The following is a 60948-nucleotide window of genomic DNA, read 5'->3' on the forward strand; positions in this document are numbered from 1 at the left end:
CCAGGTAATCATTTGCATAATAATAATTTATCAAATTATTAGTTGAGAAATGATATCAGTGCGAAACGTTGAGTTGGGAAATAACATTTCGCCTAAATAAAAATATGGGATAAGTAGTTTGGGAGCTAATAATTTTCTAAATAATTTTCGCCGAAACATTAGTAAACCCCGATTTTCACTATAATGAGTAAAGTTTCACGTATAGTTTAGGAAATTAGTTTGATGCCACTGTACGTACACAAATAGCAATAGCAGTATTAGTTTATATGGCTAGGTTGAGTTGAGGGACAGTATTCAAAATTAGGCTCCGGTGTTTGAAGCGGTTTGTGGCGTAGAAGGGGAAACAATCGACAGGTATCGGCTTACATATTAAATGTAGGTATGTGGAATCCCTTTGTCGGTCACGGGAATTTCGGTAATTACGGATAATAGGATTTTATAGGGGTGTACAATACAACTCCCTAAATAGTTCTTTTCTGAGCCGCGACCTCGACGTTATTGTGAGAGCGCGGGTAATGTTGTACCTACATGAACCTGTGAGGTCAGGGTATAATTAGGTCTTACGTTCAAGGTCGTAATTTCATCCAATTATCACGCTAAAACACACGAGGATTATTTACCTTGACGTTTCAACCATATTACAGTGGCCGTGGTCACGAGTAGACTGAAGTGTGGGGAGTCAAGTCTGCCGAGCAGCGCGAGTAGACTGAAGTGTGGGGTGTCAAGTCTGCCTAGCAGCGAGAGTAGACTGAAGTGTGGGGTGTCAAGTCTGCCTAGCAGCGCGAGTAGACTGAAGTGTGGGGTGTCAAGTCTGCCTAGCAGCGCGAGTAGACTGAAGTGTGGGGTGTCAAGTCTGCCTAGCAGCGCGAGTAGACTGAAGTGTGGGGTGTCAAGTCTGCCTAGCAGCGCGAGTAGACTGAAGTGTGGGGTGTCAAGTCTGCCTAGCAGCGCGAGTAGACTGAAGTGTGGGGTGTCAAGTCTGCCTAGCAGCGCGAGTAGACTGAAGTGTGGGGTGTCAAGTCTGCCTAGCAGCGCGAGTAGACTGAAGTGTGGGGTGTCAAGTCTGCCTAGCAGCGCGAGTAGACTGAAGTGTGGGGTGTCAAGTCTGCCTAGCAGCGCGAGTAGCCTGAAGTGTGGGGTGTCAAGTCTGCCTAGCAGCGCGAGTAGACTGAAGTGTGGGGTGTCAAGTCTGCCTAGCAGCGCGAGTAGACTGAAGTGTGGGGTGTCAAGTCTGCCTAGCAGCGCGAGTAGACTGAAGTGTGGGGTGTCAAGTCTGCCTAGCAGCGCGAGTAGACTGAAGTGTGGGGTGTCAAGTCTGCCTAGCAGCGCGAGTAGACTGAAGTGTGGGGTGTCAAGTCTGCCTAGCAGCGCGAGTAGACTGAAGTGTGGGGAGTCAAGTCTGCCTAGCAGCGCGAATAGTCTGAAGTGTGGGGTGTCAAGTCTGCCTAGCAGCGCGAGTAGACTGAAGTGTGGGGTGTCAAGTCTGCCTAGCAGCGCGAGTAGACTGAAGTGTGGGGTGTCAAGTCTGCCTAGCAGCGCGAGTAGACTGAAGTGTGGGGTGTCAAGTCTGCCTAGCAGCGCGAGTAGACTGAAGTGTGGGGTGTCAAGTCTGCCTAGCAGCGCGAGTAGACTGAAGTGTGGGGTGTCAAGTCTGCCTAGCAGCGAGAGTAGACTGAAGTGTGGGGTGTCAAGTCTGCCTAGCAGCGAGAGTAGACTGAAGTGTGGGGTGTCAAGTCTGCCTAGCAGCGCGAGTAGACTGAAGTGTGGGGTGTCAAGTCTGCCTAGCAGCGCGAGTAGACTGAAGTGTGGGGTGTCAAGTCTGCCTAGCAGCGCGAGTAGACTGAAGTGTGGGGTGTCAAGTCTGCCTAGCAGCGAGAGTAGACTGAAGTGTGGGGTGTCAAGTCTGCCTAGCAGCGCGAGTAGACTGAAGTGTGGGGTGTCAAGTCTGCCTAGCAGCGCGAGTAGCCTGAAGTGTGGGGTGTCAAGTCTGCCTAGCAGCACGAGTCCCTCAAACTACCCGCACCACATCATTGGGGTGTCAAGTGTAAAGGTATTTTGACTATAAATTTTATTAAGATTGGTTTTCGGAGTCATTTTGTATTTTTTATTTCAACTCCAAATTTGTTACTTTTACCGTCATCCCGTGAAATCCAACAAAAATACAAACTGAAACATGGATGCACAGCAAAACCCAGAAAAAGAGACCAGCGCTGGGAACCGAACCCAGGTCCTCAGCCCCATAACCCCTCCCTACACCACCATTGGACAATTTTTTTTTAAATCTTATTACGATCTCGAACATAATATACCTATATGACACAACGTTTGAATTCAGCTTCACAAAATAAACAAGGTATTTTAAAATTTATATTTTGTTATATAAAGTTTAAAGGTATACTATGCTGTGGGGTCCGAGCAATAGCAATTTGGAAACTAAATTTTTCTTGCGTAAATAATAAAGATATTTTTCTTACATTAAGTTATTACATGTTTTAATCTATAAATAGATACTCGTACCTACTCGTAATTGTGGGAGGAGAAGCATTGCCTACAAAAGCGAAGGAGGAAAGGGGAATATCTTCTTTTGACAAAAAGTTTCAGAATTAATTAAATGCCGAAAAAAAGGAAAGGTTTTTATGTAAATAAAAGTCCAACAACCGTCATTGTAGCGCTGTTTGATGGAGTTGTAGGTACTTACCCACTGTTGATTCTTTCCAGCTCTTTGTGAGGATATTAAATATCCCACAATAATATTTAATGTAAAATCAATTGGCATGATGCAAGCATTCTCTTAAAAAGTCGTCAGATCTTACTAAAGCGAAATTCATAACTCGCCAAATCCTAACCAAAGAAACTCTATATTTGTTCAATGGGTATGGCTTGACTGTTTTGTGTCCCAAGAAATAAACACAATATTATCTATCTTATAGTTATAGTACATATAATAAAGCTGAAGAGGCTCGATAGTAGTACATGGAAGGAAGATATTCGAAAAAAAGTTGGCTGGGAATACTTAGAATCGATAACAGAACACGTTGCGACAGTTTTTAGATTCTTTGTCTGTTTATCTGTTTGTCTATTTATTTGACTGCGCATCACGTGAAAACGGCTGAGCAGATTATGATGCAAACTTTACTAATCTGTTGAAAAAATCCCCGGCCAGGTTATAGGCTATAAAAATTCAAACCCTAAAGTGGGGGTAGCTACTACACTCGATTTAATTAAGTTTGCACCTGAATCGTATGACGCTGCAAACGCTGCTTAGAAAGGAGGTGCACACTTTTTCACGACTATCGAGTACCCTGCAAAACTAACAGATGGCGCTGAAATTAATAGGTACTTTTTGACATTGAGTAAAGAAGTTTACAAGATACGGATATCAACAAATAATTGAATAATTGATTTAATAATACAACAAAATTAAACGACAAATTAATTGCCATGGAAAGAAGTTGCTTAAATATTAAACTGAGAGATAAGATTAGAAGTAGCGGGAAAAAATTGGACACAAATAGCAAAAACCGACAAAAAAGGGACTCTTTGAAGGAGGCTTTTACCCGGCTTTTACCATTCATGCATGATATCTATATTTATTACTGTATTTGAATTTGCATGATTTTTTTTATAATTATTTATTCAAAGTATAATAAAAAAATACATTAAATTACAATAGGCAAATGAAATGTACTATGATTTAATGTGGAATAAATAAAGCTATATTATTATTATTATTAAATTAATTGCATACATGGATGCTGACATTTTTGCTGATAGTTTGGATGTCTTCATGGGGGGGGGGGGGCGGCTGTGTTCTTATCGAAATTATGAATAGTTTTTTAGGATTTTTTTAGGAATTTGTCGTTGAGTTTATTATTTATTATTATTATTTATATTTTAAAGATATCTTATTAATTTTGGATTTAGAATTATTGTTATTACTTTATTTTTTACTGTGAAGCTTCTTTTATATTCCTTGACGTCGCTTTGTAATTTATATTGACATTGTTTCCTCAATTAATGTATTTTTTCTCATGTACATTTTTTTTTTGTTTTTGTAATTAATGTGTGTGTTTTGGTTTCGTACTGTAAGCTTGCATGTGTTTTATTCAATAAATAAATAAATAACACACAACTACACACATTGCACAGTGCCATCTTTTGGGGAACTGAGTAAACATTAAGTAAGTAAGTCTGTTCGTTTGTTACCTCATCACGTCTAAACCGCTGAACCGATTTTAATGAAATCTGGTATACAGATAGTTTGAGTTCCGGGGAAGGACGTAGGGTAGCTTTCACCCCGGATAATTGCTTAGTCAAGTATTAAAAATGAGTTTACATAGTTACGTAGTGGTAAAATCAACACACATATTAACACGCGTATAATTGCATAATTATTTAATATATGCTACGAAATAATAGAAAATTATTAATTTACTCGGTCATGGATTATCATCATCATCATGTCAGCCGAAAGACGTCCACTGCTGGACATAGGCCTCCCCCAAGGCTCTCCACGCAGACTTGTCTAATCGGTCATGACATGAATTATACTTAATCGTAATTATACGAGTATCGCATACATATTTATACGTATCGCCTCCTTTAAGGACTTAATAATGGCCACGAAGGTGGGTATTTTGAAAAAAAAAAACCATTTTGTTTGCGGAGTAAATGTCAAACGATTTGGGGCTCGCATTTTACAAGCTTTACCATGCCTTCCCGAAAAAAATGGAATCTTTCGCGATAGTCTCGCAACGCATTGAGGCTACGAGGGGCATGGTCTCAGAAGTCTGAGGAAGACCGCGGTGATAGACTCAGTGGCGCTCTAGCCAGACAGGCCGCTTCGCTTTCGGCTGAAACGGGAAGCCAACGCGAGTCTCGGTTGCGATCCCAAAACATCATATATAAGCAACCTTTATCTAGACTACAGTCCTCTAGCGTCTCCATCTGTCAACTTTACTTCAAGTTCCGCCTCCAGGGGAGAGGGAGAGAAATTAAGGGTGAATTTTAGCCGCTTTCTGATACAGACCGAACTCCACGCGGGCGGAGCCGTGGGCACAGCTAGTTAGGTGATGATGACGATGATAATTAGGATAGTAAACTCTGTATGGTTTTTATTACCTCTTTTGATAGAAAGAGCTTACACGAAGCACTGTTCATAAAATATTAGGTATGTCTAAAGGCACTGTTACACATGCTCGTTACTGGACTGAAGCAAACGCGTTCACACTTGCTTAATACCTTTCCCCCTTCCACCCGTCTCGAGCTTGCCACTAATAAGCATGCTCGATAGTAGCATGTCCTGTTCACACATGCTACTAGCTAGCATTTGCTCAATAGTAGCATGCTTTCTTGCTACTAAAGAGCATGTGTAACAGTGTCTTAAGGGACTTTGGCCTTACGGATGCCCTTGATAAACTTGATTGCCTGTGCATTCCTGTGCGTGTCGTACAAGGTGACTAAGAGCCCTGGTGGCAGCGCTCTCTATTGCCAACTACGAATTCCAAACTCCAGCTCTGCGGCGTGGAAGGTAAGGACAAACCTCCGCACTATTTTCCCAAGAAACTCGTCCTGTAGATTTGCTACTGATTTTCAACCGACGATCATGACCACTTTAGCATGGTAGTAACTACGAAAAGTAACTATAAATATAACCTGAATAATAGCAAGACCATCAACCAAGACAAGAAACCGTGATCAGAATCTCGGTAATTTCTCAATTTATCGTACACATATTATGAACACTTGAAAGGCGTTTGGCTCGTATTATAATATGCGAACAGTTATCCAAGACCCTGCTTCTAATTATCAATAAAATACTTATAGATTTTATAGGTCGTAGTAAAATTTTCGAGTAAAGTACAGTTGGTACAAAATTTCGTGACTCGATAAAAAAATGTGAATATTACTCGAAGGAGTACCCCGATCGGGTAGCTAAGTGTCGCAATAGACTTTCGCTAGCTGGCGCTGTCTATTTGAGTGTGTGCGTGAGCTCCTAGTGTCCGTATACGGCCGCAATTGACGTTCAAAGTAAAGCACCTCGTTTGCGGCTTTGGCGGAATATTTCATTTCGAGTGTGGGGTCAAAAAATCGGTTACGCTTAGATACTCCCGCCATTAGTTTTTGGTGAAATAATTCTTCATAATTTACGAAAAAAACCTGAAAAAAGGAACTATTGATAACAGCGCCATCTAACGGGACATTGCTCATGAGCTAACCAGGAGCAAACCCCTTAATATTAAAATTAGTTCAATGAGGCGGAAAGATACTGGATAAAATGAAATTTACCATTTGACAAGGATAGAAATAGGTTCAGTTAGTAGCATCTGATTACTTTTTAACAGTGAATCGCGGGTCTTGGCAAGAAATTTTGGATTAAATAGTTTTTAAAAGGGTTTTTGCAGGGTTCCGTAATCCTAATATGGAACCCTTATGGTTCTGTTATGGCTGTCTGTATGTATTGTCTGTCTATCTGACCGTCCGAGGTTTAGCTAAGAGACTGAAAGTAGTAATTTTGCATGGGTATATTAATTACGCTGACAAAGTAATTTTTTTTTCGTGGTAGCTTAGATACTTACCACCACCGACTCTGTGGTAAAGTGAGGATGTTTGTTTGTAAGATGTGTGTATTTTTACAAGCTTTTTATCAATAGTTAATTTATTTTTAGGATAGTTTATTGTAACTTCAATTGTAGCTTTTTATTACAAGCTTTTATTTAACTTGCCCTGTTCGTTTATTTGTTTATTTTTTTGGTCAAGTGACTTGCAATTTAGCATACTTATGTTATGTAAATCTGGTGACAATGAAATAATCTGGAAGTGACGTTCTGGTGGTCCTGGTAGGATCGTCTCTGCAGGGCGGCACTTCTGAAAAAAGCTTCTATTAAAAAAGTTTTTTTTAACAAAAACTTACTTTATCTATTAGTATTATTTTCTCATCATGATAGTATAGTGTTAGATAAAAAACACATGCAGATTAAAGATGTAAAGTTGAACACACCCGTTCCATTTAAGAAAATTACTTGAACGAGGCCCAGTAGGTAATTTGCACATTAACTTTGGAACGCTCATTTGCAGGAGCTATACTCGTAAAATAAACAAGTGCTTCATTCAGGTGATTCAAGGGAATACAAGTGTCCGACCGAAACTAGTGATTGGAACTGTAGCCGGATTTCGGTTTGTGCTTCAATTTCCGCGAAAACCGAAACCGGACCATTATCCGGGGGATATTCTAATTATATAATTAAATTATATAAATACATCGTCAGTCAGCAAAAACAGAGATAAATTTTCTTTTTCCCTATTTGTTAAGTGGTTTCATTATATTTAATTAAACGGTGGCAACTTAAATTGTCCACGCGTTGACTGGACAAAAGCCGGGATACTTTAATTATGATTTAGAGAACTCAAGGAAAATAGGCGATATCTCAACAAAAGCTATTAATGCTTTCACAGTAATAGAGCAATAAAAAAATGATTTTAATTTTCGGCACGTTTGGGATTGTCCAAAAGCTCGTTTTTATCGTTTATTTTAAAAGGAAATGCCTGTATCGGATATTTCTATTTTTTCCGTTGCTTTGTCCCAGCATGTTTTATACAAGTTTTCTTATTCCACTGCGGCATAACTACAATAATGTTTCCTTATGCCGCTGGCATGAAGAGGAAATGGAAAACGTGCGGTCGTTGACATCGTATCACAGTTGAATTAAATTGAATCTAGTACTGGCTCAGTTGAGTGCCGACTCAGTGTAATTCCAGACTCGAGTGAGAGCACGCGTGTCGGGTTAGGCCAGAGAAAATAGTCTTTTAATATAATAGTTTGATAAATAATTGGAACATTTGCATACAAACGAAATTTGAATATTTGCTAGATAGAGTAATAATTAAAAAACCCGTGCGTCAAATTTGAACTAGTGTAATTAAAAGTTCAGTTTCATATTCAAACATCGACTTCAGTAATATCGAAGATTAAGTTCCTTAATAAATATGGTAAGTGTTCATAACTTTTAATTGGGTTTCATATTGCTGTGCGGCTTACTGGCTACGTCAAGGAGTGATGCAAGGAAATTGTGTCCCCTCCCCGGGGTAAACGCTGTTTCGAGGGTTCAGTAATAAGTGTCCCCAAAAAAGTGCAAGCCACAACTTCTGAAAATTGTCGTTTCCGACATTTTACGATTTGTAAAATATGTTTTCAACTTTTACTGAAGTTAGAAAAGTTCAGCAGTATAAAAATTGCACGGCATATGTGCCACGGCATGATGAGGCATTGAGTTCGAATCCCAGCTCAGTTTTATTTTTCTGATGTCTACTAAATATGAGATGAGCTCGTCTGAGTAGAAATTAAGTACTTTGAGACGCAGCTGGTAACGATTATTTTTAGTAAAAAAAAGAAATAAAATGAAATATTTATTTGCTGTAAATGTAGTACATTATAGTTATATTATGTTATACGATTTCTTGTTCCATACATTTAGACTAATAAGTCAAGGAAATATTATTTTTGATGCATGCATCACATGTTTTTAAAGTTATAAAAAATAGCATATTATATTATTAATATATTTTTCATCACACTTGCTCGTAAACAGTGTCGTAACATGCAGGCTACCTTGGTTTTTTGACGTTAGGTACGGTCTTTCGGTTAGGTACGGCCGTGTGGTCTTTAAAGTATCCGTCAAACTGTCATACCATCTGATCAGAGCTACTCGTAGCTACTATCTCCAAAGTGACATTTAAAGAAAAATCTGACAAAGAAATCGGTTATAGGTAATAAAGGTCTCTGCCCACTATAGCGCATCATACAATGACCGTAATAGGAACGTAAATAAATAATAAAAATGAAATAAAATAAAAATAAACGTGTCAGGGAAAAATATATACTTTCTATAGAATAATATAAGACTATACTATACCCACTAGCACGTATCTTAACCAACCGTCGCCGTTGCGTGCCATGTGTGCGCGTTACATTCCGAGCCTGACACGTAGCTATTACTGTCATGGTATAATACGGTGTAGTGGGTAGAGACCTTATAATTAAGCCAGAAATCAATTAGTTGCCGGTTGACCAAATTTGAGCACAGGTTTAAAATATAACTATTCTGCAACTTTCCCACTCTGCTTGTTCTGTTTCTTGGGTTGTAAATAAAGAACTGACTAGTCGCGTCATAAACGTCTTTACGATGTAAACAGAGTAAACGAACGTTCGCCTTTTAGCGAGAAATAGGTCTTGGCGTCAATCATAATGGTTATTATAATTCTCATATGGTGTTAGTAAATACATATGTATAGGTACACGTCAATCACGCTTAAATTTGTTTTTAGAGTTCCGTAGCCTATAGACGTCCCATAGACGTAAAGTGGGGGTGATTTTTTTTTCTCGACTCAGCCTATATTGTGGGGTATCGTTGGATAGGTCTTTTAAAACCATTGGGGAATTGCTAAGACTATTTTTCTATAAAATGATTTGCGAAATATTCAACTTTAAAGTGCAAATTTTCATTGAAATCCCCCCTCTAAAATCTATACTGTTGGGGGGCAAAATAAAAAAAAACTCGGAATGGTAGTAAATATATCAAATTTACAAGAAAAATTATAGCGGCTAAGATTGCTTGAGAATTATTAGTAAGTAGTTTAAGAGTAAATAGCAGCATAAGGTATAAAATATACCTAAACTTGGAAGATTCAGTACACAATACGAAATCCTTAGAAAAATATTATTTGATTTTTTCGTAATGGCTACGGAACCTTATCCTGGGCGTGTAGGTACGACACGCTCTTGGCCGGTTTTTTTTTTAATAGTATAATGGTATCTGCTCTATTTATCATAAATAAACGGAATACTTAGCATAGCTACAAGTTGAGCATCGATTCCTTGTTTTTTATAAGTTGTTATAAGTACTTACTTCGTTTGTAACAACATTGTACATAGTGTCTTAAGGGCGGTAAACAAGGAATTAAGAGTCTATTAGAAGCCCGAAGTCGAAGAATGAGGGCTTTAATGAGTGGATGTTCGTAATTCTAGTACCGCCCGTGCGACATACAATGTTTTTCATCACATTTGCGAGTAAAATTGTATATTTGTAAAATAAAAACTAATATTGTTTCAAAAATTGCCGATACCGCTTACTGCGCTCTTGGCAGCGCCAGTGCCCGACGTGCGCGCGCCGCGCTCCTGCACGCCATGCAGTATCACACTCATTTACCGACCTTGGGGTTCATGACAAGAAAATTAGTACGGGCAACGACTCATTTACCGACCACGGGTTTCATGACAAGCACATTAAGGTCGAGGGTTTTATTTGGGGGGTTGCAACCAAGGTAGCCTGCATGTTTCGACACTGTTTACGAGCAAGTGTGATAAAAATAAATTAAAGTTAATTAAACGAAACAATAAGAGACCTGTCTTTATATTGAAAAATATTTTTAGGTACTTTATACGTAACAGCAAGTAAATATTTTACAATAGTTTGATATTACTTATATTCGTCGAGTCGAATATTTATTTTTTCATACGAAGTGGGTAGGTATACATATTTTTGAAATAAGTAAATAAACACTTACTTGACTATTTATTTATTACAGATTAGGTACGTGCTTTTCCCGCTGAGCATAATAAATTATCGTAGGCCTATTACTTTACTAATTACTGGCAGGTAAGGAGAGCACTATCGCTCACGTAGGTGTATTATTTCAAAATATGCAAAAACTGCTTTTGTAATGAATTATAATAAAATTGCTGGTTAAAAGGTACTATTGACATCGGAAAGTGTACAGACACCTACATATTTCTATTTATTGCATTAATATCTGCCATAGCGGTGCGTGCATAAATATCTGAAAATCGTCCTCTGGCCCTACAAAGAGTCGAATCTGATATGTCTGCATGCTTTTTTGTGTCAGATAGTAATGCTGATGACTGTACCTAGGTCTCGTAAGTAATGCCTATAGTATGTGAGTATTCACATGTGTTTTGAGGGCTCTGACGGTTCACTAAGAAAACATTCTGCAATGTCACAAGTAAAAATGTGTCCGGTAGGTAACTAACAGCACTTGTAACCTGCCATATATATAGGGGTTAAATACACCACCTAATGAAAGATTATCTATAAATATGTATTGTCTAAAACCTTTTTATACTCTCAACCCTTTTTAACCCTAAACGAAAGAAGGGCAATGTCATAAGTTTGACGCCAATGTTTGTCTGTCTCTCTGCCTGTCTGTGACATCGTAGCTTTTAAACGGATGGACCGATTACAATGCGGTTTCCTTACGTGAAAGCTAGTTTACTTGCGGTGGTTCTTAGCTATATTTCATTAAAATCTGTTACGCCTATTTAAGTTTGTTATGTTTATGTATGATATTGAGGTAGAGCCCAGAAATTGCGCAGCACTCAGCATTCTTCCATCCTATCTATTTATTTCAGGCAATCCTTAAAATATGTTTTGCGCTTATACTAACAAAGATTGGGTGTATAAAATGTTACAGTCAATTTAAAAAAAAATTACAAGCTCTATAATTTTGTATTAGGTAAAGACAAATAAACCATAAAAATTACAGATTATAAAAAAAGATATTCACGACTCAAATATTTTAACACGTGGCCACGAGATTCTATTACACTTGATAAATATATTTTTTTTATTTGACTGGATGGCAAACGAGCAAATGGGTCTCCTGATGGTAAGAGATCACTTGATATATTTTTTAAATGCCAAAATAAGTGTTTCCAGCTTATTATTTCTCATACAGAGGTTGATATAACTCTTTGCGTATGCAATGATTAAGTACTTAAAATATTAAAGAATTTTACAACAATTTCTATGAACATTTTTAAACATTTTCTCTGGAGTTCCTGCAACTCTGTTAAATTTTATCCTATTATTTTATGCGCGTATAGAGGCGTTATTACAACGTTCAATTGGCAAAAATCATAAATCTACTAACCATGTGAATTTCGATTTTCATTCGTGATCTAATCAGTAGGTATCTACTTCTATTTTAAGATAAAAAAGTGTTATTAATATAACACCGCTAACCGACAGTAAAAAATGACATAAAGTTTTAATAGAGGGAATCAACCCAAGTTATAAATTTTATTGACGCTACAGCTCGTAGAACCTGGCCATGGCTCTTGCTTGCGACGAGAGGAAAAGCACTCTATATTTTAAACCAGAAAAAGGGATATTACTTTAATAAATTTTGACGACCGGATGGTCAAGGGGTTAGAGAACCTGACTACGAAGCTTGAGGTCCCGGGTTCGATTCCCGGCCGGGGCAGATATTTGTATGAATAATACGAATGTTTGTTCTCGGGTCTTGGGTGTTTAATATGTATTTAAGTATGTATTTATCTATATAAGTATGTTTATCCGTTGCCTAGTATCCATAGTACAAGCTTTGCTTAGTTTGGGACTAGGTCAATTGGTGTCAAGTGTCCCATGATATTATTTTGATACTATAAATCTCATAACCAGCAAGCGTCGCGTAAGAGTAAGACCCCCTAAGACTAGGTGGAGCGATGATCTTCGCAAGGTAGCTGGCAGTAACTGGATGAGAGTGGCCGAGGGTCGTGCTCAGTGGCGTGCAATTGGAGAGGCCTATATCCAGCAATGGACTAAGATCGGCATGATGATGATGATGATGAAATCTCATAAAGTGTAGGTATTTTAATCTCACACAAAAAAAAATGTTGGAAAGAGTTTTAGAATATAACTTCCAGCTGACATTCTCTTGGAGACAATGTTTGCAGTTTTACCCTTGTTTGTATGATCTGAGAGTTTTACCTAATTCAAATCGGTTAGTTAGGCAGTCACGTACAAGCAATGTGTTTGTTTTTGGAATATCAGTGGGTACCTACATGTTATAAGTATAATGACTTTTGTTTATATTTTGTTGACAGTTATACACCTACGTAGATGATTTCATGAATGCCCTTACATTTAGCGTCTGCCATTAACTCCACACATTCTTCATGATCGCCCTTCACTTTTGAAGCCTGTTTCCGTACCAAAGGCACGCTGGGGGGGACAAATGCAATTACACCGGCACTTTGTCTCTCAGCGCCTGAAAGTGCCTATTAAGTTCGGACGAATGAGCTGAAACAAAAACGCGACTTCATCTGACTTATTAAATTAGGACTGTCATTACAATGTTGTCTTAAGAGTTCTTACATTTGGATTTTGCTTTTGAGTTTTATCAGGGTTGACTTCATTTATGATTTTTGCTTTTTAAATGTAATTTTTAAGATAAAGTCAGTGAAATTATGAAGGAGCTAATTCATAAGTTATTCAAGACTTGACAGCATATTTAAGTACTGCACACTAGTTTATTTCCACGTATTTGTACTTTTAATAGTATAGTACTTTATCCCTAATAGTACTAATATATGCGAAAGTGACTTTGTTTGTTTGTTCCGCTTTCACTTCGTGATCAAAACGTTAACTTTATCAAGTTTGTACCAAGTTAGTTAAGGTTATGTAGTAGGTTTAGTTGAAGTAGTTGTTTCAAGTTTACAAGTGAATGTTGGTAATATTAACGCTAGGTTAGAATTACATAAGTTGTGTTGTAACGTAATGTTCCACAAAAAAATAGTAACAACATCTCTCTACTTTGTGACTCGGGTGATATAAAATAGGTTTATATAAGCAATAAGGTTTTTCATTGTTACTAACATGGTATGGATAATCTCCGAAATAAAAGAATATTATTATTATTATAAAATACAATAATTTCTTCCTTGCAGATAGAAAATGACGTGACCCTTCAACGTTACTCTCGTCTCTATTAGAGCTTCAGACTGGAAACGGGTAAATTAATTTCAACGCGTCAGCTCTTATGAGTCGGCTAAAAAATTACCTAAGCCTTCAAAATTTGGTCCTTTGTTCATAACAGGGGTATTATACATATAAGTAAAATTAAAATGTAAAAAAGATTAATATTCTTCCATATTTTCAGTTTATCCCTGTAACAACAAGAAAGTAGATTTAGGACGCTACCTATAAATAACAAAATTCTCTGTAGAAGTCCAAATTGTTTTCTCAAAACAAACACTGGGTGCGTGCCGCGAGTAGATATTTGTTCAAGAACACGGATTTTATCTTGGAAATCTTTCAGAATGATTAGAAAAACATTTTCCTGGAATCGCGTTACAATAAAACGCAGAAAATCTCAATAAACGAAATTAGAGCAAAACAAAGATTTCATTTCGTCATATTTTATCAATTTTCGATATATGAATATGAGTTTTTCTGGCTCATTAGTTACACCAAAAAACATGTTTCCTTCCTTTATTTATGAAGATACATCGTCAAAGTAACCACTTGGTCATCTGGTTTATTTCATAACTGTTTTATTTCTTGCAAGTTTCTAAAATCTGTTCATTATACAAGCACAAATAGATTGTTATGCTTCATTCTTGACGATGACGCGTGACGTGATATTTCGGTGCTGTGCCTAAGTGCGATTGCTCGGTTTTAGGGCTTCGTAGTAAGGAAGACATTTTTGCTACAAACTATTACGAACAATTACGAACGTACGTACGGGATGTAAGTCTACAGTGAACTGCAAACAGATCGATATGGGCAAAAACACAAAAATATTTATCCAATCCACAACCTTAACGTTAATCGAATAAAGCCGTGTGTATACCTACATATTTTTGTAACTATAACAGGAAACTAAAGTACATAGGTATGTTGTATTTTTAATGTATTAACCTTAGCGGTCCCCTGACACCGACTGCGCTTAGATAAAAAAATGTTACTAGGTAGGTACTTATGCTAAATTAACTTAGGCTAATTTTGCGGGAAATCTGCATAGTCCCTGCGGGATAGTGATAAACGAATTCTTCGCAGATGAAGTCGCGGGCAACAGTGAGTATGTTTGGCAAAAAGTTAGTTTATGAGATGGATTAAGACACAGGCTACTTTTTATCCCGATATTCCCGCGGGATAGGGATAAAATCTAGAAATAACAACCACTGGGCTTAGAGTCATGAAATTTGGTATGTTAGTTGCTGGACGTCTGGAATAACACATAGGCTACTTTTTAACCTGATATTCACACGGGATAGGGATAAAATCTCGAACTAATAACCGCTGGGGTTAGAGTCACGAAATTTGGTATGTAGATAGCTGGACATCTGGAATAACACATAAGCTACTTTTTATTCCGATATTCCCACGGGATAGGGATAAAATCTCGAAATAACAACCGCTGGGTTTAGAGTCATGAAATTTGGCATGGTTGTTATAATATAACGTCAATGAAAACCACGATGTAATTTTAGGGAATTCCCTTGAGAATTTAATAAAATCCCGGAATTTCAATTCAACTGCTGTATCTAATGATTTACGCGTGCGAAGCCGCGGGTAAACTCTAGTGCATAATATTTTTTTTACTTTTTAGTTGTCTTTTAGTTATTATTTTTTAATAGTGTACAAGTGACTTGGATATCCTGGCTGCAGCATCAGCTCATCGTGTTGCCACCATTGCATTGTATGTAGAAACAAATACTGATCAAAAGGAATCAAACACGACATATCTGCTATTATTTTTTCAAGAGTATACTGGTGTGCTGGATATCCTGGCTGCAGCATCAGGTCGTCGTGTTGCCAACTTTGCACTGTATGTAGAATCAGATACTGATCAAAACGAATCCAAACACGACATATGTGCTATTATTTTTTAAAGAGTACTAGTGTGCTGGATATCCTGGCTGCAGCATCAGCTCATCCTGTTGCCACCATTGCATTGCATGTAGAATCAAATACTGATCGAAAGGAATCAAACACGACATATCTGCTATTATTTTTTCAAGAGTATAGGTATTGGTATTGGTGTGCTGGATATCCTGACTGCAGCATCAGCTCGTCATTTTGCCACCATTGCATTGTATGTAGAATCAAATACTGATCAAATCGAATCCAAACACGACATATGTGCTATTGTTTTTTAAAGAGTGCTGGATATGCTGAGCTGAGTCCTTTTGGCATCATACTAGAAAACCTGCTTTCAAATAAAAAAAATCGCATTCAAATCGGTCCACCCGTTTACGAGCTACGGTGCCACAGACAGACAAACAGACACATAGACACACAGCGGTCAAACTTATAACACCCCTCTTTTTGCGTCGGGGGTGACAGATAGATTTTGAAAGAGTGCATCTTATACCAAGAGTCTTCTACGTAGTAGGTACTCTATAGATAAGATCTTATCAGTGTTATTAAAAGCTCCATAAATAACTTTTGCAAAAACCAAAACATCAAAACGATTTCTTGATCATCAGAGTATGGCCTCGATTTTTTACACCGTCGTAAAACAGGGGAAAACGATGGATGGTTCTTGGACGGCAAATACCAACACTTAGGAAGCTATAGAATGGACATAATACATCTGTGGATAGAGTGGGCAAACTGTACGACGAACAAACCATCGTTGATTTATCTGCATGTCCAAGATTTCAATTTGAACAGCAATACGTTATTTAAAAAGCAATCTTCATAAGATATTTATAGTGCCTATTTAGTCGATATAGTAGTCGATTTATGTTCATTTTTGAGCTTGTAACTTAAGAATGTTGTTTGCAGTTCAGCCGTAAAGATAGGAACATTATTATTGTATATTGAACTACATTCGACGATTAATCGTTTTGACTTTACGGAACAGCTAGCATAAACTAAATTTCTCTTGAAACTGCTTATATTTAGAGACGGGAAAATAACACAGAGCACGGCAGTTCGTATTATGTCATGCGTTGGATGCATGGCAATCCTATCTAGGTACTGATTAGATTAACATTTTGAAATTAAGCAGATATGTTGTTTACCTGTAGGTACCGTGCTTGATTATAGGTATAATAATTTCCCTCGGCTCTTTGCCCGCGGCAGCAATCGATTAGGCGGTGCGATCAAGCAATAAATAATATTAGACCTAGCTATCTTATTATATACCCCTCGTTTTGCTCACCAACAAGTCTAGTGGCACTCTTGTTTGCGATAGTGTTTACCTAAAATAGTAGATTGTTCAACAAGGGAGGAAAACAACCAATATCACACGAGGTAACTTATATTTCGAATGTGATATTCATGTATTTCCTTAATTAAACGCTGCTTTACATCTCGACTACAAGGAAAGTAAAAAAATATACATAATGTAAGTACCTACATGATAAAAAATGTATCGAATAAGAAAAACTAAAATGAATAGAGAAAAATTGTACAATTCATAAAAGACAATGTAAGTATCTTTTTTTTAAGCATAGGTTGAAGGTCAATGTGGTCATTTAAAAAAAACAACTTACTTTATTGTTTTGCTGAACATCTGTCACAAGTCTTTGTACCTAATAATAGAAATCCCAATATTGATGATCAAGACATAGACCTGGTAATGAATCAAGATTTCCAATTAGAACTCCCAATAAAACACATTGCTCCTTCAGAAGTTATCAAGGAAATCATAAACTTGATAACAAGAAAGCACCTGGATTTGACCTAATAACTAAAGAGGTACTCCAAGAATTGCCAAGAAAAGCAGTAATATTCTTAACATCATTATTTAATGGGATACTAAAAACAAAGCACTACCCACAACTCTGGAAAGTGTCTCAAATAGTTATGGTTCACAAGGAGGGCAAACCAACATCTGATGTCACCTCCTATAGACCTATTAGTCTGCTTCCAGTAGTATCAAACCTCTTTGAGAAACTTTTACTTCTGAGAATGCTCCCAATACTTGCTGAGAAATCCATAATACCTGATCACCAGTTTGGATTTCGAACAGAGCATGGTACAATCGAGCAAGTACACCGAGTGTACGAAAGTATCAGGAAATCGTTAGAAGATAAAGAGTACTGCTGTTCTGCATTTCTTGACATCAAACAGGCTTTTGATAAGGTGTGGCATAGTGGACTTTTATACAAAATTAAGCTATGGCTTCCTCACACATTGTTTGAGCTTTTGAAATCATATCTGTCTGATAGAATATTCCAAGTAAGGGAAGGACATAGTACATCCAAGTTCTACGACATCTTAGCAGGCGTACCACAGGGATCCGTGCCCGGGCCCATACTGTACACAATTTTTACAGCGGACCTGCCAGCGAGGCCAGGAATCACCACAGCGACGTATGCAGATGATACAGCAGTTCTAGCAAGTCACAATAACCCGTACATAGCCTCTAAAATGATACAGGACAATCTAAACGAGATACAGAGTTGGTTGAAGAAGTGGAGAGTGAATGTTAGTACAACTAAATCAGTACAGGTCACTTTCACATTGCGACAAGGGAACTGTCCGCCTATTAAGCTGGGTGAAGAGGAACTGCCCCACAAAGATACTGTAAAGTATCTAGGCATGCATCTCGATCGGAAACTAAACTGGAGACACCACATACAATCCAAAAGAGACCAAGTGAACCTAAAAATGAGGAACATGCAGTGGCTCCTGGGGAGAAACTCTGTACTCAGCACGGATAATAAATTACTAGTGTATAAGACCATCTTAAAGCCGATATGGACCTACGGTGTACAACTCTGGGGCTCTGCTGCCACCTCTAACATAAACATCCTACAGAGAATGCAAAACGCCATCCTAAAAAGCATCTCAAATGCACCATGGTTTATTAAAATTTCAGAGGTTCACGAACAACTGAAAATGAACACAGTGAAGGAGGAAATAAGCTCAGTTGCTAACCGTTACAAAGAAAGACTAGAAAGGCATCCAAATCATCTTGCTACCAGCTTAGCCAAGCCAGCTCATAAAAAGCGTCTTAAAAGATCTGCTATAATGGATTTAGTAACCAGCACAGACAGCTGAAGCGTTGATGTTGAAAGAGAAGAGGCTCCCGATGGGGATCTTCCTCGACAAGCCTATCTCACTTCAACCCATCTGCTTATAGTCTAGGGACTGATTGCAAGATAAAGAATTGGAAAAAAAAAGCAATAAATTGTTTAACAAAATTTGAAATGTTCAAAATAATGATTAGAGACAAACTGTACATAAAATAAGATTTTTTGTCAATTTATTTCTAAAATTAGTATGTTATCATTATCAAATTGAACCATATACCATTGTCATTTACCTACCAATTGTTTTTTTTTATTAACAATTTCTTAACTCTTTTGTTTTATACGTCTGCATATAAGAAACTAAAGAAAATAATTTAATAATATTAAAGATTGGTTTTTTGGAATCTTTTTGTATTTTTTATTTCAATTGCAATTTTTTTGTTACTTTTACGGTCATCCCGTAAAACCCATATCGAATTTACAAATTGAATAATTGAATATTGATGATGAATTGAATTTGATTGATGGAATAGATGCATAGAAAAACCAGAAAAATAAAACCAGCGCTGGGAATCGAACCCAGGTCCTCGGCATTCCGTGCCACGTGCTATACCACTACACCACCACTGGACAGTGATACAGACATGAATTTCTCCTATGCACCACATATCTCAGCTTGTTTGCTTTCTTATTTAGTCACTTAAGCAGCGAAACTAGCGACATCTATGCTGTAGCCCTCATCGAGAAACTTTCAGCACCCCATTGGAACTTTGGAACTAACCGCTCACCCGGACAAGAGATGTCGTTATTATTAAGCAATCAAATTAAGATTGGTTTTTTGGAATCTTTTTATATTTTTATTTCAATTCCAAATTTTTTGTTACTTTTACGGTCATCCCGTAAAACCCATATCGAAAATACAAACTGAAATATAGATGCATAGAAAAACCAGACAAATAAGACCAGCGCTGGGAATCGAACCCAGGAAGGAGGAGGGAGGAGGGTCTTATTTTTCTGGTTAGCTTTATCAAAAAAAGTGGTGTTCTGATCACTCGAGTTAAATAACGTGACGTTTAGGTAGGTACGCTTTTTTCGGATTTTTTGTAACGCCCTGAGAGATTCTAAAAATTTTGAGAACATTATTGTTGTAGAAATGCAAGAAACAATTTGAAACCTCTTCCAAAGTTCCTCGCATTCACTCATTGAAACTGGGCGCAAACTGCTCGCTGAGTTTCAGTCAGTAAATATTAGATGTAGTGAATGTCCTATTCCTATTCTGTCACACAGTAGAATAATATCTGAAACTCGAGATAAATCCCAGCTTATCAATTACTCATTTACTTATTATCTCAATTACTTATTAGTTATTAGGTACATTCATTTAATAAAAATCATAATCTTTTGACCTTTGCGGTGAAGGAAAACATAGCGAGGAAACCTGCACACAGCTACGAAGTAATTCAACGGCATATGTGATGTTCCCAATCCGCACTGGGCTCGCGTGGTAACAACGGTCTAAGCCGTATCATTCTAAGAGAAGGCCTGTGCCCTGCAGAGGGGCGTAAATAGGCCGACATGAGAGTAGGTATTGATATAATAAATATAATAAAGCACATTTTTAAAGTCTTGTTTAGGATTTGATCAGGGGAACGCGGAGCCATTTGGGGGCCCACCAAGACCGGAGGCCCGGGGCGGGCCGCCCCTTCCGCCCCCCAGTTAGTCCGCTACTGAGGCGGATCATTTAATTTACCGCCTACGACCATTTTTTTTCTAATAATATACATAATTGTTCCTTATTGATTAACTGACAGAATGTGCGAAAACTTGTGGCATTTTTAACTAAGTACACAATAAAACTATCTGACCTGATTCTAGTGCTCCACTTCCGAATATAAAATTAGAAAGTCTAGAAAGCAAATGAGCTGTTTCCTATCAAGGAAAACAGCGAATGATTAACAAAATGTTGCAGAGCAACCTAGATACCCGGTAGATAGTGATTGGTTCAGTTCAACGTAGGTTCAGAAAATGATTTTACCAAAATCAATAACGTTCCTATGTACGTAACACCTCAACATTTGCAATGAATTTAAAAAAACTGAGTTTATGGCAACATGTCGACTTCAAAGCTAGGCACGTGGACCGTGATATCAATCAATAGGTATAAGTTTTTACTTCTCATCAAAATCAAAATCAAAACATCATGCTCGTAAACTTCGTATTTATGCGACATAAAATGACTTTTTATACTCTAGTGCATGTATTTAAAGTAAAATCTTCGTCTAAGACCTTGGTAATCAGGTGCCAACAGCCACAAACAAAAATGTGTGTGTGTGTGTGTGTGTTTAATACTTTTTTATTTGAATAAAACTAAAAATCAATCAAATCAATCAAAATAAATCAATAAAAGTAAAAAATATAATTATATAGCAATGCATGAAAAATAAAAGGTACCTAATAAGTGAACAATTGATTCCACTGTTGCTATTTCATCTCATCGCAATCAAAGTGAAAAGCAGGGTGTAAAACTCTATCAATAAGCCCATTTTCCCCTCGACCCCATGTTGTACGAGTACAATCTACTATTAGACTAATGAAAGAAAGCGAGGCACGTCAAAAAACATCCCTTATTTAGTTATTCATTATATCAATACCTACTCTCATGTCGGCCTATTTACGCCCCTCTGCAGGGCACAGGCCTTCTCTTAGAGTGATATGGCTTAGACCTTTGCTATCTACCACGAGAGCCCAGTGCGGATTGGGAACATCACACATGCCGTTGAATTTCTTCGTAGCTGTGTGCGTTACCTCGCCATGTTTTCCTTCACCGCAAAGGTCAAAAGAATATGATTTTTATTAAATGAATGTACCTAATAACTAATAAGTAATTGAGATAATAAGTAAATGAGCTGGGATTTATCTCGAGTTTCAGACATTATTCTACTGTGTGATAGAATAGGAATAGGACATTCACTACATCTAATATTTACTGACTGAAACTCAGCGAGCAGTTTGCGCCCAGTTTCAATGAGTGAATGCGAGGAACTTTGGAAGAGGTTTCAAATTGTTTCTCGCATTTCTACAACAATAATGTTCTCAAAATTTTTAGAATCTCTCAGGGCGTTACAAAAAATCCGAAAAAAGCGTACCTACCTAAACGTCACGTTATTGAACTCGAGTGATCAGAACACCACTTTTTTTGTTAAAGCTACTTGACACTGTTACCGTTACCTCTCGGCCTAATTTTAGTATACCTTATCTAGTACTCTGCTTTAAACGTACCTACACGCGATTATTTACATAACTGAAACATGTGTTATTTTTTTCCAGGCATTGAGAGGCCACTGAAGATCACCAAAATGGGTCGTAATAGTTCAAACGACGACCCTAACGGAGAACTTGGTATTCTCTTAGTGGTCACCGTCATTCTTGGACTGCTGCTAATGCTGTCGCTACTGATGTGCTACGCGTGTGTGCTAAAAAGATTATGTTGTGGCACGAGTCGTGAGAGAAAGCAGCTTGCAGCAAGGAATGAGAGCTATCCCATGGGAGACATAACTTTACTGTCGCAGTCTACGAAAAGTGAACGAGTTTAAGTTAGAATTAAGATGTGTTCTAATATGTACCTAAGATAGTAAAACGCATGAAACTACCGTGAGACTCACTCATATTAAAAATATTGACCCGGATCACTCACGTCTTAAATCGAGTTTAGCTCGCCATGTTTCGGGCTAATCCGTAGCCCTTCGTCTTCGGAGCAACGCGACTAGTAGTGCGCGTTTTAGTCGCGTTGCTCCGAAGACGAAGGGCTGCGGATTAGCCCGAAACATGTCGAGCTAAACTCGATTTAAGACGTTGAGTGATCCGGGTCAATATATTTAATATAGTAAAACGCGCTGAAAGGTGTCCTTACTCGTTTAATGGGCTAGTGTTTTGAATTTTTTTAATTAGTCCGTCAATTAGATTGTATTATTAGAAAATAGAAACAAAAAATTATGAAGATATAGCCAAATTTAGTCTAACATTTGGTAGCATGGTGAACGGTTGTGTTGCTCTGAAGATGAGCTCTGGTTGAGTTCGACACGCGTCAGTGTACTGTGGTGGTGGTAATAGTTAGATCTGTGTGACTTGTGTGATCTTACCTACAGTGTGGAGGTGGAGGAACTGCATGAACACACATTTCTTGCATAAACATAGCTATCATAAGGTCGCGGGTGAGCAAAGTAATTGTTTCAGTTCATTGATACGGACCTCCGCAAAGTAACGCCTGATCCAATAAATTATTTGGAGATTAAATTTCCAGTTAGAGACCAGTTAAATTTCCGCGACTCTTTTTAGCACCGTGTGACGTCACGAGCCCCCACTCCCGAACTTCGACGGCTTCATCTTTATAATTTTTTGTTTGATTGACAAAATTGATAATCTAATTCACGGAATAAATAGAATATTTTTTTTACCCATGAACTGCCCAATTGTAGAGCGTTCGTGTTTCCTTTGCTACTTGCTAGGGGCTAAGAAGATACCTGTCAGTGTGTATGAACGTAACGCAAAGGCAGAAAGCAGTAGCAATTTTTTTTTATTCAACTGGATGGCAAACGAGCAAGTGGGTCTCCTGATGATAAGAGATCACCACCGCCCATAGACACCTGCAACACCAGGGGGATTGCAGATGCGTTGCCAACCTAGAGGCCTAAGATGGGATACCTCAAGTGCCAGTAATTTCACCGGCTGTCTTACTCTCCACGCCGAAACACAACAGTGCAAGCACTGCTGTTTCACGGCAGGATTAGCGAGCAAGATGGTGGTAGCAATCCGGGGGGACCTTGCACAAGGTCCTACCACCTGCTGCAAATTGAAACCAAATAAAATATTTACCTACTGAAATAAAATTTGAGTTGGCCAAAATAGTCAATAAGTATCTAACTCCGCTTTGTAACCTTAATACGTTAGAGGAAGGAGAAAAAATAATACTTATTTTTGATTTTGATGTCCAGTAGGGTTCTTACATTTGAGCAAAAATTTGATCAAAAATATGTGAATGCGTATTTGCATACGTATGTATGTAAATACTTTATTGTACATAAAACACAAAAAGAATACAAAAGAAAACAACAAAACAAAAAGAGTTCAAAGGCGAACTTATCCCTAAATGGGATCTTTTCAAGCTAACATAGTTGCTGCTTATATGTGTAGTAGCTTTTGCCCGAGGCTTCGCCCGCGTGGAATTCGGTTATCGCGCGCTGTTCCCTCGGGAACTGAGCATTTTTCCGGGATAAAAGTAGCCTATGTCACTCTTAGGCCCATAAACTATCTCTATGCCAAACATGACGTTGATCCGTCGCTCCGTTTCGGCGTGAAAGACGAACAAACATACAAACACACACACTTTCGCATTTAAATATATATTATTAGTAAGGATGTATATGCCTCTATTGTTAACGGCGTAGATACGTGTTCAGATTTTTTTGATCGAGTTTTTGTCAAACTTTAAACCAAAAATTGCTAAAAGTGGCTCCGATGCGGTAACGTTTCGTGTGCTCTGCCTACCCCATTTGGGAATAGATCGTGATGTTTGTGTGTGTGTGTGTGTGTGTGTTTTACTCAGCAGAAGTTTAAGAACTCGACTGTAAAATCTGTAAATCAAGCAACTCAACGACTAGTCTCGTATTGTAATACCTTCGTCAGTCATAATTTCATAAAAATAACAAAAATAATTTACTTGGTCGACTATTACTTACTCCTTATTAGCATAAAGTTGCCTACCTAGGTACCTATAGTATTTACCAAGGTACAACACGGTTTGATTAATGGTGTTTACTGTTGAATACCGCTTCCTCGGACAAGGTAAATAATTGGTAGATTAGAATATAATTAGTTTAGAGCGTCAGCTTTGATGCTCCATACATGTGTGTATTGCTGCTGTACTGTATGTACCTATGTACTTTTGTGAGGAGAAAATAAATGATTTTATTATTATTATACAATTATAGGCGTGTTCAAGCGATGTTTTGTTTTCGGAAGGTATTTAATCGATGGCAATAGGAAATGACCGTGATTTTTTTGTATTTTTAAACACCTTGTTTTGGCAAGAATTCTAAAATCGCTTTTGTGAATTTCAACATCCGCATAGCAATTAAGTTCAAATGTGCGAGAACGGAAATAATCCCAGCGTATATTTTCAAACAAGTTGATTGACACGCCCAAACATCTTTTAGAGATTCCATTATATCTCGTTTTGTTAAGCGAGATTAAACAGCGATGTTCTTTGTAAGACTTGACTGATTAAATGTTGAGTGTAAAAATCCGTTAAAGCATTATTAAATAGCTGTTTGTAATATAAAGCCAGAGCTTTCGCTTTCTAAATTTGAGTACTTACCTAGGTATTGTACATATTGATTTCTAGGTTTAAACTACACTCAGATATAAATAAACAAGTTATATAGTCCCTCAATACTTATGATGTAAAATTGAAAATTTTGAGTAGGTTTTTTTCTTATAACACATATATTTTTTTCTTGTAAAAGCCTACAGTGAAATAAGTAGAGGCATTAATAAGTCCTTTATGATTTAAATAAACGTTTTACATAAGTCTAAGTCTCTCCGTTTATTAGATTGGATTTAGTAGATTGTCTTTTTTTGTGAGCAGAGAGCAATTTGTTTGTAACATGTTGTTTTGTTATTACACGATAATGTAGGTACTCGAAATAATAAAACAGTTATACCAACATAATTAATCTGTATTTATATACCGTAATATAACATGTCTGTAAAAATAATGTAAGCGATATAAGGCACTTAATATTGTCATTAATATATTGTAAAATAGATACTTATTTTATGTGAAAATAATTATTAACAATTTCAAATAGGCAACATGTATTTTCAGGCAATATCTCTACATTAATTTAGTAAGAGCAGTAATTATTATGAACTGTAAGATAAACAATTGAGTAAGATTTAAACAATGGTGAAAAATATTTAATGATTAAACTCATACATAAGTCACAGGGATCTCTTCTTCGGGATCTTTTTACTTGCGTTGTTGTCTGTCTATTACTATAAACATAATTATACTTTGTATGCTCTGAAAGTTACACTAAGTCATATATTGATGCCTTCCGCCTATTGGTCGACTAACTTTGTGTTATCACCAAAATTAAACGATTAATTAAGAGGATATTTCCAACAAGCCCTTATCCTTAATTCAACTTATCTATAAAAGCGTGACTTCCTTGACATTGGAACACATTGTAAGTGTACCATGTAAAACTAGCAGTTTTACGTTAACAAGACTACAATGGAATAAACGTAAATAAAAAATATATCACAAGAATAAAAGGCTTAATTAATAACATTTATAAAAAATAATGATAATTAACAACCCAATCAGATATTATAATTAATTCGGAAAAATAATTAATGACAATTGTATTTAATAATGATAAATGAAAACAATTAAGGAATTGATGTAAAAATGATGATGATTATTTGCACTTTTTAAGGGCTCACTATATTTCCACATAAATTAAACCAATATTATTTTTAATATAAAAAAATGTCTGATTAAAACAAAATACCCACTTAAAAAAATGGTTGGGTTAAGTTAGTTAACATTACAATTAACATACATCGTCAACTGAACTTCTGGAGGTCAAAAATTAGTTTCAATCAGACACCAACATTAAGTAGGTAACCACGTCTAAAGGAATTTTAATGGATTGACTGATCACTGCGAAGAAATTACCATAAACTTACTAGCGTAGTTACATTTTTTGAGCTTGCATAACAGCGTCATCAAGTATCGTATTTGCTATTACATTGATTGGTGATCAAATAGTAGAATATATTAAAAATATTAAAACAGTTTTAAGGAGTGTAAGTCTGTTCGCGGAGTACTCCGTGTACCATGGTGCGTAGCGACTGCGGCTTACAGTATTCCTCCAGCCAGTTGAACACGCCTGCAGAGAACTCCGCAAAGTTGTTGGTGGGCACCGACTCGAACGACTCGTATAACTTGTCCATTATACCCTGAAACTAAGGTAAGGAAAAATTAATAGATTGGAGTGCTACATTGCGGGCATCTACCCGCATCTTCCAGAGAACCGTGAAGTCATAGCGAAAACTAGTATATTCATACAAACGGTGATAACGATTTCAGCCTCCTAAACATCATTGGATTTCGACGAATTTCTAATATCTAGGTGTATGTTATCAGTTGACAAAAATCTAGGTTTGTTGTAGGTACATTAAAAAAAAATCTAAGATTAATTAATTATAGACAATCAGATCATGGCTGAAATTAAGCTATCCCTATTTAAGTGTTTTCAAAAGAAATTACTTAATTAAATTGAAAAAAAAAACGAAACATGTGTATCTTTTGTGTTGACTGGTACGAGGCGGGACTTTATTACTGTTTGTATGAAACTAATCAAAAAAAATCCTCTTACCATGGGGTGAAATTTTGAACGTGATACAAAATCAGCGTTACAAGCTCAGTTACTGGACAATATAATAAACTGATTAATATTTCAATTTGCGGTTTCTAAACATTATTCCAAACATTAATCTGCCACAGCGGAACGTGCAAAAATATCTGACACGCCCTTGAAATAGAGTCGTATCAGATATTTATGCACGCTCTTGTTGTTTCAGATATTGGTTCTGGTGACTGCGCCTGAATTAATTTCAACAAGTATGAACGATAATGAACATCTTAAATTAAGCCTGAAACAAATTCTGTATCACGTTCAAAATTTCATCACGTATTGGTAAGGAAGATGAAACCATTGCTATTCCGCGAAACTAGGACAAGTCAGTGATAATGTGCATCTGTTATGCACGGTCACGAGTGTGTTATATAATTCTTCCTTGAATGGTAAAACGGTTTATGACAAGCAGGAAGGCGATTTGTGCAAATAAAAAGACTAGGTATTCGTAATGAAGTAGGAAAGTACTTATCCATGTAAGAGCAAGAAATGCCATAGATAGGTACTTTATTTTCATTACCAGCTTTGTGAACAAGTAGGTACATACAAATTTGTTAAATTTTAAGTATTATATTATAATGTTTTTGATGACGACACTTTAATAATGCGTTATTAAAAAAATTACGCCACTAATTGGGATGTCCCAATTTTTGACAACGTATAATAAATCGAAAACCGTTTGGAGAAATAGGCTTAGCGAAGCGTTTTCAGAAATAAGATTCCAAAAATATGATAAACTGAATAAAATAAACAAAATTTAAGTAATGACCTTCATTTGACCGCTGCAGTGTACCATCACAAAGGCAGTTATAAAGCAGGTCTACACTCTAAAGCAAATTGACAGTTTGAAATGTTGCTGTCCTGCTTATAATAGCAAAGAGTGACAAAGATAGAACTTTAATCACATGATGCGCACCCGGCTTTAAACAGTTGTCATTTCTCGTAAAGTCCGAAATGTATACGAGTATTTCCAATGTATTTTTACAAATTAAATTATTAAATTACGACGTTACTAGTGAATATAAAAAATGTTAAATATCAGATTTTAATAAAAAATATCTATTTACTATCACACCATTAAACAAACAAAACTATTTAATTTAGGACCCTAAACCGTGCTTGTATTATTGTCACATTGTAATGCCACAGATTATGTTATGTACGACCTGAATTTTTCTAGGCAATGGAACGTGGATGTCTCACTGTGACGTCATCCAGCATATTTTGTAAAAAAAATATAAAAAATTAAATACTTATCCTAATTAAAAATCAATGAAAATGGTATCTTAAAATATCCTATTCTTTCCAAAAATAAAATAAAAACTATAGGTTATTTTTTTTGGTGCATCCCAATTGATTAAATACGCCATTTAATAAATTATTAGTAAGTTGTTTAATTAAAAACACGTTAGTAAGGATATTAAGAATTCGTATTTTTTATTGAAGTCATCCATCATTAATGAATCAATATTCATAAAATCATTTGTCGTTTGTTGGTGACTAATCTATTAACGCACAGTGTATTTATTATTTCAGAGAGCGAACCTCAAAATTAGACATTAATGACGTTGTAATAAGAACCACGACACGCGTCATCGTGAATGACTCTACCTATAGGCTAGGTACATAACAAAATAATTTAAAAAAACCGGCCAAGAGCGTGTCGGACACGCCCGAAATAGGGTTCCGTAGCCATTACGAAAAAATAAAGTTTGTTTGTTTGTTTGTTTATACTCTTTATTGTACAAAAAGGAAAAACATAAATAAAAGTAGTGTTAAGTAAAAAGGCGGACTTATCCTTGCAGGTATCTCTGCCAGTCAACCTTTGAGTGGTAGAGGAGCAATCAAAAAACAAGGATCGACAAATAGAGCAAAACATTTGAATAAATATAACGCACCTTTAGAATGAAAACGACACAATTCGAAATATTCACATTACTAAAAAAAAACATAAAATAAAAAGAAACAAATTATCCGACTGCCAAAACTAAAAGGAATAAAATAAGCCTAGTGGTCTAGAACTGTTAAGTAGCTAATTTAAAGTTCAACAGTCGGGACCCATTACTAAGAGTGTTTGAGCGTCACGATTTAAATGGGTCCCGACTGTTGAACTTTAAATTAGCTACTTAACAGAGTTCTAGACCACTAGGCTTATTTTCTTCCTTTTAGTTTTGGCAGTCGGGTTTTTTTTTTTTTTAATTTAATGTCTTATTTTACTCTTTTTTGATATTTATGTGAAAACGGTAGATTAAAAGTATTATAACCCGTATACAATTAGAATGGGCCAATTATTAGCTTTCATTTGATACCCATATTGTTACAATACAAAAATTGTATGCAGACGCCATATTGAAATATTAGGGTGTTACCAGACCAATCGATCGATTATCGATCGACGGCATCGATCGACGTCGATCGAAGTTGATCGACTGGTCTGGTAGGAACAATCGATCGACGTCGACCAATCGGTTCTACCATCGCTCGAAGTCGATCGACTGGTCTGGTAGGAACAATCGATCGACGGATACCGGTTGACGTCGATCGATTTATAAATCGATCGATTATCGATCGACGGCATCGATCGACGTCGATCGACTGGTCTGGTAGGAACAATCGATCGACGTCGACCAATCGGTTCTACCATCGATCGAATCCAATGATACCTCATATGTTGAAATCCGTCTAGCCGTTTAGGCTGCAGCGAGGACCAAAGAAATGGACATACATACCCAACCCACATACATACATACATACATACATAGATACGCTTGAAAAACATAACCCTCCTTCGGGCAGTCGGGTTATAAACGGGTAAAGAACATTTTGAATAGTGTCGGTTTCGTTCTATATGTGCGATAAATGCATATGTAAACCTCAAATACCTAACTATATACAATAAATATATAGCACATAATATAAAACATTAATATATCTATAACTAAATATAAAATAAAATACATAAATACACACATTTACATACAATACATAAATAACACGAGTAATATTTTTCTAAGGATTTCGTATTTTGTACGGAATATTCCAAGTTAAGTTAGGTATATTTTATACCTTAGGCTGCTATTCATTCTTAAACTACTAATAATTCTCAAGAAAACTTATCCGTTATAGTTTTCCTTGTAAGTTTAATATACTTTCTACCATCCTAATTTTTTTCAAATTTTTCCACCCATCGGTTTAGATTTTAGAGGAGGGGGGGGGACGCTCGATTTTAATGAAAATTTGCACTTTAAAGTTGAATATTTTGCAAACAAATCACTGAATCGAAAAATCGTTTTAGCAACCCCCTAATTATTTTAAAAGACCTATACCCCAAACAAAAACAAAAAAAACCCTTTTCGTCTATGGGAAGTACTCTAAAAAAAATTTTTGTTATTTTTTTACTGTGCTATTTTGTCGGCATAGCTTACATATATATATTGGTGCAAAATTACAGCTTTCTAGCATTGATAGTCCCTGAGCAAAGCCGCGGGCGGACGGACAGACAGACATGGCGAAACTATAAGGTTTCTTTTTTTGCCATTTTGGCGACGCGTGTGTACTATCGAGGAAACTGAATCACGTACCAGGGTGGAACTTTTGTGCTACTAATGTCATGTTGACATCCCATCTATACATTTGCCAAAGAAATCATAGTGAAATTTATTACGAAAAGGTTCCACCCTGGTACGTGATTCAGTTTCCTCAACTGTACCACTTCTGTATACTTACACAGTTTTTGTACATATTAGTCTAAATAAACGCTTTTAAACATTTGCGCCAAAACCATAATTAAATGTTTATTTGTCCGAGCATATCATAACGTAATATCCTGTTTTAAATAAACGATGTAGGTGTTCTAAGCAGGGGGCTAAAACGAAATTCGAAAATCGAAGTTCGTATCGTACCGTCCCTCTCACTCTCGTATTAAATAATATTAGCGTCAGCGGGGTGGTAAGATACGAAGTTCGAATTTTGCACTTCGTAGCATAGGGCGAGGTTCTACTTACAACTTGAAATTTGTCTTGGTCGGTTAGCCTCTGCTCGTTGTGTCCGGGCACGGAGTGCTGGGCTTTCACGATCTGTTCGTAGTTAGCTTGCATGATGCGGAGTGCGACCACGTCTTTGCGGAGCGCGTTCCGCTCGTCTTCCTGTCTACGCCTCTGCTGGAGCAGATACTGTATGTAGTCTATGGACTTTTGCAGCACCTGTAACATGTAAACATTAAAAAGATAAATTAAATGGATCGAATCTAGCAGATGAAAAAAGAGAATGTTAAAACGGCATCAAATTAAAAATCAGAGTCAAACAATGGTATCCAGAAAATGGTGGTTGTACAGTCACCAGCACCAATATCTGACACAACAAGCGTGCATACATATCTGATACGACTCTATTTCTAGGGCCGGAAGGACGTGTCAGATATTTTTGCACGCTCCGCTGTGGCAGATATTAATGCTGGTGACTGTACGTAAAGTAGTTTTTACACTAATACGCTCCTGTATAAATTTATATTTTCTAACGTATAGAATAGCTACAGGGCACCATCATCGTATACATCGGAGCTGTCGAGGTGCTCAAAAAATATCCGAACACGCATAATAATACTAATCAAGAGACTCTCGCTAGATGGCTGGATCAAGGGCCAGATACAGAAGGCGGTACTTCTGGACACGGCACGCATCGTCCGAAGGTTCCTCACTCTGCGGCCCTGACCACTGGTAGCTTGGGCCCTGCCCCGCCACCGACGGCAAACTAGGTTAGGTTTTTACAATATTTTTTATTTTGTTTGTATTTTTTTGTAGTTTACTTTATTATAATTATTGTAAAAACCTTAACTAAGAATGTAAATAAATAAAGGGAATAATAATAATAATGACGATGATGATTTACCATCAACTTCAGCCGTATGACTCTGTACTATACTCTGTTGAAGAAATATATAGTACGCAAAAATACTATATTTCAGTTAGTTTTTTCTTACGCATGCGTTTGGTTTATGAATGAACTGTTTTCTCTTCAAAGTGCCTACTGTAATCTGTGCCGTGCCCGATTTAAGAATAAGATAGACCCATATATTTCCGTGGAATTTGTAATAAAAGGCGAATAGGTCACAATATGTGAGAGTGGGCATAGCATAGCAGGGTAAATATTCAGCGTTTTTTTCGTCATTATCATTTCAGCAGGTACCTATTATAAAAGAGATAACGCTCTGGGTTAAATTTCTATGAAAACTGAAGACCATACCGATGCTAAATCTAGCGTGATCAACACTTTCGCGAGTAGTTAGTCCGTTGTGCTAATAAGCGTGAGATGATAATGACGTATATAACCGACTGGGCAAAAGGCTCGTATATTCACCCAGCAACACATTCACATTACGACCACGACAGTCGACAACTCTGTGAAGAGTACAGCGACATAGAAGAGAAGAGACTATATTTCATTTCATTTTTATCAGTGTACTATATTTTTTATACCTTGGGCTGGAAAATACTACATTTGCCCAAGAAATATTTGCCAACTGTACCTTACCTATAGCTGTAATCCGCACTTAGGTCTCTATTAAAGTGATGTTTCAGTACAAGTACAATAAATATCTATACCCATACAGTACAGGGTAATATTTTTTTATAAACTAAAGACAAAGGATAATAATATTGCTTGTGAAAGGGATTGAACCTATCCCCTACCTACTTCCTGTAACAGAGCCGGTTTATGTAGGGATCATTATGTAGCTCAGGATCTCAGGGATTCCCAACCAGTGGGAGGCACGGCACCCCACCTGGGGGGCGCGTTTTATTGTTTGTTTAATTTTCTTATTTCGATTCCTCATTTCGGCTAGTATTTTTGCATAAAACGTCGAGTGAGATGCTTAGGCTAAAAGCTTGGGAATTTCTGATCTAGCTACTCCATGTATTGACACCAAGAATCTTAATTTAGAGCAAAATTATATTGTATGTACCTACATTGCTGAAGCGAGTATTTTTTGCTGGCACCGAGCAGAGATTGTTTGTACCTGTGTTGCCTGGATCATAACTTTTTAATAAACGTAAAAGAGTTTGGAGTTATCGCCGCGTTATTTTCGAGCGTGCCATCTCCTTTACTCATGAACTAGTAGACATAATAATATCAAATGGCATGAGACCTGTTCCGAAATAATCTTTCTTATCAGTGCACAAATACTTCAAAAAGTATCTACCTAACAAAGAGAATGATAGGCACCTTGAAAGATGGTTCTGTACAAAGTTCAAATGAGCGATCTCTTGGTTCAGTCTTTACATACTGATGTAAAATGACCTCTTTATTTTATAGGTTTTACTGTTAATGGTTTAATTATAAGTTTTATATTCAGAGACACTAGGTATGTACCTAAAACATACATATATAGGTATGTACATGCGTGAGTAGATTAACATTACATATATATTTCGATTCTATATTTTTGTACTGTATTCTTTTCTTAAAAGACAGTAGCGCTGTAATCCTTAGTATTTTGTCTAGCTTTACATTTCAAGGATAGGTTAAAAGTTTATGACAGCAAAAGGCAGGACAAAAATGGAAAGGAATTATATAAAAGAAATATGTTTATCTTTTTGATAACATTGAATGCAAAAAATAGACATAATTTACATTAAAGACTTATCGTAATTTTATTTAATAATACAAATGTAATAGCAAAGTGTCTCATCATTACAAGCAAAAATTCCATAATGTGAAATAAATGCAAATAAGTTTTTATCATCTTCCGGATGCTTTACACCAAGCACTATTACTAAGCTGATAACAATAATATAGATATATCCATATATCAAGCTCCACTTCTAACAAGTTTCCAATCTGCACCAATCTTGGGTGAGAACTACAGCCAAAGCCTTCTCATTCGGAGAGGAAGCTTGTGCTCTGCAGTGGAACATATATATTCGCTGAGATGATACTTATGACACTTGCAAAATCGCTTAATGCTTCTAATGTCTGTGAATGATGACTGGACAAAACACCTTTTTAATAAAATTATAATACATAAACATAATCAACATTATTCAACAAGTTGTTCCTTAATTCCTCATCAAACAGTTATCAACATTGGAGGAATCATTGTACCAATAGATTGTTTGACACCATTGACTAATTACAAAACACTGCTCTAAATCGAAACATGGGTTTTTGGGATGAAATCAAAACCTTTTGACATAAACAGTACTTAAGCATACAAAATTTACATTAAGCTTTGACATGTACATATTAATGTTGAATTAAATATATGATTATAAACATCTGAAAAAGTTTGTGCTTTTTTCTGAAAAAAAAAACCGGCCATGAGCGTGTCGGACACGCCCGAAATAGGGTTCCGTAGCCATTACGAAAAAATTAAGTAATGTTTTTTCTAAGGATTTCGTATTTTGTACGGAATATTCCAAATTTAGGTATATTTCATACCTTAGGCTGCTATTTACTCTTAAACTACTAATAATTCTCAAGAAAACTTAACCGTTATAGTTTTCCTTGTAAGTTTGATATACTTACTACCATCCTGAATTTTTTCAAATTTTTCCTCCCACCGGTTTAGATTTTACAGGATGGATGCTTGATTTTAATGAAAATTTGCACTTTAAAGTTGAATATTTTGCAAACAAATCACTGAATCCAAAAATTGTTTTAGCAACCCCCTAATGGTTTACAAAAGACCTATCCAACGATACCTCACACTACAAGGTTAAATGAGAAAAAAAAAATCACCCCTACTTTACGTCTATGGGAGGTAATGTAAAAAAAATTGTTATTAAATTTTTTATTGTACCATTTTGTCGGAATAGTTTACATATATATTTGTGCAAAATTACAGCTTTCTAGCATTGATAGTCCTTGAGCAAAGCCGCGGACAGACAGACATGGCGAAACTATAAGGGTTCCGTTTTTGCCATTTTGGCTATGGAACCCTAAAAACCTTCAATTTTTATGTGCCTTTCGCACTAACCTTTAGATAAGGTAAGTAGTAAGTCATAGTTTGGATAATTGAGGTTCTACTTTATGTCAATTATTATATTGGTGGTGTCAAGTAGCCTATTGAAGAAGTTATATTATTCCAAAAATTTATTGAATACAGTACACTAAACCGAAACAACTGGAGGTCTGTGGGAGAGGCCTAAGTTCAACAGTGCAGTAGATGTCCTATGGCTGATATGAGTGTACTACTAGTGTTGTGAAGACTTACCGCAGCCTTACTCGGCTTGTAGCCGGAAGCATCTGACTGCTGGCAAGTAGGGACCAGGTCTTGCAGAGAATCATACCCTTTCTTTATGGCATCCCTCCTCTTCTGTTCTGCCTGAAATGAATACAATATCAAATAAAGAAAGAGCAATAAAATACAATTTAGTGGAAAAATATTGATATCTACCAGTTGGGATCCTTTCCACTGCCATAATTTTATAAGTCATAATGTAATGTTAATGTTTGTCATAATTATTGTTAGTCATAATTTTATGTCCCCCTGAAACCGTAAATAATTTCATAATTTGTTAAATGACTATCCTGTAGAACTCTATAGGTTAGGTTAGGTTTGTTTTATAACAATTCTGTAAAATGAATGGTTTCAGAGAAAAAAAGAATTATGTCAAACATTACTAAATGACACAGAGTACATATATAACTATTTAGTCATTTGACTAACAATTTTCTACCAGTCAATATAGACCCCTACCAGTTTCATGTCACTGTAATATTGGTATTTTGGCACAAGCAATAGGCCTGTGGCAAACCATATGTATTAGTTACCGAGTACTTCATCTGATTTGAAGTAATAAATTGTTACTCACAAATACGTCTTTTTACCCGTATAACCCGTATAGGTTGTACTCTGTTCTGGTTATAATGTCATTCTTTCATTATTTTACTAAGAGTAGCACGTTCAACCAAATAAAACAACTCTTCAGCTTTATAATATTGTTATAAATTAAAATTAAATATTATAATTATAATATTAGTTTAGATTTATTACAAACCGCTTTAAAAAAATCAGTTACTGTGCCTCACATCTATATAGACCAACAAAACGATAATTCGGTTTTGCTTTGTATAAAGTATGTTTGTTCATACTGTACGGTGACGGGATGCGGTGTTCAAAAGTAATGATAGGAGTTACAATACAATAGTAACAAGTACTGGTTCATAAAGTAACAAATACAATACAGGTAAGTACCAAGGTTTTCGTTACTTTTACAGCCCTGACAAGCAATGTTTGTAAGTGCATGACCAAGACAAGCTGGGCTCTTTGATGATGTGAGGTTTTTAATTTTATTTTAACATTTTTTCCATGTCCACAAATACATATATTGTTGTTGCTACTGCAATACCACATAACTACCATTTTCCATAAGGTACAATTTTCATTGTCAGAACAGTACAATGTTAGTACTGTTAGTACAGTGAAAATTACACCTTATGGAAAAAGCTAGTTCCGCAGTATTGCAGTAGCAACAACAATATGTACATACCCATAAGATTTAAGGCAGTAGTAGGCTGTTTGGACCTATTTATGCAAACAGGATCCAACCCACACTCCTGTCAAAATTGAGTTAAATACACAGAAAGCTTTTAAAATGCACCTTCTATCGACCTACTTAAATATCAAATTGATCTAGCAACTATCTCATATCAAAACATTAAGTCAACAAAGTTACCAAACGTGATAGCAACAACCTCATAATAAGCTAATAAGATTCATGCTGTATGATAACTCTGTATTCTACAAAATGTTAATGTTTTATTTTTTATAAATGGATCCATGTCGCTTGGTTCCCCATAATCGCAAATTTATTTATTTTTAGAAGGGACCATGTGGGTTGAATCCCGTTTGCAAAATAAAAACTGACGCAGTCTAAATTTTCATAAGGGACCATGCGGGTGGATCTCGTTTGCAAAATAAAAACTGACGGACTCAAAATTTTCACAAGGGACCATGCGGGATGGATCTTGTTTGCAAAACAAAAATTGACAAAGCCTAAACTTTCATAAAGATTCACACAATATGGTTACTTGTTAAATTTAATTGGACCTATTTATGCAAACAGGATCCAACCCACACGTGGCTAGTTTTGAGAAAAATCGGTTTTTGTTTAAAACATGCGAACAAAATTTCTATAAACATCTAAAAAAAGTTTGAATGCAAAATTTTAGACAACGGTAAGTTTTTTGTTGTCTAATACTCGTATTCCAAAAAGTAATAATATTTAGGGACGTTTTTCTTCAAAAAGTCAATGGATCTTTTTTGCAAAAATGCTCATGTGTGGGTTGGTTCCTATTTGATTTAATAGAAATTAAAATTGTAAATAATATAATAAAATATACATGTTATTTCAATTTACTTTATTGAAAATAAATGCTTATACTTACAGGAAATCTTTTTTACCATTAAAAGTTCTAGAAAAAATAAAAAATTGTGAATAATCAAATCATACATTTCAAAACATCACTCATTTACTAAAAGAATATAAAACAGAATCTCAGTTTTCTTTTTTACCATTAAAAAGTTCTAGAAAAAATAAAAACTTGTGAATAATCATACATTTCAAAACATGAAAAGAATATAAAACAGAATCTCAGTTATCGAAATAATTTTCTTCCAACTCGAAGTCAAGTTCACCAGAAAAGCCTTCCAGGTCATCTTCAATATGTTTGTCTGCATCGAGATTGACGTAAAAACTGTGGTACTCCTGAGGAATCAGGTGCAGAAGGCTCTTTAAGTCTTTCAACTTTGCCTCTGGTATTGGTTTTCCTGTAGGCCAAAGAGGCTCCATTATTTCTTTTGAAATAGCTGGTTGCCTCACGCGACCAATTTTTTTAATGTCTAATTCCTTAAAATCTTCATAAAAGTTCGACCGCATGTAAATCTTGTACATTTCACCTTTTTTTAGTTCAATTTCTTTAGTACCTAACCATGACACTTTATCCCCATCAGTAGTTTTTTTTTCTGTTTGTGATGCTTTTCTCTAATTTTAGTGACGATAAAAAGTCGTTTTGGTTCATGCGGTGAACTATCATGAGCGGATGGAAAAGGTGAAATGTACAAGATTTACATGCGGTCGAACTTTTATGAAGATTTTAAGGAATTAGACATTAAAAAAATTGGTCGCGTGAGGCAACCAGCTATTTCAAAAGAAATAATGGAGCCTCTTTGGCCTACAGGAAAACCAATACCAGAGGCAAAGTTGAAAGACTTAAAGAGCCTTCTGCACCTGATTCCTCAGGAGTACCACAGTTTTTACGTCAATCTCGATGCAGACAAACATATTGAAGATGACCTGGAAGGCTTTTCTGGTGAACTTGACTTCGAGTTGGAAGAAAATTATTTCGATAACTGAGATTCTGTTTTATATTCTTTTCATGTTTTGAAATGTATGATTATTCACAAAAGTTTTTATTTTTTCTAGAACTTTTTAATGGTAAAAAAGAAAACTGAGATTCTGTTTTATATTCTTTTAGTAAATGAGTGATGTTTTGAAATGTATGATTTGATTATTCACAATTTTTTAATTTTTTCTAGAACTTTTTAATGGTAAAAAAGATTTCCTGTAAGTATAAGCATTTATTTTCAATAAAGTAAATTGAAATAACATATGTATATTTTATTATATTATTTACAATTTTAATTTCTATTAAATCAAATAGGAACCAACCCACACATGAGCATTTTTGCAAAAAAGATCCATTGACTTTTTGAAGAAAAACGTCCCTAAATATTATTATTTTTTGGAACACGAGTATTAGACAGCAAAAAAACTTACCGTTGTCTAAAATTTTGCATTCAAACTTTTTTTTAGATGTTTATAGAAAATTTTGTTCGCATGTTTTAAACAAAAACCGATTTTTCTCAAAACTAGCCACGTGTGGGTTGGATCCTGTTTGCATAAATAGGTCCGTTTTAAGTTGACAATTAGTTCAGGCTATTTTGCATGAATAATTATATACCCATGCAAAAAAAAAACTGCAGTGTAGGGTTCCATACAAAAATTTTGCATATCTTACTAATAATAATAATAAACATTTATTTCGGAAAACTTGGTTCCATAAAAAATACAACAGCTCCTTAGAGTTATCGAAATTTGACACTTGATCTGGAATAACACAAAGGTTAAATTTTTAGGTGACCTCAGTTCAAATTTGGCTACATTAGGCTACTCAAGCTGTGAAAAATGGCGATATCAGGTTCCCAGTTGTTGGCAACACTGCTACAGAACTTTAACAATATCAAAGTATCACGGTTCAGTCTTGATAATGCAAGCTGAAAGTTTTGCTTGTCTTGGTTAGATTAGTCAGTAGTACAGTAGTTCTTACCTGAGTGTGCGCTTCTCGTCTTCTTTCTTTAAAACTTATTGCCGATACCTTGTTGTCACCACTATCATCATCATCTTCTGTAATAAAGTTGCTTTTATATATAAAAATTATACACAAAACACGAGGTGCAATAGGTACAAATAAACTGTTGTTATCGGGTACCTGAGTTATGATTAGAAGATGTCGGTGTTTGGTGTATGTTCTGAATGGAACCACTACTACCACACCTCGGGTACATTGCGGAGCAACACAACTAGTATTTTATTCAGTATATTTTCTATATTTTGTTTACAGTTAAGGTCATTTCATTATCTTACAGCCAAAGTTTAACTTAATATTGACACCAATCGCAAGGCAAATTTATAAGAGTTAACCACTTAGTTTTATTACTAGGTGATTTTATAACAAAAATCAACACAAGTAAATTAAATTGCGTAATAAATAACGTGATGAAACTAATACAACTAAACGTCAAACATCAGTCAAACTCAAACATGCTTCTATTCTATAGAACTGTCAGACTCAGACGCGTTCGAACGTTGAAATGGATGTGAAAGTTTTAAAACTGCTGCCATCTGTACTATGTTAACGAAACTTCTTAGTCTTCGTCAGGCGAGGAGTGCAATAAATGTATGAATACATCATACGTTTTGATGACAAGATTGAATAATATGATGTATGTAAATACTTTATTGTACAAAAAAAAACAACAAAACAAAAAGAGTACAAAGGTGAACTTAAAAATAAAATAAAAATAGTAAAGTAAAAAACAGCTCGCTACGCTCGTCGTCGCACTTAAAGTTTCTATTCAATTAATGAGCACACATTAGTTTAAAATGCAATTTCTTATTAGACAATACGGCTTTCGATCAGTCGGTTTCTTATAGATGAGGTTAGGTCAGAGTTTTGTCCAGGCGCAAAGCGCCTTAACTACGCTGAATAGAAGCTCCGCGCGGAGCTCCATCGACATTGTCTTATAGTCCTTAATTTGTCAGAACTTAAAATGCAAATACAACGTAAATAGACTGGAGATGATGATGAACTTGGGCGTTTTCTAGTTTTTATTTTGACCATTATGAAAAACGTACTATTGGAAATTTTATAATACGTACCCAGCTAAGTCCTTAGTAATTTTGCGAAGGTTCGCAGGTCGATGCGAATATACGGGATATATACATATACATATATATATATATATAATGTCTAACCACGCATTACTTTTATTTAGTCCGATTTTGATATGTCTTTTCTTATTGGAAAGCGTATACCCCGAGGATTTAAATTTGGAAAAAAATATTCTTACCCTAAGGGTAGGAAAACAGGGCATGATTGATTGTTCAGTCACTGGTTGTCATGTATGACGTTAGTTTCCTGAGTAGTCTGTGTGTATGACCAGGCATAACTTTTTACATAGTAATCCGATTTTCATAATTCTTTTTTTATTGGATAAGGTATACTTTGACATTGGTATTATATAAATTTGGAAAAAAAATAACCCAAGGGTGGGAAAAAGTATAAAATAAAAACTAAACAAAAAAAATTAAAGCGCTGGAAAATCTGAAAACCAAAAAATAATGGGTATGATTTTATTGATCACCTAAAAAATGCATTTTCGGCGACCTAATAAATAATATTTGTTTCCAAAATAGTAGATCTGTCACCAAAATTGATTCACCAAATAATATTAAAACGGTTACCTAAATATTATTTAAAAATTGCTCAGAAATAATATTGATCATCAAATAACTATTAGAACTGACATGTTCATTATAGTTTGATCAAAGTTCCATAATAAATAAAGATAAAAAATAATAATAATAACTATTAAGAAATTACTTATCAAGAGAATTGAAATGAGAGACTTGGGTGAAATTAATTACTGTCTCGGAATAACTTTCGAAAGAGATGAAAAGCAAATAATACTGAAACAAAGACAGTATATTGAAACTATATTAGAAAATTTTGGATGCAAGGATTGCAAACCCGCATCTACTCCCATGGATACAGGACTGAAATTAACTAAAGGCACAAGTCCAACAAAGGAAAAGGACATACCCTACCAAAACCTTATAGGATCACTTATGTACTTAGCTGTTGCCACACGTCCTGATATAATGTTTGCAGTAAGTCACCTTAGCCAGTTTAACAACTGCTACACATCTGAACATTTTCAAGCAGCGAAAACAGTTCTGCGATATTTAAAAGGAACTAAACAGAAAGACTTAAATCTGACTTACATAAAAGGAAACATGAAGCTTGAAGGAGCAGCTGATGCTGATTGGGCATCGTGCGCTATTGATCGTCGCTCAGTGACAGGCTACGTATTTACATATGGCGGAACACCAATAAGTTGGGAAGCTAAGAAGCAAAGAACAGTCGCACTTTGTACAGCCGAGGCGGAGTACCTACATGGCTCTAACGGAAGCATCAAAAGAAGCCATATACCAGAAAAACTTGCTGAATGAGCTGAATATAAAAACAGGAATCATTGATATTTAAAATGATAATCAAGCCGCGCAAAAGTTGGTCAAGAACCCAACTATAAGCACTAAATCCAAACATATCAGCATCAAGGAGCATTTTATCAGAGATGCTATGAAGGACGGACACATAGATGTCAAATACCGTGCTACAGAAGATATGGAGGCAGATGTTCTCACAAAAGCTTTACCTGGCATGAAGTTTATTAAACTTAGGACTAAGATGAATATAGTCTGATCTGATTTCGTGAGGCGGAGTGTTGAAGAGCTAACTTAACCTACTTGCACGAAATGATACATACTGGTCATTAATGAGCGTTTGCTTTTGAAAAATGGCTGACATTGTTATTCTATTGTATTGATTTTAATATGAACGTAATTTCTTATAAAAAATAATAAAAATGTAATGGTTGAATGTAAATAAAACAACAATATTATCTTCCAGATCATTTTAATTTATATCACAAAGCAGTGAAATGGGCTTGTAATTCCCAAGACAAGTCTTGGCCCCATCTTTGTGAATAGGAGTAACAGAAGATTACTTCCACAGATCAGGGAAACACTCCGTACCTAAGCTCAATTTAAAAAGATACGTCGATGGATCCAACAGTGGCCTACTGGTATTCTTTACGAAGTCGCCATTAATCCCATCTATCCCGGGTGCACTCCCGAGATTTAAGCTGCATAATAACGCTGAGAACTTTCTGCCGATCCGTAGGCTCCATGAAGAAGGATGTCAATGTTGAGGTTCTTGTATTTGTAGGAACTCTGGCTGCTAGATTTCCTTATGATTCATTTGCATCCAAAAAGATACCACTTGCAAGAGACTGTCCAACAGATGAGAATTATGTGTTGCACTTGTTAAGAGAGTCTATGGGATGCTCCTCGATCGTGACAAGCGCGGAGGCTGTCCCGCCTTTTTCCTTAGTCACAGATTTTTAGGATTGTTTTCCATAATCTTAGTGACTTTGTGATTGGTGCCCATAGTTTTAGTGACACATCTATTATTTTGGACTCCAATATAGTTATTTGATGATCAATATTATTTATGAGCAATTTTTAAATAATATTTAGGTAACCGTTTTAATATTATTTGGTGATTAAATTTTGGTGACAGATCTACTATTTTAGGAACAAATATTATTTATTAGGTCACCGAAAATGCATTTTATAGGTGATCAATAAAATCATACCCATTATTTTTTGGTTTTCAGATTTTCCAGCGCTTTAATTTTTTTTTAAGTTTTTATTTTATTCTTTTTTCCCACCCTTGGGTTATTTTTTTTTCCAAATTTATATAATACCAATATCAAAGTAAACATCCAATAAAAAAAGAATTATGAAAATCGGATTACTATGCAAAAAGTTATGCTTGGTCATACACACAGACTACTCAGAAAACTAACATGTCATACAGGACAACCAGTGACTGAACAATCAATCATGCCCTGTTTTCCTACCCTTAGGGTAGGAATATTTTTTTCCAAATTTAAATGGGACCATCCTCGGGGTATACGCTTTCCAATAAGAAAAGACATATCAAAATCGGACTAAATAAAAGCTATGCGTGGTCAAACATTAAAAATATAATTACGTTGTATTTGCATGTTCGCGGAGCTCCTATTCAGCGTAGTTAAGGTGCTTTGCGCCTGGACAAAACTGACCTAACCTAATTTATAAGATACCGCCCGAAGGCCGTATTGTCTAACAAGACCTTACATTTTAAACTAAAGTGTGATCATTAATTGAATAGAAACTTTAAGTGCGACGACGACCGTTGCGAGGAGGAGCGTGTTAGGTTCAACTATGACCAAAACAAGCACGAGCCGATCGAACGAAGTGAGCGTGCCGCGGCAGCGGCCGGCGAGTGCCAGAATTGTATTCTACCCATTTTTTTTTGTGAATTTTCAGTGTCGTGACTTGTATTCCAACCATTATAGAAAACATACTGTATAGGTGTTGATTGATATTTCATGTAGTTTTTATAATTTTATGTATTTTGAACGTATACATTATCAACATATGCGTTTGGTGCTATATTACTAACAACTATTATGCATTGTAACTATTATCACAGAATAAGTAATAGTACAAGTACAGAAGCTTCACTGCCGAACAAAAGTGACGTTTAGGCAAAAGAATCGTGCCTACTATATGCTTCTCTGTCTATCGCATAATTCGTATTCATTCGAACGCGGCACGTATAGTGCTAGGGTTGCTACTTGTTGCTTCTCCCGGAATACACTAGTGAAGGTTAGAAATGTCATCATCATCAGATGTCTTTTGAGCATAGTTGCACAAAATTCACAATTAAATTAATTGAAATTTACGGCGTATGAACTAAGGTACAGACGATTAGGTTTATATTGCTTAACGTTACTTTTGTGATGGCAGCCACATTGTATTTGTTTTTTTTTTGTGTCAAAATTCTATTTTTAAAGCCCTCTCACTTGATACCCATATGGAACGGATTGAAAAGAAATATGCAATAGGCAATTTTTGGTGGAAATTATTTTGGATAAAAAAAAATATACCTACTACAACTGTTCACATTTTAACGTATGTTACTGTGGTAAAATGCAGAATCTTATTGCTTTAGTCTTCAACAGGTTAATACGTAATAAAATAACGCGACAAGTGTTAACATGCAATTATTCATTTTATTTACAGTCCGTCTTTTTTTACACACACGTATACACTTATGTTTATTATTGTTATACACACGTATGTATGTACCGACAATCAGCTGCAATGCAGTATTTTTTTTTGGATACATTTTGCCAATTAAAATATGACACGCGTTTGCGACGTAAAGTGAGTCGTACTGCGTAAGAAGCGCGGGCGTGCGCCACGGGTCGGGTCAGTGCGCGGCAACCACTGAATCGCCTCAACGTTGGGGAGGCCCGGTATGTACTTGTGGCTCGGCGGCGGAATGGCGTAGTGACACCCCCCTGCTATTATATATTTTGATCGTTTAGAACTTATGTCAAATAACTTTATGTATTTTGATGCATTATATTTTATAATTTTCGGGATTTCAACTGTATGTATTTTAAATTTATACATTATTATAAAACGTACCCGTCCTTAGCCCTAGTTCCTGTTAACAACGCTTAGATGGCAGCACAGATGCCTAGTTCAAAGCAGGCTAGTCTACAAAACGTTGAACGGAACGTCACTTTTCATCTTTGTTTTTCATTCATTCAGTCACTAATGCCCTAGACATAGATAGAAATAAAATCAAATTGTTTTCCTTGTCTGCTGAAAACATGAAAATAATAACCGAAGTAAAGAAAGTTTTTTATAGTAAAAATTACTGGAAAGTTAAAGTTTTTCAATGTTTTAGCTTTATTTCAGGAAGTTTGTCTTTAATAATATGATTGTTAAGTTAAGAGTAGAAAGAAATGTTTATAAAAAGTACTGATTCTGAGGGGGAGCCACAAAGGGTTTCGTTTTGTTTTATCTCGTAGCTGTAATAGACAACAAACAAGATGCGCGTCTATGGTAGCTTGAAGTGAACGTTTTCTATTCTCCAATCGAGTAGTCGAGCGACCAATCCGATTCATTCAGATTCAAGATTCAATTCATTCAACAAAAAATATTTCTTGTGAAAGCATAGCGGACTCGGGAACTATTGCGTCTTAAAATTTTAATTTCTTTGAACGATCAAGATCTAATTTACAAAACATGTGCATGAACTCTTGAGTGAGTGTATTGAATACAGTCTAATCTAATTTCATAGAGCTAAGGATTTTTAGAAATCAATTTTCGTGGCGAGAAGTGATCACCGACCTAGCCACGGCCACCATTTTAGACTTTACTGTAGCGCCCAAAAATTTATTTTTACTGTAAGAAATAAGTGCACGCACAAATAATCGTAACATTTTGTTTTATTGGTACCTCCTCGTATTTCTGGAACCTGCTCTATCGTATCGTGATTTATAGGAAGAATAGGAATTGCCAAAATGAGTTGTGATATTAAAGAGATAGTGTAGTTTTCAGAATATAACTGACATCCAAACTGGGTAAGATGGTGTCGACGCGGCTGATGAGCAGCTGCAGCGGCGGCACTGGCAGTGGCGAGGGTGCTGGCTCTTTGCACGGGGAGCCGGCGGCCGTGCCGCGCGTGACAAGGCACTCCAGTTCACAGCTCCCCGGGGGCTCGTCGCCGCACGCGAGCTCCTCGACGCGCGGGCAGCTTGTTCCTGCGCCGAGAGCCTTTGATACTGATTTGCTTGATATGCCCATAGAAATACAAGAGAAAATCTTTCGCTGCGCGGGTTTCAAAACCGTGTCACATATTAGAATGGTTAGTTTAATTGTATTCTACTACTAATCTGCTTGAAATTGATGAATTTACTGCCATTCTAAGTACTAGATCAAATAATTTGGTGCTGGTATTCAGGAATTAGCATCCTGGGTGCTTCAAAATGCTACTTTCACAATTGAGACATTTTGCTGCATATCACTTGATTAACCAGACAATGACCAATGGGTACACATAGGTTATTAAATATTAGGTAACTCAGTTCACTATACTTACATTCATTCATTTACCTACTTTCATTTCTTAAAATCTACCGTAATCTGAATTTTATTGACTTCATAGAGTATGTACTATAGGCATACTTCACAAATGCAAACTTACTTGGTGCAAATTATAATTACTTATAATAAAATGTTACATGGGCTGCAAAGATTTAGAAAACCTTTGATCACATTTTTTACCATGATGCACGGTGTTTGTTGGTTATTCATCTTTTACTATTGACTTAGGTCAAAATAAAAATAAAACAATTGTCAAGTTTCATTAATAAATAAAAAAATTTTTTTTTAATGGTAATTGATTATTACATTGGTCATCAGATCTAATAGTTAAATGTTAAGTCAATCTGCTCATGGAAAGTGGGTTTAAATCAAATTATAATGTTGTTGAAGAACTAGACAAAATATTGCAAAAATCATGGTCAATCTCAACCTCGCATTGAGCGATCTTATTTAGAGAGTAAAATAAGTGTCTGTTAGTCAGTGGCGTAGCTACCAAGGGGCTAGGTGGGGCAGTGCCCCGGGGCCCTCAAGCTCAGGGGGCCCTCGAAATTCTGCTTTATAGCTGATGATACAGTTGCTTAGCATTTTTAAAGTATTTGTATATATAATGATTTTACTTAAAAAAACCTTACCAGTTTTGATAGCAGTGGGCCCCATTTTTTTATTTGCCCCAGGGCCCTAGGTTACCTAGCTACGCCACTGCTGTTAGTTGTATGTAACTAATAATAACGGTTTTATAGTTAATTCCACTAACATGTTTTGTGATTTTTTCACCAAATTCCTCTTCACATTACCTGAACTGACCCTAATTTGTGTACAAATGTTTTGTTGCAGGTTAATCGCCATTTTAACACACTATGTAGTAGCATATTAAATTCAACATTTCAAAGATTGCAAAATCAGATGCTGCATAGATTTCAATCTATTAAGGCGAAGATGCCTCGCAGAGAATCTGCACGTAGAAGCCATCCTTTGGCCTGTGAGTCAGATATTATTGAGACTCTGCATATGAGGCTAAGTCTTTTGCAAATGACATTTGGGAAGCACATTGAGAGGAAACACTGCTGTTTCTTTCCTGGAGAGGTAAGTTATATTATTAGGCTGTACCTATTAATTTTTATAACTAGCCTACAAATGCTTAAACAGTATCTATAGGAAATCATTGGCCAAGTAGGATAGGATGTGCCAAAAATATACCTACTCATTCTGTGTAATGGCTAACTGGCCATCCATTATTTTCTCAGAACTCAAAGGCTCTTTGTTTTTGTTTATAAATCAACATGATAAGTTACAAAGTGACTTTATTGCACGTAAAACACTGAACAAAATATAAGAAGCATCAGTAGATTCAAAGTTATATTTTCAATAAATCTTACCAGCTAACTTAAAATATGATAATTCATATTGATCATGAAGCCAATATTATTGATTTAGAAAGCCACATTTTGTAACTAATGCCACAAATGCTAAGACTCCATTACGGTGGAATAAGCTAAAATTTAAAAAAATATATATTGATACATCTTCTTAAAAATAAATCTGAAATAAGGTGTGAACAATCAGTAACATAATATATTCACACATATTGCATGTGGTTTGTGCAGGTTTCCTCACAATGTTTTCCTTCACCGCAAAGCTCGTGGTAAATTTCAAATCTAATGTGGTGCATGCAAAGTTCCCAATCCGCACTGGGCCCGCGTGGGAACTATGGCCCAAGCCCTCTTGTTCTGAGAGGAGGCCTGTGCCCAGCAGTGGGACTTATATAGGATGGGATGGGATATTGCATGTGTTACTTTGTAAAGCACAAGCTATGAATTTTATGAAGAATAATTGAATTCAGTCTAGATTGCAAATGAATGACTCATTTGGTTAAATATTTTTGTGCATTTGCCATTCATTTGGATTGTGTTGAAAAAAAGAATATATTAAAGTACATTGTATTTTGTATTACTTACTAAAACATTGTGCACCAGAAGTGGTCATTTATTTAAATTAAAATTGATTGAGATGAGACTGGAAACATGCGCAGTTCCCGAGGGAACAGCGCGCGATAACCGAACTCCACACGGGTGAAGCCGCGGGCAAAAGCTAGTTCTTATATAAATCAATGGATTTTAACTGTGTCAGCTTGTCTTGAAATTTAGTGTTTTCATGTATTTATAAACTGCCCAACAAGCAGGCGTTTTACTTGTTTTACTTGTTTCAAATATTATATTGCTAATATCTATTAATATAAAATGGGTGTGGCTCGAAAGATATAGGTAACAACATTTGTTATATACATATTATAATGATTTTGTTACATCTGTCATTCATTACACATCCATATTAATTACTGCTACATAATTTGATTCATCAGGTAATTTGGGATTATTTTGCTTTTAGATATTAGATGAAGTGTACCGCATTTTGTCATACTTAAAAACAACTACAAAACTAGCGCGGCCTTATAAAGTGACAGATGAACTGTTCGATTTGACTACTATGGCCATGGAATACTTTAAGGAACATATTGAACCTAACTTGCCAGAAATAACTTATTTTGGTACTGATTTCTTTGACATCACTACAGCGTTTTCACGTAAGTATTAAAATATCTCTGTTAATTTTATCTTATAGTCGCAAGCAACATCATTAGTATCATTACCGTTACCACCCACAATCGCGGTTTTTGGTCAGTGACAAATTTAATTTTCTTTCATGCACCATTGATGGGTTTAGAAAAAGGTTCACATCACTGCTTCTGTATTGGCAATCCTTGATTTGCCGTCCTAGGTGGAGGGTGGTATGTTTTGTATACCAAACCGACACCCAAAAATATTGATATCGAAGATCTGCTGATACGCGGATATCAAAAAAAAACTCAATATATCGAAATAAATCAATTCATCAAGTTCTATTCTTGTTTAAACTTAAAATATTATCCCACAGGAACGCATTACCGGGATATCAAGTATCTTATGTCTCAATGCAGATTTTTGTCTATCTGTACGCCAAGTTTCATGTAAATCCGTTGAGCCGTTATTGCGTGATTGAGTAACAAACATCCAAACCTCCAAACATTTTTACAAACTTACACATTTATAATATTAGTAGGATATGCAGCGTATTTACCTAACTCTATTATTCCGAGTTTGAGGTTTGTATGTTACCAACCGAAAATTCGCTTGCATTGTTGGTCTAGTTGGTAGGCGTGGCGTATAAAGCCCGGAGGTGCTGGTTCGAATCCCGCCCGGAGATCCGAAATTGTTTGTTTTTAAAAATAGTCGTTGTTAAGGTTATTGTACTGAATTTATTATCTAATGAAAACATTATAATGCAATGCCTATATATTTATTTATCTCGGAAACTGCCCTAACGATTTCGATGAAATCGTCGGGTGACAAGCAAGTCACTAAGTACCAAATACCTACTTACAACAAAACTCGTATCTCTGTATGAAATTACTAACTAGATACGACTTTGTGAAGAGCAGTGATAGAAATTTGAGTGAGTTTTGCTTGTCAGTTCAGAGTCGTTCACCTAACGCGGTCGCCGAACTTGTTTCAAACTACTTCGGCGAACGAACGTAGTCTTTACATTAGTCTGTCTGTCTACTGCGGCGGCCATATTAAGGCGGTGGCAGCTATCGCTCGCCGAATGCGGCCGACTACCGTGTTCTTTACACTTTTGCGATCGCCACATGAAGCATACGACTTAGTGTAATTGCCGCTTAATGTAATGTAGGTGCCTACATTAACTGCCGTTATAATTTTTAAAAATCGTCATCGATTTTTGCGACCTCACATGTCCTTCCCAATTATCATTGACGAACTGCCCTCAGTGCCTAATCAATCTTATCATAGAGTGCAAGCAATAGGTAACCTTAAGTGTGAAAAATTATGAAGAAAGATGTCTCAGCGTGGCTACAGCGATATGATTTAATCTGCGTCTACAGAAATAGATAGAATTAAATCAAATCTGTCTCGATACGTATCGATTTGTCTTTGGTGGCATATGGATGATTAGACTGTCTGGAAACGATTTGTATTTTAGGCAGTTTAGGCATAAAACTACAGGAGGATTGACCTTAAAATATAGGAATAAGTAACCTAAGTAGGTTACTCATTTGTTGTCATCGTCTGAATTTCCAGAGACGTGCAACCTAGGGCTCATCAAGGCAGAGTGAACAGAGATAGGCTGTTAACAATTGAACCTATAACTATAAGTTACAACTTTGGCCTTATCGGCACTCCACCGGGTGAGGGTGACACAGTGATGTCATAGTCATACTAATCTGCCATTTAAATATCAAAATGACAATATTTTAAAATAAGAATACAAAAAGGTCCGTGTAAAAATCGAGTATCGCAATCTCACGGGATCAAAAAAAAGGGGATAAATTTAGTATCTTCTTATGCCATAGTTGAGGTTGTGGCATGATTTATCAATGTCTATGTGCCAAATTAATTATTAAATTACTATCCGGAACAATTGTAATAGCGGCAACTATTAATAATTATAAATATCACGGGACACTTGGCACTAATTGACCTAGTCCCAAAGTAGTAAAGCTTGTGCTATGGGTGCTAGGCAAAGGACAAACACTCTTAAATTCTTATTATATGCTTCGTATTCATCACTGGGTTGGGATTACTAGTATTTTAAACGTTTCGCACGCGTACCTTACTCAAATGGAGCTTTTAAATGTCATATAAGTACAACACTTTACGAGTGTGCTCGTTTGACAGATCTTTAAGTATAAAACAGTTATTCCGAAGATGGTAGCGATAAATCCTCCACGCACCACGAAATGTTGTTAAAACAATGTACGCAGGTAACTGTCAGCAGTGAAAGTTATAATAACGGTAATTACAGCGGGCGAGAGTAGTAAATCCTACATGTGCCTGGACTCGCCGCCGCCCAGCGGGTTCGAGGCAGGCACGGCCGCGAGCGCGACCTCGGACCGCCGCGTCTCCTCGCTCAATCCCTTCATGGAGGAGAGCTTGCCGCCTTCGCCGCCGCCGCCGCAGTCCAACATGGTGCTGCGAAAACGGATACACCGCATCAAGCAGGGCATGAAGAAGTAAGTCACTGTTGACAACAAAATCAAGGTATGAATATGCTGTTTTTCGGGACTATTAGACTGATTCTTATTATCGGTTTAGTAAGAAATGTAATCGTGGCTACAAGCACGTTCGCACGTATAGAGTTGCCAACTTGCCATTTATATTATATCGTTGGTAATTTGTTAATTGTGTACATACAGAAGATTCCAGGAAGCAACAGACATAGTTAAGGTTTCCCATCTGATATGTATCTCCGAGAACTAATACTAGTCTTACGTCGAGAATAAGCGCTATCATGAAGCTTGGAGTGAAGCGATAAGGAGACTGCCTATGTTTACCTTATACATGTTCTCCATAATATTATTTTCCGCATTTGGTAATCCGTTGCACTGAAAAGCAAAGCGTTGGAACGCCTCCTCCAAGGTTTAGAAATGACATTTAGGTATTTTTTGATAAAGGTCTACATCCAATAGTAATGCTTCGTAACGAATCAATTATCATCTATATAAAGTATTCCCTTTCCTTTGTAATTTACAGGTATAATGACCAGTTGTCGGCTTTGCGAAGCGACCTGCGCAGTTGCAAGCGTAAGACGGCTCTCCAACAAAAGCAGATCGCAGAGCAACAAAAGCAGATTGCGGAGCAGCAGAAGCAGACCCTAGACTATGCGAACCGCCTCGATGACTATGATAAGAAGAATGAGGAGACAAGTCGCAAGTTCCAGACACTTTTGCAGGTGAAACTTTATGCCACTTGTTGCATCGTCACTTAACGTTAGCCTGTTGCAAACACGTCTCAGTCCCGTGTACTGGCCTTCCAAAACGAGAGCTTGGGCACAACATGAAGAATGACGAAATTTAAATTAGGAACATGTCATCCGATATAATTAATTATCGCTAGCGAGACTGCGTCGCACACTCCTGCTAATTCAACAATGTGGGCCAGCGATTTATCATTGTGTGGTTTACAATTCAAGAACTCTTGAGGGTTTTTTTGGCAAGAGTAAAGTAATTCAAAGTGCAAAGATGTTTAAAAATTCTGAGACGTTAACTTGTGCATAAAATGGAGTTTGGATTTGTAGATTGGAAAAATCTTAAGTATTATTGAGTTCTAATCTGTTGCAACCGAAGTTACGAAAATTTCATGTGAATTAAATAAGCATTGCGTGTTTTTAAACTTGCATGTATTTTTGTTTTCAGGAATTGAATAAGTGCAAGACGGAGTTGCAATATTGGCGCTCGCGCTCGCCCGCCGTGCCGCCGCTCTGCGCCGAGTGCGGCGCCGCGCTGCACCTGTCGCCCGCCGCGCCGCTCGCGCAGGTAATAAATAATCTACGACCTAGAACTAGAACATTACGCTACAATTAGCTGTCGGTTAAAATAGTTACTCGCAAACAGGATACAGTGTTGCTGTTGGTAAATCAGGGTAGTTTAAGGCAAGGGACCACATGGTCGATCACCAGATGGATCGACACCATCAAATCTGTCACCAAGGTCAATAGAGACCGATGGTGATAGATCACGAAGGCAGCGACCACAGTGGTGGGCGACATCTCATGACCACAACCACTCGGTCAAGAGTGGCTTATTTAGAAGAAGATATCGTCGTGTTATTATCGTAAAGAGCTTGCAATGAATACAAGAAGTGGCACAGTTGTATTTAATCCTGTAGGAATAGTTAAGATTTTTTTCTCAAAAATGACCGTAAAAGTTGACATTATTCTTTACATATCAGAAGGTGAAGTGCATAGTTTATGGTCAGCGAAAAATTAAAAAGTTAAAAAGATTGCAGGCGCGCTAGCTCGACAATAATTTATGGGAAAGCATGAAATATTTTATTGGAATAAAACTAAATGTCATAATCATAATATATTTTGTCGAGAAAGGGTTTATTATAATTTAGTTTTTTTCCCTTACCATTTTTGAGATAAGCTTTATATTAGTCACGGCTGGAATAGCAATTACTGGCTTCGTATTAGTTAAACGGACTCGCAAGCTCGTCCGTTTAATACTCATACTCAGCCAGCAATTGCCTACTTCCAGGCCACGACAATAATCTACTATTATAAAATCATTTTACTTTATGAGCACTCCAACAATGCTTTTGTAGTTTAATTAGTTGTGATAGAGTACAGTACAGTATTTGATATGTTTTGTCGGTGTATTCCAGTGGGCCGCCGGTACGAGCACGGAGCCGTGCGAGATGGAGTCGCCGAGCGGCAGCGCCGACGCGGCCGCCTTCGCCGTGCCCACCGTCGCTGACACACCCACGGAACCCAAGCCCGAGCCTAAACCCGAGCCTAAGAAAGAGTACAAGATAGAGCAGAAAGCCAAGGCGGAGTACAAACCGGATAAAGTAAAAGAGCATAAATCAGAGTCGAGCGGCGGCGAGGAGTCGGGGGGCACGCCGCCCGCGCGCCGCCGCGCCTCGGCCGACGCCCACTCCACGCCCGACCGCAAGAAGCGACGCCTCACGCGCCCGCGCAAGCTTTGAACACACACAGGACGTTATTTTTTCACTAATGGATGAGCGTACACTACCCAGTTTCATGAATTACGCGATAGACTCAACTACATCAAGATCAATTAGCATTTTTGACGCCCGCGGCGGATATTCTTTAGAATATGTCAAAAAGCGATCGCATCCGTGCGAAATTCAGACTCACTCGACTAAATCGCGCTTGGCGTTGAAACTCGCTTGTATTTCATAGGAGGTGCAAAAACGTTAGTTGACGGGAGTTAGGCTAAGTTAAATACATAAATCATTATTTTTACAGCGTAAAGGTTTTCTTTCACTTCGATTGTGCATGCGTGCTTTGTTACATACGCGTAGGTATGTCAATCGTGCATGTAGTGATTCGTTTTCGTAACGACGACTTTTGTTGTTTTTTTTTCAATGTCGAAGAGTTTTTGGCCTAAATATTACTAACGTACTAGAATAATTTAACAAGATCTAATTGCTGGTTGAGCAAGGTATTATACATACAAATTATCACAAATGAGGCCTATCTATTTGTTTAGTAAAGCCTCTTTTGATTCAAATAAAAATTATGCGAAGAGGTCTTTGACTTTTAATACATTCATATAGCATGCGGTAGTGTCCTTATTTTCGTAGGAGCAGGCTCTCCTTGTTAAAGTCAAAAAATATTGTCACATTTTGTTTAACCTATAAAAGTAGACGCTTCTCGGCAATGAATGCATACCATTGTGATTTGACGCTGGTGTTGATATAAGAAGAGGGAAGAGCGTGTTAAGTGCAAGCTATCCATTGACTACCGGCGGTAGCACAATTATTTTACATAAAAATACAATATTCACCACTACTTCACAAAAGCAGACTATTTTTTAATTGTCTAAATAATCAAACTAAAAAATACATTACACTATTAACTTTATTTGATCCATAAAACAAATTAAGTTAATTACGTTAAAGAGTACCCGCAGAATTGCCTGATCTGCTATTCCCTTGAACCAACTAGCATAGTCGAAGTTACAACGGTATGATTAAATACTTTTTCGTTTGTGCTAACCTCGTAAGTCCTGACGTACAACAGATGTAGTGCAGCCGAGAATTTCTAGTTTAGAATTTATTTCTATGTGGTTAAAGTTATTTTTTCATTGACATAATGCATTCGGCAGTTATTTTTACTATTGATTTGTACTTTACAAAGTACTCTAGGACTTACGAGGTACAAACGCAACTCTCATTTGAAAATTATATTTATTTCTAATTTATCTACTTTATTTTTATATCATATGTAGCAACCATATTATTTTTGATAAGTTCACTACTGAATAAACCTTTGCTATAGTTCCGACAGGGGAATAACTTGAATGTATATTAAGTTAAACCCCTTGTTCCCCGTACATAACCAACTTATATTACCAGCACTGGGAGAGGACAAATAATTCCTACTTTAAAACCAGGTTTTGGAGTAGGATTTTTTAATGCCTTGTACAGATAAAACAAGCTTCGGTAATAAAAAGCATATTACTGAAGCTTATTTTCACAATCGCGTTTTTTTTCAAACAACATAACCTAAACCTACCTATGTTTCTGTGTCGATTAAACTTGGGAAAAAACGCGATTTTGAAAATAATCTTCAGTAAAAAAGTATAGTTCTGTACAAGGCATTAAAGAATCCTACTCCAAAACCAGGTATTGTACGGTCAGCATCAAAAGTAGCTAGTTACTTTTTTACTCTGTCACATTAACAAGTTTGTCAATCTTGTATGACGCTAAGTACGTGGTTGTAAAACGACAAAGTACAAAAGTAACCAGCTACTTTTGTTGCTGACTGTACTATGAATTATTTTTCCTCATACATTACCGGCCCATGACGTTGGCAACATTTGATGGCACATTAACTCTCCATGCTCGAGGGAGTATTGTTCCAGAATTAAAGTCTAAGATCTTGCGACTAAAGGTGCATCACCTTCAATTAGTTCCCCTATTATTTAGTTAGTATAGATTATTAATTATATTATAAGTTGTTCACTGTAATTTGCTATACACATTTCAGGGCAGTATTTAGATACCAAATGGCTAGATAGATTTCTTTACGGTGAATAGTAAGTGTTGTAATTATTTTTATGATGCTTTTATACTGCAATCATCGCGGGCATGTAAACAACAAAATCAAATGTCTCCCACGTTAGTCACATTTCATGTATACACATTTTTTACTTGTATTGTCGCTTAACGATTGCGCGCCTTTAAAAAATTAAATGATCGTGATAATGAGGAACACTAAAATCACGATGGACCATCTTTCAGCTGTCTCCAATACGATTAGGGAATATGTTAAGTAAAATGAACAACCAATGAAATAGTACGTGATAACTGATAAATAAAAGAGAAATGTAGACATGTACCATTGTTTATTGCCTTACCGATGCTTGGATGGTTATTCTGTTTTATGTTCGTGTAACATTACGTTACGTGCATTAGGTTAATGTTAGGTTTTATAGCCCTGACTTTATTTTAGTTTTGTTTAGGCGGTGTGAATAGAGGTGAAGGTCGGAAGTGTGTCTATCTGTAAATAGTCTTAAACAATCACATGTGTAATGTACAAATAAAATATATTTATGATAATATAGTGATGCTACCATAAAATAAATATTTTGTGACATGATGTATAGTTAAGCGACAGTAATCTAGATGCAGCATAACGCTATTTTCAATATGTTACGTAATTAATGAGACATGCTCACAGGGCTTCACACAGTTCTTGCATCCTGTCACTGGCGGGCTGTGCTCAGTGGTCACCATTGTTTCTGTACCCACTAAGAGTGCTTGCGCGAGGAGCCGTCGTAACTTGCTGTGTCCATCTTGATCCTTTCACTTACCCAGTAGGATAGAGAACGAGAGACAAACGAGAAACAAGCACCTATCAAAGTTATTCCCAGTTGATTAGACAGCTTTGTTTTTGTCTCTAAATCATTGATGACGACTGAAAAAATTTAATAATGCGAACAAAGTGGGCAGGAAGTTAGTTTTGCCAATTGGAAATAGTCGACCGACGACTAGAACATATCGACAGTCTCTACGCCCCACCCTCCCCCCGGTCCCTTCCCTATTTATCCACGGCATCGTCCATGTCCAGAATCAAATACGCACAACTATTCTTAAAAATATTTTTTAGATTCTCCATACTTCTACTGTACATTATATAAAAAAAAACCACGGAAAACCTTTTTTAATCAAAAATATCGAATCCCTCACTGGGAAAATTCTTGTCAAGTTGTCATCACGCCATCAACCTTATAATGTGATATAACTTTTCATGAATTTGAAGCTTCATTATTTTCGGTTGATTAATTATTTATCTAAGTAATCAGAGTGTATCAATATGTAAAATTAGCATGGAAGTAATAATAAAGATTTTAATGCAGGGGCGGATCCATATTTATTACCCAAAGAAAAATTACCTGTAATGAAATATATCAATCTGTTAATCTTATACCGATACCCAGACATTCAGCTTGGGAAAAGGCATATTGTAAATTTAATTCCTACCCTTCCGTTTCACGAATAGAATCCGCCCCTGAAAAAACTAAAAGGTATATAATCCTATTTTTGGCATATTCATTCTTTATTTAAATCGCAGTACCAATTATTGGGTAGCTTACCTTATTTTGTATTTACTTTTGTTGTTGGATAAACTGCTCCGTACTGACCTTGCCCAACATAATATGTTAAAAGTAGAAATTTCAATAATATGAATACAATGATCATGGGTAAATCAATAATATAATTAAATTGTTTCATTTAGATGTAGGACCTGTTGTTTATAATATTTGTGTGAACTATAAGAGTACAGACGAGATATCAAGTGCCAGGATCTCGGAAATGTTTTGGACAATAAGAGTTACCAATTTGCGCCAGATTTTGCAGTAGCGAACATACAGTTTTACCGTATGGTAATGTATGTGCGTTAATACGTATGGTAATATGTAAAATATTCTGATTCTGTTATTGGAACTTATAAACCGCAAGTTAGTATAGGAGGCTGTATTGTTCAGACGCCGAAAAGAGTAAATTATTGCTCATGTGTGTTTATTATCAAGCGAATCACTCGTTAAATGTTTGCCCTTTTCAATGTTTGTGTAAATAGTTCTGATTGTACATACTATGTATGCTGTGTGTAGAACCGTAGACTGTTTCATGTTTTAGCATTATAAGGCAAATTATCAAATATGAGTGAGTACATCTGGGCCCGATTGCATAACAAAGTACAAGCTAATATTATTAGCGATTTTGCATTGAAATTCACTAATACTATTAGCTTGTACTTTATTATGCAATTGGGCCCTGAACTGATTATAGCATGTTCTTTCTACTCTTATCATAAGATAAATTGAGATTAAAGGGCTGTTTCACCATCCTTTGATTAGCGTTAACTGACGGTTAAATGTGTTGCCGTCTCTATTTGTTTTTTTTTCTCGAAAAGACGGAGACGGCATTACATTTAACCGTCAGTTAACACTAATCAATGGGTGGTGAAACAGCCCCTTAGTGTTAGAAATATGATTTTGGTCACTAACTCTGTTCAGAACGTCTGATATATTTTAAATTGTTGCTTTTTCTAAAGATAGTTTAGGTGATGGTGCGATTCGTGTAAGTTTTGAGCTTGTAAATTTAAACCAGCTATAAATTTTGTGGCTATGAACTTTAATAACATAATAATTATGCATCGGTTTTGAGGTTGGTCTGTCGTTCGCAGGAATGTATGAATGTCTTAGTTTATTGGATTCATTTCCGAGATAAATATTGCAAATGAGCTAAAATCATACGAAAGTTTAGTAAATGAGTATTTTACATTATGTACATAATAATTATATAGATTAAGTAGTCCATTTAAAATAGTTTCCACTGCATATCGAGCTTGAAGTCCCGGCAGAATCGTAATTAAAGTTATTTACTTTACATGTATACACATAATAACTACATGCACCTTATTCATACATCAGTTAAGTCAATATCCGTTTGGCTCTATTTGCCCGTGTAATTTTTGTATAAACGAAAAAGGGGCTCGCGTTAACAACTCTTAATTTTTATAGGCTCTTGCTTTACTTTCCGAATAAGCTTCACCTTCTTTTCCTTTCGCTGAAGAACTCTTAATAAAATTTTGGCAGCCAAGTCATTGCAAGCCGCCCATAAAAATGTTAATGTAACTAATAAATAAAAAAAACGAATTCAATGGAATTAAACAATCGTTTAAACAAAGCATTTTTCACGATTACTCCGCAGTTACTTATATTTGAACGCCAATCCCGATCACATTCACATCTCAATGAACCCACCACTGTTTTTAACAATCATTGTATCATTAAGTAAATGTGTAAATATATTTATTTTATATAATTGGAAGACGAAAATTCGTTATATTTGTCAAATTGGCATGATCATTTTTTACTCACTGAAGTCTGTTTAGTCTGGATTTTAGTGCTGTACCTACAAAATTTATTATTTGATCGAACAAACCTTTTTTCTAAGAATTACCATTCCTGAGATATCGTGATTCTAAAAGCTGAAGGAGTCACGCTCTACATGATAGCACATTTATGCCACATATCCAGGGTGACTGTTAATTTCGAGTAATAGCGTATGTCAATAATCAATAGGTTCATAGCAAATTGGCTTTCTGTATTAGTGTATACCGCCTACCGTCTAACCGTCTGTATTAGTGTATACCCTCTACCGTCTAACGTATAACCGTCCTGACATTCAGGACGGCTGGTGTACCTCCATATTGTAATAACTTAATATATGGTCTGCTACGATTATTTTTAAAGTAGGAACTGAATAGTACATTTTGAGTTTTTTTTTGTATAGTTGTAATTTTATATTTATAATGGTACACCCGCCATTCTGAATCTTTGCCCCATTGGACAGAACTCAGAAGCCATTTATTACTAAGCTACTATTTTATCATAACTAAACATGCAAATAATAAATACTTAAATAATGAAATGTGAATAAATTTAAAATAATTATTCACTGCTGACTGAAGTATCTTAAAGTGCATTCACATCATTAGGTTCATAGACAAGTCGGTGTCAATGTCAGTTACCACATTTGTTTACCAGATTGCTTAATTCCATTGAATTCGAATATTATTTATTATACTGCCTAGCTCTGGGGCTCGGTGTTAGTTGCTGTTTCAGATATTGGAGCACCTTGGCCGTTCCAATAGATAGCTGCAACTGTAGAAGTGTTTTAGCCTTCCCGGCACTGAACAAAAATAATAAAATTTTGAGCACATCAAGTATACTATAATCCTCCTGGGACTCCATGTCATGTAAAAAAGCTTAAAATATCTAAATGTTTAATGATCATTATTACTTTTGCTATTTTCACTATAGAACTTTTTCGAAAAAACGCACGTGAATTGTATCTAATGAAGCCTTATTTTGTTTTTCCCTAAGAGAATATAATTTGTTCAACCGCTTGCTTGTTTGTTGTATTGGACGAATTGAAAAAGGCACAGTAATGGTCACTTGTTATCTGAAATATGCTGTAAGTGTATATTTGTGTGTATTATGATGAATTTATGAAACACTCTTTGTTAATGATAAGGGACATAGAAATTAAATATTATTATTGTGCCTGAATTTCGAATGCGTACTTGATGGTAAGTACGCAAAAGGTTTCCTAAATGGATTAAAAATCCGATTAACGTTCTTATAATTGTTCACACTACCATTTTCTTTGTATCTATTTGTTTCTTCCATAGTGCAATACATTTATATCCAATCGCAAAATTAGATTTT

General features: G+C 36.1%; 3 protein-coding genes across 3 annotated transcripts; 2 read left to right on the plus strand and 1 right to left on the minus strand.

Annotated features, from left to right (window-relative positions):
- Positions 1–23479: 23479 nt before the first annotated feature.
- bigmax (helix-loop-helix-leucine zipper transcription factor bigmax) lies at positions 23480–40089 on the minus strand. Its single transcript, XM_074086972.1, has 5 exons — positions 39760–40089; positions 39598–39674; positions 35480–35590; positions 31275–31472; positions 23480–26818 (listed from the first exon to the last, which is right to left on the minus strand). The coding sequence occupies exons 1-5, from the start codon at positions 39833–39835 to the stop codon at positions 26651–26653; spliced, it is 630 nt and encodes a 209-aa protein (XP_073943073.1). The 5' UTR covers positions 39836–40089; the 3' UTR covers positions 23480–26650.
- Positions 40090–41450: 1361 nt separating this feature from the next.
- Positions 41451–42062, plus strand: LOC141427187 (uncharacterized). Its single transcript, XM_074086418.1, has one exon. It carries the CDS (start codon positions 41451–41453, stop codon positions 42060–42062), a length of 612 nt encoding a protein of 203 aa, XP_073942519.1.
- A 3551-nt stretch (positions 42063–45613) lies between these two features.
- dmpd (F-box protein dampened) lies at positions 45614–60428 on the plus strand. Its single transcript, XM_074086969.1, has 8 exons — positions 45614–45782; positions 46073–46386; positions 47460–47708; positions 49011–49206; positions 51483–51690; positions 52211–52409; positions 52873–52992; positions 53843–60428. The coding sequence occupies exons 2-8, from the start codon at positions 46108–46110 to the stop codon at positions 54164–54166; spliced, it is 1575 nt and encodes a 524-aa protein (XP_073943070.1). The 5' UTR covers positions 45614–45782; positions 46073–46107; the 3' UTR covers positions 54167–60428.
- The last annotated feature ends 520 nt before the right edge of the window (positions 60429–60948 follow it).

Source organism: Choristoneura fumiferana, chromosome 4 (genome assembly GCF_025370935.1).
Source record: "Choristoneura fumiferana chromosome 4, NRCan_CFum_1, whole genome shotgun sequence".
In the NCBI taxonomy this organism is placed as follows: domain Eukaryota; kingdom Metazoa; phylum Arthropoda; class Insecta; order Lepidoptera; family Tortricidae; genus Choristoneura; species Choristoneura fumiferana.

What these genes read in the sequence shown, in the direction of transcription:
- bigmax (XM_074086972.1), bottom strand. Translation starts at nt 39,835, where the DNA reads ATGTACCCGAGGTGTGGTAGTAGTGGTTCCATTCAGAACATACACCAA. An exon ending in ATCTTCTAATCATAACTCAG is followed by an intron (nt 39,675 to 39,759) that starts GTACCCGATAAC and finishes ACTTTATTACAG; the next exon opens with AAGATGATGATGATAGTGGT. An exon ending in GACGAGAAGCGCACACTCAG is followed by an intron (nt 35,591 to 39,597) that starts GTAAGAACTACT and finishes TATTCATTTCAG; the next exon opens with GCAGAACAGAAGAGGAGGGA.
- LOC141427187 (XM_074086418.1), top strand. Translation starts at nt 41,451, where the DNA reads ATGAGAGACTTGGGTGAAATTAATTACTGTCTCGGAATAACTTTCGAA.
- dmpd (XM_074086969.1), top strand. Translation starts at nt 46,108, where the DNA reads ATGGTGTCGACGCGGCTGATGAGCAGCTGCAGCGGCGGCACTGGCAGT. An exon ending in ATCAAGCAGGGCATGAAGAA is followed by an intron (nt 51,691 to 52,210) that starts GTAAGTCACTGT and finishes TGTAATTTACAG; the next exon opens with GTATAATGACCAGTTGTCGG. An exon ending in CCGCCGCGCCGCTCGCGCAG is followed by an intron (nt 52,993 to 53,842) that starts GTAATAAATAAT and finishes GGTGTATTCCAG; the next exon opens with TGGGCCGCCGGTACGAGCAC.